Below are 72,089 nucleotides of genomic sequence, written 5' to 3'. Positions count from 1 at the left end.
CAGAGCTTGCCTGAAGAATTTGATGGTGCTAAATTATATTCTACTAAAATGAGGCAAGGTCAAATCACAAGCATTTAAAGAAAAGAAAAAAAGAGAAACTTTGAAGTGCATATGAATAGAAATACATCACAATCTCCAGCTGGAATTATTAGAAACCGTGTGCTTAAGAAGTTGGGTCGGTTGCTGTCATTTACTACTGAGCTATCTGTATTGCCAATAAAAGTCCTGATTGTCAGCTGAGGACAAAGTTATTATGAACAGTAATATAGATATAACAATAAAAGCCAAAATAAGAGTATTCAGTCTCCTGTTCCAAACATCTACAGTTAAACTTTTGTAAGCCAAGAAGTGCCTAGGACAATACTGTGTATTGAGTAACTAATCTGGGCTGCACTCTGCATGCTGGAGGCTCTGGAAGAACCATTTATCTGGGTCATAATCATAGCAACACTCTTCTAGAGAGAATATCAATGATCACATTAGAGATGCTGCCTCATGAAGGCAAGTTTGAGGAGCTGGCCAGCCCCTCAACTAACTGACCAGCTAATAACACTTTCACTTTACCTTGTAAATCATACTCTTCGTAAAGTGTTTTCACATGTATTTCACTTTAACTTCACAAGAAGCAAGAAGGAAAACTGGGGGTTAGTGAATTCCTCAAATTAACAGAGCTACCAGGTGGCAAAGGGATTCTAACCCAAGGGTGTTCTGAATCCAAAATCTGTTTTTCTTTTTTTAAGATTTTTATTTTAATTCCCGTTAGTTAACATACAGAGTTATATTAACTTCAGGTTGTATGACATAGTGAGACAATTCCACGCATCACCAGGTGCTCATCACAACAAGTACACTCCTTAATCCCCACCACCTGTTTCACCCATCCCCCACTCACCTCCCCTTTCCTAACCATCAGTTTGTTCTCTATAGTTAGCAGTTTGCCTCTTGGTTTGTCTCCCTCTATGTTTTCCCTTCGCTAATTTGTTTTGTTTCTTAAATTACGCATATGAGTGAAATCATATGGTACTTGTCTTTCTCTGATTTGTTTTGTTTAGCCCCATACTCTCTAGCTCAATCCATGTCATTGCAAACGGCAAGATTTCATTCTTTTTTTGACAGAATAATATTCCATTGTAATATTCCATTCCATTATATGTATATACATATACCCCATCATCTTTACCCATTCATCAACCAATGGACACTTGGGCTGCTTCCCTATTTTAGTATTGTAAATGAGGCTGCTATAAACATAGGAGTGCATGCATCCCTTTGAATTAGTGTTTTTGTACTCTTTGGGTAAATACCCAGTACTGCAATTGCTGGATCATAGGGTAGCTCTATTTTTAACTTTCTGAGCAACCTCCACAGTTTTCCAGACTGACTACACTAGTTTGCATTCCTACCAACAGCGCATGAGGCTTCCTTTTTCTCCAACATCCTTCCCAATCCCTGTTGTTTCTTGTGTTGTTGATTATAGGCATTCTGACATGGGTGATGTGATATCTCACTGCAGTTTTGATTTCCATTACCTGATGATAACTGATGATGAGCATCTTTTCATGTGTCTGTTGCCATCTGTATGTCTTCTTTGCACAAATGTTTGTTCGTGTTCTCTGCACATTTTGTAACTGGATTATTTGGTTTTTTGGGTGTTGAGTATTATAAGTTCTTTATACATTTTGGATATTAACCCTGTATCAGATATGTCATTTGCAAATATCTTCTTCCATTCCATGGCTTTTTAGTTTTGTGGACTGTTTCCTTTGCTGTGCAGAAGCTTTTTATTTTGAGGTATTCCCAATAGTTTACTCAAGAGACCTATAGAGAAAAATGTTGCTACGGCCGATGTCCGAGAAATTACCACCTGTGTTCTCTTCTAGGATTTTTATGGTTTCAGGTTTCACATTCAGTTCTTTAACACATTTTGGATTTATTTTTGTGTATGGTGTAAGAAAGTTGTCCAGTTTCATTCTTTTGCATGTTGCTGTCCAGTTTTCCCAACACCATTTGTTGAAGAGAATGCCTTTTTCCCGTTGGATATTCTTTTCTGCTTTGTTGAAGATGAACTGACCACATAATTGTGGGTTTATTTCTGGGTTTTCTATTCTCTTCCATTGATCTATGTGTCTATTTTAGTGCCAGCACCAAACTGTTTTGATTACCACAGCTTTCTAATGTAACTTGAAGTCTGGAATTTTGATGCCTCCAGCTTTGCTTTTCTTTTTCAAGGTTGATTTGGCTGTTTGGGGTCTTTTGCAGTTCCATGCAAATTTTAGGAGTGTTTGTTCTAGTTCTGTGACAAATGCTGTTGGTATTCAGAGGGACTGCATTAGATGTATAGATTGCTTTGGGTAGAATAGACATTAAAACAATATTTGTTCTTCCACTCCATGAGCATTTCTTTCCATTGCTTGGTGTTGTCTTCAGTTCCTTTCATCAGTGTTTTATAGTTTTCAGAGTACAGATTTTTTGCCTCTCTGGTTAGATTTATTCCTAGGTATCTTATGGTTTTTGGTCCAGTTATAAATGGGATTGATTCCTTGATTTCTCTTTCTGCTGCTTCATTATTGGTATATAGAAATGCAACAGATTTCTGTACATTGATTTTGTACCCTGTGAGTTTACTGAATGTGTTTATCAGCTCTAGCAGTCTTTTGGTGGAGTCTTTAAGGATTTCTATATATATTATCATGTCACCTGCAAAAAGTGAAACTTTCACTTCTTCCTTACCAATCTGGATGCCTTTTATTTTTGTTTTTTCTTGTCTGACTGCTGTGGCTAGGACTTCCAGTACTATGTTGAATAAAACTGGTGAGAGTGCACATCCTTGTCTTGTTCCTGACTTTCAGGGAAAAGATCTCAGTTTTCCCCATTAAGGATGATGTTAGCTATAATAAAGCCTTTATTATGTTGACGTATGTTCCCTATAAACCTACTTTGTTGATGGTTTTTATAATGAATAGATGTTGTACTCTGTCAAATGCTTTTTCTGCATCGATTGAAATGATCACATAGTTCTTATCCTTTCTCTTATTGATGTGATGTATCATGTTGATTGATGTGTGAATACTGAACCACCCTTGCAGCCCTGGAATATATCTCACTTGATTGCGGTGAATGATTTTTTTAATGTATTGTTGGATTCAGTTTGCTAGTATTTTATTGAGGATGTTTGTATCTATGTTCATCAGAGATACTGGCCTGTAGTTCTCTTTTTTAGCGGTGTCTTTATATGGTTTTGGTATCAGGGTAATGCTAGCCTCACAGAATGAATTTAAAAGTTTTCCTCCCTTTTCTATTTTTTAGAATAGTTTGAGAAGAATAGGTATTAACTCTTCCTTCAATGTTTGGCAGAATTCACCAGTGAAACCACCTGGTCCTGGACATTTCTTTGTTGCAAGTTTTTTGATTACTAATTCAATTTCATTACTGGTTATGGGTTTGTTAAAATTTTCTATTTCTTCCTTTTACAGTTTTGGTAGTTCATTTGTTTGTGAGAATTTATCCAATTTGTTGGCACCTATTTTTTCATAATATTCCCATATAATTGCTTGTATTTCTGTGGTGTTGCTTGTTATTTCTCCTCTCTCATTTGTGATTTTATTTATTTGAATCTTTTCTTTTTTTCTGATAAGTTTGGTTAGAGGTTTATCAATTTTATAGATTTTTTTCAAAGAACCAGCTGCTGGTTTCATTGATCTGTTCTATTGGGGTTTTTTAAGTTTCTATATCATTACTATCCTAATCTTTATTATTTCCATCCTTTTGCTGGTTTTAGGTTTTATTTATTGTTCTTCTTCTGTCTCCTTTAGGAATAAGGTTAGATTGTTTGAGATTCTTCTTGCTTCTTGAGCTAAGTATGTATTGTTATAAACTTTCTTCTTAGAACTGCTTTTGCTGTATCCCAAAGGTTTAGACAATTGTGTTTTCATTTTCTTTTTTTTTTTTTAAGATTTTATTTGAGAAAGAGAGCATGAGCATGAGCAGGGGAGGGGCACAGGGAGAAGCAGACTCTCTGCTGAGCAGGAAGCCCAATGCGGGACTCAATCCCAAGACGCTGGGATCATGATCTGAGCCGAAGGCAGATGCTTCACTGACTGAGCCACGCAGGCGTCCCTGTGTTTTCATTTTCATTTGTTTCCATGTGCTTTTGTATTTCTTCTTTTATTTCCTGGTTGTCTAGTAGGACGTTATTTAACCTCCATGTATTTGTGGTCTTTCCAGATTTTTTCTTGTGGTTGACTTCTAGTTTTGTAGTGTTGTGGTGAGAAAAGATGCATGGTATGACTTTGATCATGGAATGTTCTGAATATATCTGTTAAATCCATCTGGTCCAGTATGTCATTCAAAGCCATCGTTTCCTTCTTAGTTTTCTGTTTGGATGATCTGCCCATTGATGTGAGTGCAGTGCTAAAGTCCCCTTGTATTACTGTATTATTATTGATTAGTTCCTTTATGTTTTTTATTAGTGGTTTTATGTTTGGGTGTTCCCATGTTGGGTGCATATATATTTAGAATTACTTTATTTTCTTGTTTGATGGTCCCCTTTATTATTATATATAGTGTCCTTCTATGTCTCTTGTTATAATCTTTGCTTCGAAATCTATTTTGTCCAATAGAAGTATTGCTACTCTTTCTTTTCACATCTATTTGCATAAAAAATGTTTTCCATGCCCTCACTTGCAATCTGCAAGTGCGTTTAAGGTCTAAAATGAGTCTCTTGTAGGAAGCATATACATGGGTCTTGTTTTTTTATCCACTCTGTCACCCTATGTCATTTGATTGGAGCATTTAGTCCATTTATGTTCAAAGTAATTATTGATAGATGTGTATCTATTGCCATTTTATTACTCTTTTTTGTTGTTTCTGAAGATTTTCTCTGATTCTTTCTTGTTTTTCTCTCTTTCATTGTTTGCTTGTTTTCTTTAGTGATATATTTGGATTTCTTTCTCTTTACTGTTTCCATATTTATTAGTGGTTTTTCATTTGTGGTTACCATTAGGTTTGTACGTAACATCTTCTGCACATAGCAGTCTATATTAAGTTGATGGTCATTTATGTTTGAGCCTGTTCTTTACTCCCCTCCTCCCCACATTTTAGGTATATGGTGTCATATTTTACATCCTTTTAGTTTGTGAGTTCCTTGACTTTTTACAGAAATATTCGTTTTTACTGCTTTTGTGTTTCCCACATTCATGCTGTCATTTTTGGTCTTTCCTTTCCACTCAAAGAGTCCCCTTTAAGATTTCTTGCAGGGCTGTTTTAGCGATCATGAACTCCCTTAGTTTTTGTTTGTCTGGGAAACTCTATCTCTCCTATCCTGAACAATAGCCTTGCAGGATACAGTATTCTTGGGTGCACATTTTTTCCCATTCAGCATTTTGAATATATCATGCTACTCCTTTCTGGCTTGGAAAGTTTCTGTTGAAAGATCCAATGATAGCCTGATGGGGTTACCTTTGTACATAACTGACTTCTTTTTTCTTACTGCTTTTATTTTTTTACAACATGAAATATGTTATTCAAGCCTAGTTTTTCTTTCTTTTTTATTATGTTTATTAGCCACCATATAGTACCTTCTTATTGCTTTTAATATTTTTTTTTCTTTATCACTCTATTTTGCCATTTTAATTACTTGGTGTGGATCTGCCTTTGTTGATTTTGTTGGGGGTTCTCTGTGCCTCCTGGATCTGGATATCTGTTTCCTTCCCCAGATTAGATAAATTTTCAGCTATTACTTCTTCAAATAAATTCTCTGCCCCCCTTTCTCTCTCTTCTTCTTCTAGGATTCCTATAATATGAATGTTATTATGTTTGATGGAGTAACTAAGTTACCTAAATCTAATCTCAATTTCAATAATTCTTTTTTCTCTCTTTTGTTTAGCTTGATTACTTTCCTTTACTCTGTCTTCTAGATCACTAACTCATTCCTCTGCTTCTTCCAGCCTGCTGTTCATTCCATGAAGCATATTTCTTATTTCATTTGTGGTGCCCTTTATCTCTACTCTGTTGTTCCTTATCTCTGTGTTAAAGGTCTCACTGATGATGGGGCACCTGGGTGGCACAGTTGGTTAAGTGATGGACTCTCAGTTTGATATCAGAGTTGTGAGATCAAGCCCCAATTCAGGCTCTATGCTCAGCGTGGAATCTGCTTGAGATTCTCTCTCCCTCTCCTCTCTCTGCCCCTCCCACTCATGTTCTCTCTCTCTAAAATAAATAAATCTTTTTTTAAAAAAAAGTTCTCACTGATACCTTCCACTCTATTCTCAAGTCTATTCAGTATCTTTATGATCATCACTTTAAATTCTCTGTTAGGCATGTGAATTATACCTGTTTCACTTAGGTCTCTGGCTGCGGCCTTATTCTAATTTTTCATTTGAGACAAATTCCTCTGTCTCCTCATTTTGTTTATGTCTCTGTGCCTGCTTTTCTGTGTTAGGTAAGTCAGCTACGTCTCCTGTCCTTGAGGGTAATGGCCTTATGAAGAAGAGGTCCTGCAGTTGCCTGCTATGTAGTATCCCCTATTCCCCAGGACCTGATGCTTCAGAAAATATCTCCAATGTGTGCTGCATGTGCTCTGCTGTTATGTTCTGGCTGCTTTACCCTTTAGGCCAGTTATCTGTAGAGTCTCTCTTTGCCTGTTTTGGGCAGTGTTTCATCCCCGGCCTGAATGTGGCAAGTTTTAACTATGTGTGTTCTGGTCTGTTTGTGAAATGAGACCTGTTGCCACCACTGCTGGAACCAAGGCTCCACAAAACTCCCAAGTCAGGAGATACGGTGTGAGCAAAGGTTTGAGTGTTCAGTTCCAAGGTGCTAGAACTGAGGCAAGGGTGACTGGGAGGTGTGGTTCCACAGAAGCACGGCAGGGTTGAGCATGGTTTAAGCAAGTTAGGTAGAAAGTATAATCTCTGTGCTGGTTCCTACAGGTGGCTCTGTGTTTATGCTGAGGGGCCGGAGAGGTAAAAGGCACCTGACAGTTCCTTTGTTCCCAGAGGGACCTCTCCATAAATGCTTGTCTCTCTGGGATATGCTCCAAGATGAGCAACTAACCTTCCCACTGTGTGCCCCAGGTATTCTTCAGATCACTGTTTCCATGCTGTATGCCCTTGGACTGTTTGCCTGCCTCCTTTTCAAGAACAGCCCTGATGTCTTCTGTGCTACCCCTGAGCCAAACCCACTGACCTTTAGAACTCCAGGCTTTAAGCTCCACTGGTTGCAAAAACTCACAAAATTCGGGCCCTCTCGCTTTCCAAGCCAATTGCTATGGGGGTTTATTTTCCCCATGTGCTCCTGTGTACTGGTCTGTCTCTCCCCCTTCTCTGCAACTGCGGCTTCCTCCCCACCACAGTGGCCATGGTCCATTTCTCTCCTAAACCGCATCTCCACACTTCCTAGCTTCTTCAATGTGGCCTATTCTCTCCCTTTAGTTGTGGAGTTTATTCTATCAGTCTTCAGGCCAATTTCTGGGGTATTTAGAATGATTTGATAGCTATCTAGTTGTATTCATGGAACAAGGTGAGCCTAGGGCCCTCCTACTCTGCTGCCATCTTCCAATCTTCATTTTTATGGTCTTTCAGACCAAAAAAATCTGACAACTATGTTCTTCAGGGACTTAGGTACTTTACAAAGTAGCAAGCTCCTTATCACTGGTAAGGATATGTGGACTATATCATATACATTCTTATTTTATAAAATTTATATAAATCATATGAATTATATATGTATATGCAAGTATATAATGTGTATATATATATAAATATATAAATACATATATATACATAAATATATATATGTATATATGTACACACTCTAAACTATACCCAGATTTCCTAGAAACTTCCTATCTATAAACATGGAAACTGAAAGAGCAATTGTTGTATAAAAACAAAATCATACCCTCAACGGCCATAAATGATTAATCCAGGATGGGTAACAGACCCAAGGTGAGCCCTTTGTGTGATATTTGGACTTGGAAGCCAGAGAATCAAGTCAATCTCTTTATAAAACTTCCATCCTCCCTCCTGACTCCCCAAATTCTCTTTTTCCAAATGTATCATATGGTGAACATTTGTTTCCTGGACAATGGCTTGAGAATACTGCATTAAAACACCAGGTTTCAAGATACATAACTATAACAGCATAAAGTATGATAGAAGTTTTTGAGTAAACATTTCCTTTAGATATTCGTGCTCTGGATTTCAAGTGGCTTTTAAATGAAGGGTTCAAAAATGATACACATGCATTTAATTGTGCTGGAAATGCTGCTATGCATGAAGTCTGACAATGCCTCTCATGAAAGAGAAAGCACTGCTCTAGAAGGATTATCAGGGTTCCTGATTTTGTTTTTGTTTCTCCATGAATGCTCTCAAATTTTCACAGAAACGTTAACTTTAAGAAACACAGTGTTTCTCATTCCTCTCACTCCCACCCCCACCAGCAGCCACCCACGAATAATATTCTTAAACTTTTGGACAAAGAAATTAACAGTAAGATTCTGGACAGTAAGACTGTAACTAAATCTTGTGAGAAGGAAAGAAAATAGGTTGGTATACTCAACTGTGATTACACATCATTCCAGTGAGTGGAACCCCAGATTGTTTTAGAGTTTGTTTTCTTCTGTACCAGTATAAAGTAGAGGACTTTCGATAATCTGTTGCTGTAATTTATTTTAAGCCTTAACAACTTCCTACACTGTTAGCTTGAAATCTATGAACTTTAGTGAAATCTTATTATAATTCATTAGATAAAGCTTGAAGTAAGACACATAACATTCAAAGGGCAGGAATAGTGAGGGAAAGGTATTTGGTGTGGGGTGTGGAATGAGGTAGAGAAAGAGAAAGAGAAACAAAAGCACACATTATCTGTTCATTCCATTCCCGATTCCCAAGAGGCATTAAGATCAGTCCCTATTTGAAACTACCCCTCAAAGATGTACCCTGCTATCTTAATTTCTGTCTGTACCTTTGGCGGTCACTGACACTTAGAATTGAATTGCCCTTTGTGATCATCTCTTCCTGGGATCAGTCTGGAGAAAAAGGACTTTTCTAAGTTTACGGAATTCGTTCATGGCAAAGTCAGGATTACAATCGACGTCCTGAAATTCCCAGTCTCTAAACTTTCAAACATTTCAAAATTAATAAAATAGCACAATCAACTGTATATGAGAGCTTTGGTAAAGTTACAAACAAGAAGTGACTACCACAGATGGATTTTAAAACAGAACTAAAAATAGAAAATATTTTTCCATACATGAAATTTTTACCTACAAACACTTCTAAGGATTGTCCCAAATGAATTTGAATGTGATCTTAATTAAATACTTTCTCTTAATATTGATATTACACTTATCAAGTAAATATGTTTAGTCATGAGAGCAAATTTCTGCTAATGAACCTTACACTATCTTAGTAACTATACATAAACCTACTATTTCCTTGGTTATAAAGGAACTGGGGCAGAAGCTGATCTTATAGTGCCTTGACCATCAAGTGGTTCTTGCCTCATTTTGCCATGACTAGCAACATGGGATTGCAATAGAAGTCCCAAGAGAATAGCCAAAAATGCCTCCATGCCAACCCCTCTGGTCTCTAGTGCTGACTTCCTAGCAGTTCCTGACTCTCTTGACTTCCCGACTCTCTTGACTTACATCTTGAATCTCCTTGTCGTTTTGCTCCATTTGATGGAGCAGCCTAGCTATGAAGAGTTTATGCTATTAACAGCCTGGCACCGTGACACTGTAGAATGTTTCTCTGGTAAATGGGCCACATCATGTGCATGAGAACATAAATCTGGGTTCAGTACAAATAGGCAGGATATCTCCAAAATGGCCTTGGCTTTCAGAAAGTAACCACCAACTCTTTTTTTTTTTTTTTTTTTTTTTTTTGTCATATGGTACTGTGGGAAGAGGAAAGGATTAAATATCAGAAGAACCAAGTTTCTGCTTTGTGACCTCAATCTCACTCTTTCCACTGCATGTTCCTCACCACTTAAATGAGGATTTGACTGGTTCAAGAGTTCTCAAGATTAGCAGTTCATTAATATTCCAGGGATATTTTTAAACATACAGACTCCTAACAGCCATACTTCATCTAGTTAATTATAATATCCAGGTTCTAGGCCCAGATAGCTGTCATTTTTAAAGCTCCCTCAAGGGCCTTAATGATCACTCAGTATAGGGCTTCATTGCATTAGGCATCCTCTATTGTCCTTTCCAGATTTATAGTTTTCTCACATATTTTGGGTGAATTAACAGACACTGATAAATAGTAATAAAGCCTAATCAAGCTTTATTATGTTGATCACTTCAAAATCAGCTAATGGCTTTTTAACTTTCCACAATAAGATCATACAGCTTTTTTCTTTCTGTATCTGGCTTATTTCATGAAGCATAATGTCCTCCAGGTTCTTCCATATTGTTGCAAATGGCAGAATCCCCTTTATTTTTAGGCTGGATAATATTCCACTGCATGTGTGTGTATCTCACATTTTCTTTACCCAAGCATCTGTTGACAGATACTTAGGTCCATTCCCTATCTTGGCTATTGTGAATAATGCTACAACAAACATGGAGTTGCAGCTATCTCTTTGAAGTGCTGATTTCACTTTATTTGAGTATTTTTGTAGAAGAGGGATTGCTGGATCATATGGTAGTTCCATATTTAGTGTTTTTACGAATCTCCATACTATTTTCTATAAAGGCTGTACCAATTTACATTCTTACTAAGTATGGTGAACAAGCTTTGCTTTTCTTCTGCATCCTTACCAACACTTGTTATCTTTTTATTTTGATAATATTCATCCTAACAGATGCGAGGGGATATCTCATTGTTGTTTAGCATTTTACTGATGATATGCCTGTTGGCCATTTGTATGTCTTCTTTGAAAAGGTGTCTATTCTGGTCCTTTGCCCATTATATAAAATATATAAAAATATGTACATATATGTGTTCATATGCATGTATACACACATATACATACAGCTATTCAGTTGTCTGAGTTCCTAAAAAATTTGGATATTAATCCTTTTCCAGATATACGGTTTGCAAATATTTTCTCCCACTCTGTAGACTGCCCTTTCATTTTGATGCTTGTACCTTTTGTTGTACAGAAGCTTTTTAGTTTGATGCAGTCTCGTTTGTTTAGTTTCAGTTTTTGATGTCATATCCAAAAAAAAAATCAATGCCAACACCAATGTCAAAAAGATTTTTCCTTCTGTTTTCTTCTAGAAGTTTCACACTGTCAGATGTTCCACTTCAGTCTTTAACACATTTTGAATTATTTCTTGTGAGTGGTGTATATTATAGGGGTCCTATTTCATTACTTTATACGTGAATATCCAGTTTTGCCAACACCATTTATTTGAAGAGATTATCCTTTCCCCATGATATATTCTTGGCACCTTTGTCAAAATTAGTTGACTGTGTATGTATGGGTTATAACATGTCATTTGAAATCAGAAGTGTGATGCTTCCAACTCTGTTCTTCTTTCTCAAGTTTTCTTTGTCTATTTGGGGTCTTTTGTGATTCCATTGGAATTTTATAATTGTTTTTTCTATATCTGTTAAAAATGCCATTGAAATTTTGGTAGAAATTGCATCAAATCTGTAGACTGCACCGCATAATGTGAACATTTTAACAACATTAAGTCTTCTAATTCATGAACACATGATATCTTTCCACCTATTTAGGTCTTCAATGTTTTCATCAATATTTTCTAGTGTTCAGTGTACAGATTCATTACCTTTTTGGTTAAATTTGTTCCCAAGTTTTTTACTTTATAGATGCCATCATAAAAGGGATTTTCTCGACTTCCTTTTCAGATAGATTGTTGCTGGTGTAAAGAAATGCAAACGATTTTTTGTATGTCGATTTGTCCCTGCAACTTCACTGAATGTATTAGTTCTAAAAGGTTTTTTTTTTTTTAATGGACTCTTCAGGGTTTTCTACATAAAGGATCATGTTATCTGCAAACAGAGAAAATTTTACATCTTAATTTCTGATTTGGAAGCCTTTTACTTACTTTTCTTGTCTGATTGCTCTTGCTACTAATTCTAGTACTATGTTAAATAGAAATGATAAGATTGAACATCCTGACTTTGCACTGGACCTTAGAGGAAAAGCAGTCAATTTTCCCCATTGATTGTGATATTAGCTGTGAGCTTTTCACAAATGGTCTTTGTTGTATGCATCAAGGGCACCTCTTTCCATATCGAATCTGCTGAGTTTATATCATGAATGGATGTTGAGCTTTGTGAAATGAATTTTCTGCATCTATTGAGATGATCATGTGGTTTTTGTCTTTCATTCTGTTAATGTAGTGTATCACATTGATTACTTTACATAGGTCAAACCAACTTTGTTCCCCAGGGATAAATCCCAGCTGGTCATAGTGTATAATCTTTTTGATATGTTCTTGAATTCAGTTTACTAGTATTTAATTTGAAGATTTTTGCATCTATATTCATCAGGAACACTGGTCTATAGTTTTCTTGTGGAGTCTTTTCTGGCTTTACTATCAGGGTGATGCTGGCCTCATAAAATGAGTTTGGGAGTGTTTCCTCTATTTCTATATCTAGAGAAAGCTTGAGTAGCGCTGGTATTAATTATTCTTTAACTTTTTGGTAAAATTCAGCTGCAAAGCCTAAGCTTTTCTTTGTTGGAAGATTTTTTTATTACTACTTCATAAATTAATTTATTACTAGTCTGTTTAGGCTTTCTGTTTCTTTTTAATTCACTCTTGGTAAATTGTATGCTTCTAGGAATTTATCCAATTCTCCTAGTTACCCAATTTGTTTGCATTGAGTTGTTCATAATAGTCTCTTGCGATCCTTTTTTATTTCTAAGGCACCCATTGTAATGTCTCCTTACATTTCTAATTTTATTTACTTGACGCTTCTCTTTTTCTTAGTTTTGTTAAGGGTTTGTTGATTTTGTTTTTATTTTTGTTTTTTTTAAACAGCTCTTAGTTTCGTTGATTTTTTTCTGTTGTTCTTTATTCTCAATTTGATTAATTTCTACTCTGATCTTTATAATTTACTTCACTCTTGTAACTTTTGGTATAGTTTGTTCTTCTTTTCTATTTCCTTGAGGTGTGAAATCAGCTTGTTCATTTGAGATCTTTCTTCTTTTTTAATGTAAGCATGTACGGCTATAAACTTCCCTCTTAGTACTGCTTTCACTTCATCCCATATGTTTTGGTAAGTTGTGTTTCTGTTTGTCATTTCAGCAGAGAATAGAACATCAGTTATTAGAGACAGGGAGGTGGGCAATGGGGGAGATGTTGGTTAAAAGGTACAAAGTTGCAGTTCAGTAGGATGAATAAGTCTAGAGGTCTAATGTGTAGCATTAATAATACTGTGTCAAATACTGGAAATTTGCTAAGAGAGCAGACTTCAAGTATTTTCACCACACACAAAGATGGTAACTATGTAAAGAGATATGTTAATTGGCAGTGACTGTAGTAATCATTTTACTGTGTGTGTGTGTGCGTGTGTGTGTATAAAAACGTCATGTTGTAAGCTTTAAATATATAAAATTTTTATTTTAAAAAATCATGATCATGTCCTTGGATACAACACACTTAATTTTCCTAATATTATAGCATTTGTCTACTATTTTTTTAAAAAAATAAAGCTATTTATAAGACTGGTGAACATCTGTAGTGTTCTTTTTTCTGTATGTTGTTGTTACAATTTCATTTAAACAACTGAAATTATTTGTTCAAAAATTTAAAAAAAATCAGCTGGCAGCTATTAGCATCTACACTTCATTTCTAAACTCCTTTCTCTGAGCATGCTGCCCCATTAGGTAATGGCTCACCAAGAAGTTGTCAAAATGCCCTTACACTAGCCCTTGACTGTAAGAAGAATATAAGCCTTACACTAGCTCATGACTATAATAAGAATATAGCTATATATAGGACTTTTTCACTTAATCTCATTTAATCTTTAATATGTCCTGGCAATAAAAGAACCAATCCTTCTGTTATATTAATGAAAACAATTTAGGCTCAGAGAGATTAAGTAACTATGTTGAAAGTCACTCAGGAAATGGAGAAACAGGATTTCAATTCATATCTTCTAGATTCCTTGTGGTTTCACAGTAACATATTGCATGATGTGCCTGTAACCACTACTGTTATCACCAAAGCAAAGGATACAACCTGTGAGGGATTCACTTTGTGACTTGGTGCTGGGGGAAGGGCAAATAGTCAACAGTCAACAAACCAGATTCAGGAAACTTCTGCTCTCCAACAACTTAAAATAGAATCCAAGGATTGAGTACCCTATATCAGATACTAGAAAGGTACAGCCCTACAGGGCCTTTCCAATTCACTTAATCCAGTGTGTTCAAAGAGATAGGGAAACTGAGGCATAGGGAAGTAGCCTTATAGGTCATATAGGTAATGGCTAACAGATGAGGCCAGAATGGAGGTCTTCTGAATCACTACAAAGTTTTTACTTTCATTTTCCCCTCAATACTTGATGCTATAATAGCAATTTTAAAAGAGAATAACTAAATGGAATAATTTCAAATGACTCCGCAGACAAAGGGACATTTACCTTGAGAGAAAAGGGGCTTTGAAGTAGTTTCTCCCCCAAGAGAGTTCCTTTATGAGAAAAAGCCATCCAAAATATTCTCCAGAACCCTTTCTAAGTTCAAAAAAGAGAAGCAACATTATTGCTCATTGCATATATAATATCTGTAAGACTTAGCACATTTATGCTCATGGTATCTTTGCTCCTATGAGATATTGTAGATCTTATATTTGATGTAGTCAATGTCAAATTATTGGTTAAGAGTACAACCTCCAATAATAGCATTGTTCCTTTGGGAAAATATAATTCACTTTACAATGATTTGCTTCACCTTGCTGTTTACAGGAATGCATTGTGGCAAAAAGTAGAGATTACATGTCTGTTCAGAAAGTGCCTAATTAAGCATGACAATATATAAGTTACATGCCCATTTTACAATTGTGTATTTGGGGACAAGGTGCTTTTATTCTTTGATCTTCAATTTCACACCTTTCAAAAATTGTAGTGTAGGTTACATGTAAAGTCCTTAGTGTGGTACCTGAAATATAACAGAGGTTTGGTAATTTCTACACATAATTATTATACTAATGTTTATGTTAAGTTGATGTGTGGCCATCCCCACATTGTTTGACCATTATATGCACTACAAACAAAACAGATACAATATAAATTGTATCTTCTCATTTTTCCCTTAGAAAATTATTTTCCTTGTATTTGTTTTCTCATTTCTCACAGGCATAACCTCCTTCTTCTGCTGAAGGAATCCTGAGTTATGTATAATACAAAGGCTACTGCAAGCTCTATATTGAGTCTTCCATTATTGCTGATTTGGCTATTGCTTCTGCGGTTTTCCTGATTTATCAGCAAGAGCAGCCAACCATGGTTCTCCTCACACCCAGATAATCAGGTACACCCATACAGAAATCTAACTTGGAAACAGGTTACATGTACAAGGAGGCACTTGCATTATCATACGTGATCCCAACGGTAGTCCTATGAGCTAGATATGTTATCCCCATTTTACAGATGAAGAAACAGAGTCAGAGAGATTAATTTACCCAAGGTCACAGAAAAATTAAGTGATGAGTACTGTATTTCAGAGCTAGAAATATGAATCACTTCACCATATTGCTTATTTTGGCATTTCTGTTTATTAACCTAATAATTATGAGTTATGGATACCTCTGAACACTGGGTGCAGTTGCCACCACCTGTAGCAGCATGGATTCCAATGCAGGGTCTTGTCTGTACATGGATATACCAACTATTTTTCTTTGTTGTTATCCTTCCCCTTTTCCTTACTATTTCAAAAAGGGTTAGCTGTTGGTGGCAACCTTCCCAATTTAGTTCACGGAGATAGATTGTGATAGAATGACAGGAGGAATGGAAATCACCTGGAGATCAGAAAGCTGTTGGGGAAACATGAGATGTAATAGGTATTTGGATCACCCTCTTGGAGACACAATGAATTAGGCTTCACTTTCCGATTTGTTTGCTTATCAGGGGCTAGCTTTATTATCTTGGTCTCTATCACTTGCGTTCTTGCAATTTGGGGATTTAAGTATGTAAGGAATTAATATGACAGCCAAAGAGGTAGACTGTTCTAAACTTTTTGAGAATGTTTTTGGTTTCCCAGAACTTTTGATATACTTCCTGTATTTGAGCAAAAATCACCATCAATGGATTTCTTCAAGAGGAAAGGAGATCCGAAGTTTCAGAGGTTACATCTGCTGCCCAGTGCTAGGAGAACTGGGGGTGCAATGTCTGTGATAATCAGGAAGAACGGTGATGTTTCCACCAGAGCAAATATATGCTGTAATTTTTAGTATTATCTTGTTTGTACAGCACCACACCTTTATTCTACATTTTTGGGGAAACTTTAAGCTAATATACTTTAATAAATTTATTTTTGAAATTGTTTGAACTAGCTAGTTTTGGTTTTTTTGCAAGTAAGAACCCTAACTGATAAAGGGTTGTTAATGTGACTTAAATGAATCCATCTATACAGAGCATTTAAGATAGTCCCTGGAAGGGCACCTGGATGGCTTTGTCTGTTAAGCATCTGCCTTCGGCTCAGGTCATGATCCCAGGATCCTGGGGTCAAGCCCCGCATTGGGCTCCCTGCTCAGCGGGGAGTCTGCTTCCTCCTCTCCCTCTCCCTCTGTGTGTTCCCTTGCTCTCTCTCTCTCTTTCTCAAATAAATAAATAAATAAATAAGATAGTCCCTGGTATATAGCAACTGCACAATAGATGAGAATGTGTTGTCAATGAGTTATAGAGTGATCCAAAGAATACAAAAGAAAACAATGGTTACATCTAGATAGTGGGATTACTTCAAATTATTATTTTTCTCGATATATATGTACATACATAATATGTACATATTATGGGTATACGTATTTATTCATATATATAAATGTATATATTTATATTAATTTATAAACACATTATATTTATCCCAAGATAACTTATAAAATTAAAACCACAAAGGTAACTATAGTATCAAGAAAGAATATCACAAACACTAGTGAAGCCTGAGTGTTTTATACCATTTCAAAATTCGGAGAGTCCCTATGATTACCACCAAGGTTAAAAGATGTGTATTTTTTGATGTTCTATGTGCAAAGCAGTAAAATAAAAACAGTAAGAAATTTGGTCCAAAAATGCTTCGGAATAAACACTTAATATTATTACGAAGAATTAATGTTTTGAGGCTTCCTAAGGTTAATAGAAAGTTAATGTTCAGTATCACAGGCTTTATACTAAGGTTAACAGAGACGACACATAAAGTTTCCGACATCTGAAACTTAACATGACTGCTACCAATTTCTAATTTCCATCCTCACCCTCCCCCAAAATGCCATAAAATTGCTCCTCTTGAAATTTTACATATCTCAGTTAAGTGGCAAGGACAGTTTTCATTTCCCTGGGGCAAAAATCTCTAAGTGAACTGATACGCTGTTTTCATTACCTCTGCAGCTATCATCGTGGTCCAAGTCACCATGATCTCTTGCTATAGCCTCTTCGCTTGTCTCCCTACAGCAAACCTTGCCTCCCTTTAGTCTCTATTGAATGAAGTGCCCACAATCATTACATTAAAAAGTAAGATCCTGGGGCGCCTGGGTGGCTCAGTCATTAAGTGTCTGCCTTCGGCTCAGGGCATGATCCCAGCATTCTGGGATCGAGCCCCGCATCAGGCTCCTCCACTGGGAGCCTGCTTCTTCCTCTCCCACTCCCCCTGCTTGTGTTCCCTTTCTCACTGGCTGTCTCTCTCTCTGTCAAATAAATAACATAACATAACATAAAAAGTAAGATCTTATCACTCCTTTCCTCCAAACCCTCCAATGGTTTCCCATGTCATTCAGTAGAAGATGAAGTCCTTCCAATGGCCTATATGATTGGTTTCTTGCTACCTCTCCAACTTTCCATGCTATCTTCGACCCCTTACTCACTGAGCTCTAGCCAGACTGGCCTCCTTTCTTACTTTCAATATTCCAAAAACACTCACCTTGAGGCCTTAGCTCTTGCTGTTCCCTCCACCTGGAATATTCTAACATCAGATATTTGCATGTCAACCCCTCACTTCCCTCAAGTGTCTGCTCAAATATCATATCAAAGAAGCCTTCTCTGCCTGATCCTACTTGAACTAGGCTCACTCCCATGCCACAGATTCCCTATCTCCTTTACTTTGCTTTATTTGTGCACATAACATTTATCTTCACATGATATTTTAAATACTTTATTTTCCCATTTGTTCTGCCTCCCCTACTAGTAAATAACCTCCATTAGGACAGCGATATTTTTCCATTTTGTTCCTCTCCCATAAGCTTACCAACCGTAAGTATACACGACCAAAAATATTTGTTGAATGAATGAAAGCATCTCATGAAAAATCTCCTCCTTCAACTTAAACTAAAGATAGCAAATGATTAAGTATCAATTGGCTGAGTAAGTTTTAAGCAGAACTTTATAAGAATTAAATTGATTAAATAAACAGGCAAACAAGTCAATAGCTTTAAATAATTTATGAAGAGTAAAGGCTTGTCTTGATGATGGATTATAAATTATTAACCCAATCTCTTCTTGGCAGGATTTAGCAATCAGCTGAGACTAACTTTTAGGTATGAAGTTCTCTCAAACCACAGTAATATCTCTTTGGGTAGCATAAAAGGTTGAAAGAGGGAACACTGCTTAAATTTCTATCACTTCATGAACTTCTAGGTAGTTTTCCCCTCCCTCCTTCCCTCCCTCCCTCCCTTCCTCCCTCCCTCTCAACATCTTTCCTCTCCTTCTGTACTTCCTCATGTTATTTATAAGAATTGTTATTAGCGATAAATAAAACCAAAAAAGGCTTCTTTCTCTGCTTTTGCTAAACAGAATTATCATGGACTTCTGTGCCCTATATTCACTTCCATAATAAAATAGTTACGTACGTCCCTGTAACCAGAAAACAGTGGGGATCTTCACTGAACAAATGTCGACATTTAGAGAGACTGTTTGGAGATGGCTGGATATGGCTGAAATGGGAGATATGTAGAGGATGTTAGAAAAGCTCCTTTGGGTAAAATGTATCAGGGCCTAAGCCATTTTGGCAAAAATAACAGGGTGTAAGTACCACATTACATGAACAAATTTTCTGTTTAAAATGAAAATTGAAAATTTCCTAAACCACTATTTTCACTAGGGTTTCTCTAAGTATTTAGTGATTAATATACATACATCTTTGCTCCCAAGGAGTTCACGGTCCAGTTTCAAAGCATTTTTAATAAAATTAATTCTTTTCTGGGGCACCTGGGTGGCTCAGTTGGTTAAGTGGCTGCCTTTGGCTAAGGTCATGATCCCCTGGTTCTGGGATTGAGTCCCACATACATCAGGCTTCCTGCTCAGCAGGGAGCCTGCTTCTCCCTCTCCCTCCCGCTGCTTGTGCTTAATCTCTCTCTCTCTCTGTCAAATAAAGAAAATCTTAAAAAAATAATTATTTTCCAATTAATATACTCAAATTCAGTGGTTATAAAACTCCTTTGACCATGACCCACTTCGGTGGGACCAAATATCTTTATACATAATAGGGAAATATAATGAAATTACTGGATAATGTTTTCAGCTGGAGAGCACTGCTATAAAATATAAAGTCATGGGCATATGCTCATAGTCTCCTCTCATAAAATAAATAATATTCAATGCATGCATGTTCTTCCCTAGTTATCTTCCCACAAAAATATAATAATGTGTGATGTAGGTGGGTCAAAGAATCCTTACTGCTTTGAGCAGTGCCTGACTCACTGCAAGTGCTAAATAAAAGTTAACTGAATGAATAGGGATATGATTAATATTTACACTATTGCATATGCATGTCTTATAAAAGAAAACAATTGATTAAAACATACAAATGTGCATAATTCTAGAGTGTGAAAAATATTCTTGAATAGAAACAACCTAAGTGTCCATCAATGGAGAAATGGATAAAGAAATATATATATAGATACACAAAATGAAACACTATTCAGCCATAAAAATGAGAAAATCCTACCATTTGTGACAACATGGATAGAACTTGAAGGCATTATGCTAAGTAAAATAAGTCAGACAAAGACAAATACTATATAATCTCACTTATAAATGGAATCTTTAAAAACACAGAAAAAGAAATCAGACTCATAGCTAATACAGGCAGAGGAATGGGAAGAAGGTGGTCAAAAGATACAAACTTCCAGTTAAAAGATAAATACTAGGAAGGTAATGTACAACATGATGACTATAGCTAACACTGCTATATGAAATTGTTAAAAGAGTAAATCCTAGGAATTCTCATCACGCAGAGAAATTTTTCTTCCTTCTTTTCTTTCTCTTCTTTTTCATCGTGTCTACATGAGAAGATGGATGTTAGCTTAACCCACTGTAATCATTTCATAATATATGTAAACCCAACCATCATGCCATATGCCTTAAACTGATACAGTGATGTATGTCACGTGTTTCACAGTAAAACTGGAAAAATATTCTTGAATCACCTTGAGCTACATCATTATTAATTCACATTTGCGTGTGTTGTTCATTTCCATTACTCATTTGATATTAACAAAAGCTTTGGAGATAAGCAGGATAGGAGTTATATACTCCAACATTTATAGATGAAGAGTTAAAAAGATGAAAGTTAAAAAGGCAACATGATGTGTCCAAAGATATTGAGGGTTCTAAATCTGACCTCAACTACAGGTTTTCTGTCTCCTTGTATAAGGCTCACTTAGCTACACCAGTCATTTGAGAAATTTTGTGACAATAAGCCATCTCCGTCTTGTTTTTTCATTACTAAAATTATTAGCACAACAAATCATTGTCTGTATTACATGGTGTGGCATCTAGTAAATAATTCTTAAGTCTCTTATTTGTAATTTTCAACCACACATCTACCCTCCACTGTATCTTTTAATACAGAGAGGGTAAATTTTGCTTTGTTAAAAAAAATACTTTCTGAAATGTCTTCAAGTCTAAGCTAGAAAATCAAAAGTGGAATCAAAACTGTCTAGAGAGAATTCATCAAAATTCTCACAGAACTTTTGCGGTTCAGTAGTTTGCTTAAGTTGAAATTGACCTTATTTTCTTAAAAAAAACAGTCATACATATGTAAACATAACAATGAAGTTCCCAAAGCACCCAGGAAAATTTTATGTCTGTATTTCCTAAGCATAGTAAAAGAATGAAACACATTTCCTAAAAAGCCACAGGACATTTTAAGATTTTTATAATTCTTCTGCATATACCACATTATTTTTTTAAAAGATTGATTTATTTATTTGAGAAAGAGAGAGAGCTCACAGGTGCATGTGAGTTGGGGGAGGGGCAGAGGGAGAGAATCTTCAAGCAGACTCCCTACTGAGTGTGAGCATGGAGCTCGACCCCACCACCCATGAAATCAGGACCTGAACCCAAACCAAGAGTCAGATGCTAAACCAACTGAGCCACCCAGGTGCCCCCTGCACATACCATGTTATTTAAATAATTTTGACAGCTAAGCAAACTATTAACATTTCCAAATATATTTTCCAAATAAACAGATTACACTGCCCCACTGGAAAACAGCTGGAACATGATATGGTTTCAGATTAAATTTTACTCTGGACTGAATAATTTGATATAGAGTCTATCTCTGTCCTGGAAACCAAGAAGTCTCGGAGCACTGTTCTATTTTCCATTTTTTCCCAGCATGTTATATTGCTCTGGAATTCTGGATTTGTCATAACCTTTTGGTCTTTCTTATCTATAAAATGGGGCTGATCACCAGAAATGGGTTCAGGTTTTGTGGGACCCAAAATACACATATCTGGAGAGGCCCTCTTTAAGAAAAAGAATACAGAAGTATGTTCTATATAAGGCTTTGGCAATGATCTGTGACACTGAATGGCTCTGGAATGGCGTCACAGTACGTCCACTTCTGCTAATACCAATCCCATCCGATAGTAAGGTCAGGTGCCATATATGCAGAAGAGCCATTCACAAATGATGTATCTTTACTCTTTTTAGCCTTCCTCTACCTCTGGGAGAGTTGACAGTTACAGCACATCCCCTGCACTGCAATGCATTGTTTCTCTATACCCTGCAACTTAGCATGCCTTAAAAAAAAAACCGGTTTCCTCCTATAAGTACGAGATGAAGGAAACACCTTCTCACTCCCCAGATTTGCATCATTCACATTGGAAAGTAGAGAAACAGGTTACTAATTATAACAGATGACGCATTTAATTAGCTATGGGAGTCCCATTCAAAAGCCATTTATTGAGAGTTGAAAATGTGCAAATATGTACATATGTGTACAAGTGAATAAGATAGAATTATCTAAAAAATGGCTGCTCATACAGAGGGTGGTACTGGTATTGGAGAAAGAATGATATCTACAAGTTAGGACATGCTACATTGTATAGTAAAGGGGAAAAATACAATCTGAGAATTCTTAGAAAGTACACAAGTGGAAACAATTCAGAGCTTTAAATGGAAAAAAAAAAAGCAACCCAGTTTCTTCAAGATGCATAGGGAACTTACTTTGGACAGATGTACAAGGAAAAGGGGGACGATCTAGACTGAGATTTTCTCTGAGGACTAGGTACTTCTGGCCTGTATGATCCAGCTTTGTGTGTCTTTGCAAACTTGGCCTAACTACATTATGTTCTATCAGATGAATTTTTAATATCCCAAGAGGCACTGATGAAATCCCATCACATCTTTAACCTGAAGCTGTTTTCAAACTCAAAATGTTCAGAGCTCAACCAGAATGTGTTCAGATTCATAATTTTCTTTATTAACAGCAAATGTTAAAACACTGAAATAAAACATTTAACATAAATTCGCATAACTGTGGCAGTTCGATACACTAATTCAACTTGGTGCTGTCAAGCACTCTTGTTAGAGCTAAAAATAGAGTGTTCTTCAGAATGATTCATTAGGTTATTTCCTAATCAATGGTAAATAATCCCGACAAAAGTGTATTGACTTCAAAGTTTAATAACTTCTAGGGGCGCCTGGATGGCACAGTCGTTAAGCGTCTGTCTTCGGCTCAGGGCGTGATCCCAGCATTCTGGGATCAAGCCCCACATCAGGCTCCTCTGCTAGGAGCCTGCTTCTTCCTCTCCCACTCCCCCTGCTTGTGTTCCCTCTCTCGCTGGCTGGCTGTCTCTCTGTCAAATAAATAAATAAAATCTTAAAAAAAAAGTTTAATAACTTCTAAAATAACAATTTCATTGTTTGCAAAGAAACAGTGTATTCAATCTGATTCAATTTATTTGGGGTTGCAAGAGTTTCTTACTAATACCAGGATATGTTGTGTGTTAACGAAAATGAAACCGATCCATCCATTTTGACCCCAGAAAGTAAATATTCACTACAATTTCAGTGAATCCCCCACTGAACAGATTCCCTCTATTGCTCTGAATTCTGTCAATGGATTTGATTTGAGAAAACTAATTTTAGTAGAATTCTTCACTAGTCAAAACTAAACAAAGGCTCTGATAAGAAAGAAAACAATTATCCATCTGACCTCACTTTAACTACAAGTCAGACTCCTCAGTCTGGAGTTGGATCGCATGCATCTCCTTTCAATCAGTGTCCCCCACAGTGGTGCTCCAAAATTTCCATACAGGGAATGCTCAAGGCTCAAAATCTGACTGCAAGTCAGGCAGGATAACGTGTAGTCCTCTCGAAGTTTTACTGACTTTTTTTCCTCAGTTTCTATATTTGTTCGGGTGGGAAACATAGGTAAGCCTCCCACGTCACCCCTTGGCACTGATACTGTCTTTTGGATTTCCCCAGGAAGCCCACTCCTGCCAAAAGCTAGCAGAAAGTGGTCATGATTAAGAAGGACTGTCTACAAATGCTATCCATCATTTCTCTCCACCATCCAAGATATAGGTGGGCTTCAGTGGCTTAGGTTCTGACGGTATTTTAATGTTACTCTTTCATCTTCCGTCCACTGTTCAACGAGCCAAGTCATATAAAGTGCAACTTTGAATTTCTTCAGAAATACTGTTGGAAACATCATTCATCCATTTTGTTGTCCAGCTTCCCTTATATAACAATCATTGCCTCACGAATGACAGGTATTCTAAAAGGACATTCACAGACAATATTTTAATCCTCACCGTACCACTGGGACATGTCTTTGCTTATCCTTATTTCACACGTGATGAAACAGGGGCTTGGAAATGTTAACACAGAGAAGATCACAGAAAAAAGTCAGCGAGGCAAAGACAGTATTAGGGGCTCATCAAACCCTCTGTATGTTTCCGTCTGGGAGGCTAAGTACACTTCTCGACCTCTTCTGGAGTTAGATGGGGTCACGTGAGGGAGTTCTGGCTATGAAAATATGTTTAGAAGTGATGAGTGTCACTTCCTGTGGCCTTTAAAGTTTCCCACACAGTCCTCCAAGCTTTTACTCAGCCTTCACTAACATACCTGGACTTGAAAATGAGGGAGAAAGTTTTATCAAAAAAGCCACTGGAGGGGTGCCTGTGTGGCTCAGTCAGTTAGGCATCCAACTTGATTTGGGCTCAGGTTGTGGTCTCGGGGTTGTGGGATTGAGCTCTGCATCTGGCTCTGTGTTCAGCAGGAAGTCTGCTTGAAATTCTCTCCCTTTCCCTTTACCCCTTACTCCCCACTTTCTGTCTCTCTCATAAAATAAAATAAAATAAAATAAAATAAAATAAAATAAAATAAAATAAAATAAAATAAAATAAAATAAACCTTTTAAAAACAGCCACTGGATGTTGGGGGCTTTTTTGTTAAAGCAGGTAGACTACCTCTGCTAATAGAGTAGAGGTGGCACTATCGTCCTTTCCCACCTTAGGTACCTCCATTCATTCCCTTGCATATCGCCTTCTTAGGATAAACACCTCCTGGGACATCATTCTCTGGTTCATCTACCACTAAACTTTATCACCCACATCGCATTTTTAAATGCTGTCTCTAGGGTAATGCTGTCCTTGATTCCATGTCCTTCCCTTTGCTCTCATCACATTTTGTTCATATCGAACACCTAGTAAGTGTGTTTGTGACCTTGAGCAAGTCACTTTCTCTCTTTGGGCTCCCATTTATAATAAGGACTGGTTAGCACTTAGTACGTGTCAAGGCCTGTGCTAAGCGCTGCCTGTGCTTCATCTCATTTAATCTTCACAACAAACACTAGAAACAGCAACTACCACTATCCTCAGTGTCGGGTGGAGAAACGGAGGCCTGGAGACTTGCCCCAGGTCACACGAGTATTAAGTAGTAGAACCTCAACTTTTACACTCACAGGACTGTACTACAAGTTATTATCCACATGGCGGGTCTCCACTGCATTAGAGAGCCAGAGTCTATCTAATTTCAGTATCCCCTGTACTTAATATACTGCTGATCCAGAGTTAGCCACAACAAACATTTTTGGAATGAATAAGGGGAGGGATGAATGAATCAGAACCAGAATCAAGTTCTCTGTTCCAAGTCTTTGCTCCACTATATTACACTGCCTCACGTTACAGCTACACATGTATCCCGGAAACAAGTGCTTGCTTGAAACTTGCTACACAGTAGGCATTCAATAAATATTTGCTAAATGAATAAAAGGGGTTACAAAAAAGAGTTGATGCAAACGAAAAACAATTCTTTGTAGCTACAAATTCCCTCCCAGGAAGATGGTGCCTGTCTAATAGCAATATATTTTATGCTTCTGAGTATTTTTATAGGGTTTGGATATGCATACTTGAGAATCAAGGCTAAAGAGAGCCAAAGAAATCTGCATAACAGAAGGTGAGGAATTTGGAGTTCTCAGTGCAGTTCTGGATTGAGGGTGTGAAGAGAAGTGGGAGGAGGAAGACAGAAAGCAGCCAGGATGGCATGGCAGTGTGAGGGGAGAGACTACATGGGATTAAAGTGTGTACGGGAATACTCCAGACACGGCTGGTTGGTGCTCATTTTTAGAATAGGGATAGCTAATGTTGAACTTGAAACTGTTGGCACTTTCAAAATGCAAATTCCTCCTCCATAGCTCTATGATTCCCAAATTTTGAATAAAGTCTACTACATTTTCCCAGGGTTTGTGGCACGTTTGATGGAAATCAAGAGAGGAGCTGCGTTTCACATTGGAGTTGATCCTGTGAGGCAAGAAAGACAGGACTCATGGAAGAAGGACTCCAATGTCAATGGCAACCATGAGAACGTACATTCTCCCTGAATTGGCAAAAATCTGGGAAAAGGTGTTAGGTGTGTCGTAAGGGTTCAAGTCACTTTATCATGCACCCGATGTCATGGTAACTCCCACTGACAGCTGGGTTATCTGAGGTATGAGACAGGCCTCACTTTTTATCACACGAATATATCAGAGATCTGAAGGCAGGTTTGCCCTCGGTGAAATGAGATGCTGCAAGAACAAAATATCTCACAGTCCGCATGGGCAATGAATTACAAAGAACTAAATATACTTTCATGGATGGATGCCAAGGGAAAGGAGTTAGATATTTTAAAACATTTCCTGAGAGGAGATGAAATTAAAAAAGGCTTCTGTAACTCACATTTAAGTGAGCAAGGAACAGCAAAATGGCAATTTTTCCCTTCACCCAGAATGAGGAGGCATGCTGTACAGAGGAACGGACATTTGAGTAGTGGATCCAGAGACTTCCAGGCAGCAATCAGACTGTCCTTCCAGGGAATCACATAAAACTGCCTCCATGACAGCTGCATTGGGCTTTTAATTTGAATGTATAGGCAGCTGCAAAGACATTTGCAGAACCAAAAGAGTCACATTTCTCGCATTTACACAGATTGCGTAATTAGCAATTAAGAGCAGAGTCAGGGCACTAGCAAAATCCGTACCCTCAAGGCTGAGTTTACAGCATTGGGAACACGGAAACGGAAAACCCTTTGAAAGGCCAACATTGCCTCTGATCAGGGTAGCCACCACTCTGAGGTGGACACAATCTATTTCTCAAGCAGAATCCTGACACCCCGAGCAGATTCGGCAACACTACTCACGGGACAAGAGCTGACTGCCCCCATTCCTGACCAGTGGGATCTCTGGTACAACTGTTTGCTGTGCAGCCGGCAGCATCATTATGCTTGGCTCATTCTCTTTATTTTTTTAAACTCCACTGAAAACAAAACAAAACGAAACAACTGCAACAACAACCAACCTCGGCTTTCCCTTCCGTTAGCCGTCCGGGGGAGGCATGGCATGAGTGAGACCTTTGAAGAGCTGAGCAAGCCAGAGACGGAGAATCATTTAATGTTCCAGACAGCTCTGATCTCTGCCTCTCCGTCGCAAACAACACTGAGGTCACCCTGTTTCAGACAGCCCCCTTTGTGACTTGGAACATTTAAAAAGGGGCACTGACAGGCAGGGAAGTGCTTCCTCTAGCCTCCTGCAGTTCTAGCTAAGAATCAAGGGATTCGGAGGCAGCAGTAAGAAAGGAGAAAGAACTCCGTCCTCAGCAGTTTAGCACAGATGACCAAAAGCAGTTCCAAATACTTAGTCACCAAATACACCCTACTCAAAATCCAGACTGTGGAGGGGGGATCACAGGGGTTTGGGGAGCCCAGTGTGAGGGGAGAGCTCAGGCAGTCACTGCCAGGTGAGCCAACACGACGCTGCCTCTGGATTGGAGAGCTGGAAACTGACCCTGGAGGCCCCTTAATTAACTCAGACACAGGGAGAGGTTAAGTCTTCCACTATTTTGTCATGATCTGGCTCACCAGTTCATGCTCCCACCTCTCTGAAGTCATTGCCAGTACTACAGTCCCCTCCTCGCTGGAGAGGAGAGGTACCCCGAGGCAGCAGTGTGCCCCATGGTTTATAATCCTCACTGGATTCTCATCAGACTCCTCCCCAATACTGATAGGGTGAACTGTCCCCTCTCCTTGCACACCTGACAGCTGCAAAATCACCTTTTGTAAACTGTTGCTTGTTCTCCACCTCTCTCGAGCTTCCTACTGCTGCAGGAGGGTGATTCAGCTGATGGGTCAGATGGCAGGAATCGGACTGACATCCATTGGTACAAGCTGCCCCACTGAGAGCAGAGAAGGAATGAGATGTGGATGCTCACCGTGTCCTCTGCCTGCAGCTCTCACCACACTGTGAGCCTCGTTGGGACACCCCAACAGCCCCACATGTAACACTGAAGTAGTTTATGTAACTTGCCCACTTGTTTCTTACCCCACATGCATTCGTTTCTTCAGTCTAACTTACTAAATATAAGCTATCGGAAGGCAGAAACTGCATCATTATTTTTGTGTCAAGGACACGTACAGGGTTGAGAGGGCTCAGTAATATATGCAGGTGATGAAAGTGTAGCAATGCATCAATATTTCATTCCTTTTCATTGTTGAGTACTACCCCACTGTGCGGATGTACCAGGATTTGCTCAGCTATTCACTCACTGAGAGATGTTAGGGTCGTTTCTAATATTTTTGATATTAGGAATGAAATACTGATACATGCAAAATAATGATACATGGATAGACATCAAGGACATCATGCGGAATGAAACAAGAAAGCTAATACTTAAAAGTCACACACTCTATGATTCTTTTTATAGTATATTCTTCAAATGACAAAATTACAGTGATGGAGAACAGGTTAGTGGCTGCAAAGGATTAGGGATGGTGGGGTAGGGAACAGATGGATGGAACGATAAAGGCATAGCATCAGGGGATTATTGTGGTTATGGAATAGTATTATACATTGACCGCGGTGATAGTTACACAGATCTACATACTTTAGACCAATGTCAACTGAAGACACTGGGTCAAAGGTACACTTGACGTCTTTGGGTACACCAAACTCTCTTTGTAACTTCTTGTGAATCTAAACTGGTTCAAAAGAAAAAGTTTCTTCAGCAAAAAAAAGGTGTAGTAATGCATTATTAAAAATAACTGAAAGAACTTGGGGGAGGGGGGTGGGGGGGTGGGTGACCTAGGTGACAGGGATTAAGGAGTGCACATGTGATGAGCACCAGGTGATGTATATAATTGTTAAATTGCCGTATCATACACCTGAAACTAATATTAAACTGTATGTTCACCAACTGGAATTTAAATAAAAACTTAAAAAAATACTTGAAAGGATCTTCCTATAAGGCAGATACTGTAAAGGGCACTTTCATTTAATTACACATTTAATTTTCAACACCATTAGATAGGTATTATCATTCCCACTGTAAAGGTAAAAAAACAGACAAAGCAAATGGCTGAACTTCATAAAACTAGCATGTGGCCAAGCTGGAATTTGCACACAGCCTTATCTTATTCTAAGTCAATTTTTCACATTCCCCCACATTTGCTTACAACAGGCTGGAAAATTTCCTAGCAACTTTTCTAATCAGGAAGGAGGCCAAATTCTCCCATCCTTGCACACTGCAACACAACTCAATGCGGAATGATAATGGCAAAGGCCCCACAATGCCTAGCACAGCATTTGGGACAGAGTGGGTATTTAATAAATTCTTGTAGGTTGAACAATAATCACAAACTCCACAAAAAGAAAAAAGGAAGTATGCCTCCATATAACTTGTCAAGTACTGAGTCACATTTTAGTGGAGACAATCCACTGTCCTTAAGACCAACAGTAAGTATTTTTTAAAAACTTAAAATACAAAAAAAAATTTAAAATTACCTAATTTCTGGTTTTCCTACCACTGTGTTTGCTAACTGCTGTGATCTACAGAATCTTCAACTATAAAATGAGGAGGATATTAAAAATACCTGGCTCATCTTACGGGGTTGTAGGGAGAATGAAAGAGAAAATTATTCTAGGGCATATATCTCTCATAGCACTTATGATAGTTTACTGTCATTGTTTGGTGAAGGCCTCCCACACTAGGCCCTAAAATCCTTAAAGGAGAAGACAATCTTACTCTACTTTGTGTTCTCAGTATCTCACAATGTAAAAATGTTAAGGAGGGGCGCCTGGGTGGCACAGCGGTTAAGCGTCTGCCTTCAGCTCAGGGCGTGATCCCTGCGTTATGGGATCGAGCCCCACATCAGGCTCCTCTGCTATGAGCCTGCTTCTTCCTCTCCCACTCCCCTTGCTTGTCTCTCTCTCACTGGCTGTCTCTCTCACTGGCTGTCTGTGTCAAATAAATAAATAAAATCTTTAAAAAAAAAGTTAAGGAAATAAATGATATAATTAATTTATAAAATAATGATGAACACTGTTCTTACAGAAGAACATCATGACATGTACAGTTAATGTGTGTTCCTATGTATAACTATACAGTATATATGACTATGTACATATATATATACACACAAGTGACTATGTACATATATATGCACACACACACACAATGAAGTGATTGGAATGTTCCAAAGCTGAGAAAATTTTAATTTAAAATTTTACTTTTAATTACTTTTTAATTTTCAATTTACCATCCCACTGTTCATCACCAGTGGAATTGGTGTTAGTTGCATATAAATGTATACCGAATAATGTATACATATAAATGTATACCTAAAAATGAATACATTTGATGGTATGTAAATTATACTTCAATCAACCTTTCCTTTTTTTTTTAAATTGAAGTTTACACACAGTATTAGGTTAGTTTCAGGCATACAACATAGTGGCTTGACATTCATATACAACATGAAAATATCAGCATGATAAGGGTAGTCACCATGTGTCACTATGCAAAATTATTTGAATATTACTGACTATATTCTCTATGCTCTACTCTTCATCTCCGTGATTGGCTTATTTTATAACTGGAAGTTTGTAGCTCTTCATCCCCTTCACCTATTTCAGTGCCCCCCCAACCTCCCCTCACTGGTAATCAACAGCTTGTTTCCTCTACCTATGAATCTGTTTCTGTTTTGTTTGTTCTTTTGTTTTTCAGATTCCACATATATTCTACAGTGAAATTGTACCATATTTGTCTTTCTTCTGACTTATTTTACTCATTACCTGTTTTATTCAAGTTGAAGAAAGTTTTTGTTTTGTTTTGCTTTTTGTCTGGTAGTTTGTTTCAGTAGACCCCACGCTATGGACTTAATCCAGCATTCAAATTCCCTATGAGGATGCTTTTCCCCTGCTTTCTGTGGGCCTGACATATTCTCTTTATTTCAAATTTGTTATCTAGGCTACATAACCTTGTGGCATTAGGGAGAGATCCCATGAACTACAGGCTCTCCTCTAAGCTTCCCTGATCTCCAGTTCAGTGTGGCATCTCTGGTCCTATCCTGTGATGTGGCGGACATCCCTGCAATATTTTCATCCCCCACACAGGCACTTGGAGCTGAAGTCTATGTCCCTGCCATAGCCTACGACCATGGTATCTCTGCATTCAACGGCTTCCTTTCATCAATCCCGAACTAATTTTGGTTCACCAGTTCACTCAACCATTAAGGGCCTGAGAAATCTTGGCTACCTTCTCTGTAACACTCTGGAGTGTTGGCTGTTTGAGTTGGCTCTTAAATCCAGTTTTAGGATATCTTCCTTGGGCATTTCTAACCTTAAGACCCGTGGGGTACCTTACTGCTCAAATGTCATGCTGATTTAAGGGCATCATCATGATGCTTTCGATTTGCCCAGTCTCCTGTGTGACCTGCTCTATACTGGGAATTCGGCCACACTCTCTCTCCTCTGTACTGTGTCCAAACAGAGGAAGCTAAGATACCCACATATGATCACTTGCCTATTTTGGGAACCAATATCTGACAACTGACTCTCTTCGATTTCTTGCTATAATAATCTTAATCCACCACTACCAGCTCTACCTCTTTCAGGCTATGAGTGACTCTAGAGGAGGCTCAGGCTAAACACGAGGAAGAATTTTGTTTTTTTATAAAAGTGCATCAACGCATTTGAAAAATATTTTCTGCATTACATGAGGTTATTATTTTTCAGACCTCTTCTAAGTCATAAATGACATAAATTGTGGACATAAATTGGAATACGAATGACTTTGAGGTGTGAACCAATTTGGGTATCAGGTTCAAATCGTGAATTTCAAAGAAAAACATTGTTTCAAATAGTATAGCATCAACACATCAGAGTTATTAATAAACCACACAGCATGCACATCACCTGAAGGCAACAACTGAAAGGGATACATTTCCAACGCCAAGGTAGATATTGCTATAAATAAACCTACGTCATTTATATGTGATTTGCAGACAAGATTATGAGTCTAAGTAGCTAATTTCAATTTAAAGTCAAAAATATCCAAATAATGGGATCATTAGCGCTAGAGGAGACAAGAATATATGCTGATGGAAAATCTGCAGGTGTGCCAAAGACAAACCCATTGTTTAAGAAGAGAGTGCTTTGCCATAATTGTATCAGATTAGTTGGCTGCAAAGATCTCCTTTTACCTAGTCCACGGCTTGGGAAGAAAATTTTTTGGTGCTGCTGTAAACTTTGTTCTAACTATTCTAGGCAGTGTGACAGCTAATAAAATGCACAGCAATTGCAGAAAAAAGATGTCTTGATGTCAGATCCAGACCCTGCGACTGTGGCCCCTATCTTTTGACAGACTGTGTAAGTAATGACCAGAGTGCCTCAAATGGGTTCTGAGTTTTTTTTATCCCATGAGCATTCTAGGTAGCCTTTAGCCTGTGGACCCATGATCTCTAGTCATGGGCATCCTTACCTGTTAACAGAACAGTGTTATACACATGTCATTAGCTATGTGTGCTATGGAGTGAAAGAGGTTTAGAAACAGTGATGTAGATTCATAGTAGCAAAGGGGTTTCCGTCTAATGAAGAAGTCCTATCTATTGGTAGTAGCTGCTACACAAAGGGGTTCTAGAACAATGGCCAGCATCAGTGGGAGGGAATGCTCTACTTAATTATCAATGCCATGCGTCTAGGGGTAAGAACCTACAACAGACTTTGTATTTGTTAATCTTGGCATATATATTATGATTCTAAGGCTGCAAAAATAAACTGATTGTCTTTGCTAAGGAGGTGAGAGATTATATACAAAGGAAGTGGGGCTGTGGAAAGGAGTAGGAGACTGTTAATCAAATTGACTGTGCGAAGGCATTTAACTACAAACCTCTGCAATGCACCTGCTGTGTGTTTGCAATGTATGTTATGAGGCCACTCTTAGTGAAAAGCATCGTCCCTACGAAGTAACTTGGAAAAGAAAATTATTATGATTACGCCTGTTTTCAACTCCACTTAGGTAAATGTAGCCTGGGTCTATTATCCTGGCCTGAGGTGTTCAGGGCCTTTTGCTCAACCCTGGCTATCCAAAGCATGCCACGTTAGCACCTCATTTATGCCATATTTGGTATTCAGAAACAATCTGCTGGCTTACACCATTCTAGCTAGAACAAAGGCAAAATTAATGAACACAAGATTCAAATTTTGAATGCAATCACTCTTTAGTAGCTTCTAAAGTTTAGTGATTTCCATCTATTTTGGAAATAATTTTATTAATTTCATTATTCGCCTGTCTTACTATCAACAGATATCCTATAATTAAATGTTCATTCTATTACTAGCCATGTCTCGCAACTCATACTAGATAATGATTCTCAAAGACATCCTCGTCTACTATTCTCTACCTAGACATTTGTACAAATAAGGGTTACAAGGGGAAACACTACTTAAAAGGCTGAAAACGATCTAAGCTTCAGTATCAAATTAAAGACAGGAAATATTTTTACCATGTTATAGCTTCGAGTGTCATCTAATTGCTGTATTTATTTCAGTGTAAAGGAATAAATGAAAAATAAAAATATTTCAAATGATAAAAAGCAATTATTTCCTCTTCAACATTTAAAACCACGCTTTACAAAGGTGCAGCATTAAATATAATGTTTTAATAAGAGCAATTTTCATAATTACACCTCAACTTCATATCCCCATTTTAATTAGAATCTTCTGCTCTTCTGTAAGATTTCTACACAGTTGCAAATGTGTTACCAACTTCTTTATCAATATAACCAAACTTCAGAACAGCTCAGTCTTCAAGAACTCCCAGAATACTTGAACGCTTTAAGTCGATTTTTCTCCTAATTAAGAGAATAAATGCTACTACTTCGAGGAGAACCATAATTTAGTTCAGTTATTATCAGTGTGCATATTTGCTTTCAATTCTGAGATCACCATATTCTTCACAACTCCCACTAAGTGACCCTATACTGCCGTTTCTCTTAGTTAATAATGACAGCCACCTGAGGAATAATTACAGATTAAAGCAGAATACTGTAAAAAAAATATAAAATCCCCACTAGAAAAGTGATTTTTGAAAAGATCCTATTATTCAAAAGGACTATCTTCATATTCTTTTAATATGGCCTCTTGTTTTGACTATCACAGTTCATTTTTACCTTGACTATCCTTAAGAGGAGCACCCAGGGAATCAGGGGTCTAGCTTGCGTCTGTTTCATCTTTAACTGTTAATTCCCTTGATGACTTCCTGAGAAGATTAACCACCAATGACACAGTATATTTTAATCCCCATGCATTTAGATTCTCTGTAGAAAACAGCAATTCCTCTTCAAAGAGTATTAGAATTCCACTGTCTTAGAGGTCAGCTGGGCTCTATTTGCATTCGTAAAACACTTTCCAGAATTTTCATTTCTTTTTTTTTTTTTTTTAAAGATTTTATTTATTTATTTGACAGAGATAGAAACAGCCAGCGAGAGAGGGAACACAAGCAGGGGGAGCGGGAGAGGAAGAAGCAGGCTCATAGCGGAAGAGCCTGATGTGGGGCTCGATCCCATAACGCTGGGATCACGCCCTGAGCCGAAGGCAGGCGCTTAACCGCTGTGCCACCCAGGCGCCCCCAGAATTTTCATTTCTAAAATTACATTTTAAGACAGAAGCAAATAGTTCTTCCCTTTCCCACTGACGACTGGGACCAATAACTTGTATAAAAAGCAAATTACTCAATGGTTTAAAGATTCCTTATGGCTATTAAACGGCACAGTTAGACTGCAAGCCTCAAGAGAGCAACCGAATCTCTATGGAGTTGTAAAAAGGCAAAAGGTGCTTTTGGATTTCTCCGCCTCCAAGTTACCTAGAATCTATCAGATTGTCCTGGAATTATCCAAAGCCCCTTCTTGCCAACCTCAATGTTTCCCCCAAATCTCCTGACTAAACCCATAGTTCTAAAGCATGTTCTTCTCTTTCATCTCAGTGTCCGATTTTTTTGGAGCTAGGCTTTGGAAAGAATGCAAGGAGATTACATAAAATCTCGTTACAAAATGAATGGTCGACTTCTTCCTATTAGCCCTCATTCATTCATCCAATGAATGTTATATTGAATGCCTACTATGTACCAGGCATTGGGCTTGGCAATGGAGATACAACAGAAAGCAAAAATAGACACAGCTCCCAACATTATAGCTTAAAATTTAGTAGGGAAAGATAGATTTTAATGAACTAATTGCAAAGAAATGGACCTGATCTCGCGAATAGACTTGACCTAGTCTTGAACTCAGGGAAGGGGAACTTCTGAAAATGGGATGATTGAGTTGATATCTAAACAAGGAATATGAAGAGGGAGGGGAAGAGTGTTCCAGACTAAAGGGTGTGAAACCATGGCTAGAGGACAAACAGCAGGGGAGCATAGTTGGAAATGAAGATAGAGAGGTAAGTGAAAGGAGTTAGGTATTTGTAGGTCATGATAAAGGGTTTTTTTCCCCCAAAGAATGATGTGAACTTATTTAATTGTAGAAGGTTGCAGATGATGATGGGATATGATTAGATTTGCAATTTGAAAAGATCAGTCCTGCTGCTGTATGGCAAGAAATTAGAGGGTAGAGTAGTTAGGAGGCTGATGCAGTACTACATGTGAAAAATGATGATGATGGCATGGACTAGAATAAGCATCCACGTGGAGATTTTAAATAGGCCATTAAAGCATGGCCTCGGCGTTTAGAAGAGACATCTGGGCTACAGATGTGATCCATCTCATTGGGGCAGTTACATTTTAAAACAGGATGTTTGTTCATTTAAACTGGCAATCAAAGAAACATATTTGTACCAAAGTTTCCTACCCAGTGACCTTTAAATCCCACCACTGTCTATCTACCTGTAACTTTACCCCACCTCAGTGACATGAGTAACTTTTTGAAAATACTTCTTTTATTATAACAAATCATCAACCAGAAGAACAACTTATGGATTCTCTTTTTTCTACGGCTCTCCCAGGAATCATGAGTTAAAGGTTGAGAAAGCAAATTCTAGAACAAAAATTAAAATACAAAACATGAATTTCATCAAAGTACACTGCCCCCATTAAATAGGCTAAGACAAGAATAAGAGAACACCAAAGAATTTCCAAAGAATTTTGGGAATTATTTATTTATGATGATGCCCTACATGCTTTCAAAAACTGATTTGTGGCTTTTAAAGATACACATAATGCAAAACAGGAGCATCTAAAATAAAGGTAGAAAAAAATCAATTAAATGGAAGCAATGATCTTGATATCATCAATCATGTGAAATGATTAAATATCATGATTGGGCTCTGATTTGAGCACTCTGCATTTCTTATCAGCAAAAAGATGAAAAAGAAGAAATGTTAAGTTGTATCACTTACATATGCTGAATAAAAACTGGCGCTTATTATCTAATAACAGGGTAAAGTTGAGCCTTTTCTGGAATACCTGGAAACTAAGGTTTTCTTTGCTGAATAATTCTCAATCCTTGACAAAAGACAACATGCTTATTTTTTTTGTGATAGGTTTCTTCGTATTAAATTCAAGAAGGTATTAATGGAATCTATAATTTGATATAAAGTTTGGCATACAAGAAATATAACTGACTGGCAAAATGATAGACCCTCTGTACTCTTATTCAGTATTACCAATGGCTGTTCAGAGATCCATTTTCTCCACTTTTGTAGACATTCAGTCATTAGCTCATTTCAGAATGAAGCAATTTTAATAAGCTTTGGCTTAGCAATTCAGGAAGAGATTCTCCTAGGTCTCTTCCCTTCACACGTGGGCTACTCTTCCCCCCTGCAATTATTGATCTATTTGTTTTTAGCTTAGTTCACAAATGAGCCAGTTTTCTAAATTGTAAGGAAGTGTCCTGAAACACATTTCTAATAATAAGCTACTTTAATTGAATTTTTGTTCAGAGGACTAAATTCATATGTTGTGCTTTATAAATATGCACAAGCAATGGTGCATCGGTATGATTTTTGTTTGTAAATAGACCTCTCATAAATCCTTAAGTGGCTTTCAGCTCATATTTTATTTCAAACACAATATTTAAAAAAGCTACAAGTTGGTTATTTTTGTTGTTTCCAAAAGAGATTTGTTTTATGTTACGGTACAAATCATATTATCAGTCACAATTCCATCCCAAAATTCTGATGATGTTTTTGTGAGACTGGTGGTCCCTCTCTTTAAGTACTGAGAAATGCTAATAAATGCTTTATTGAAAACTCTTGTTATATGAACATAAAGTCCTAAATTGCCAAGCCAATTGTTTAGGTTTGCCATCACTTCAAAGGGGGTATTTCTGCAGTCTTTCCCCCAAGGGGACTATTAATTACCTCTTTATGACCCTGTATCCATGAAACAGCACAGACTTCAAGGGGCAGAATATTCCAAAATAAATCTCTCTTGGGATTGATAGTTGAGATGTTAGGGAGAAGGACACTTAAAAGGTAGTTTTGTGGTATGTAACATAATAATGATAGATTTCACTTGTATGTAACCTCAGGATTTCTCAAAGCATTTTTACATATAATACTCTTGAATATGAATAACATTCTGGTAATACCAGAATACATTCTGGTATTTTGTCTTAAATACTGATTTAAGACAATAATTCAAAGAGATATAAAATGTGTTTCAAACCTTCCTGACTACCTTCTGTTTGCTTATTATTATTGACCTGAAGTGTCCAAGAGCTTTTCTTGTTATCCCCATGAGTCCCTGGGTTACGGCTATATTTAGCACACTATGAGGAACACTCTTGGTCTCCTCGACTTTTCCACCCTGGGTCATCTTAAGGAAGCAAGTGATCCTCAATCAAGACATACTAATTGTTAGTCTCTTGCTGATGGATGAATTACTTTTTAAGAGTCGATTTAATAGGACAGTTTATGGAGTCTCCACCATGTGAATCTTGTAAGAGGGCTCCGGATATGGCTAATGCATTAAAAACAAAGCAAGATAGAGATAAATCATTGCTCTGCTGGAAGTTTTAAGCAAGGTACGGTCATGGTACAGAGGACAGAGGAGGAGTTATAGAAGTTTTTGCAAATGAGCCATTTCTTTGGTCTTGCTCTCAAAAATTACTAGATTGTATATGGAAGTACAAATAGGCAGAAGAAATATGCCTTTTGGTGCATGGTGTTTGGGAAATACTGAAGAGGTGATCATGGCTGATCAAAATATTCTTTTGAAAATATCAAATATAATACGAATACAACAGTTATGTCTATGTCAGAAACATATTTCCAACAGTGGCATTTTCAAAGCTATGTTTCACACTTTCATAATGGTCCAAAAAGACAGTCTACAAACAGACCATTGAACAAACATCTAATATAAATTTCTCTATGTTAATCTCAATTCCTTTTACGTGAAATTAATAATCAGCTGCCTTTCTGTGAGTGCCTCCAGGATCTCTATATACATCACTGTAGACTAGTGCTGCATGGGAAGATCTGCAAACATCCAATCATGCGGCATTTCTGGGTTGACCAAACTTGAGGGACAAATACTGGCAGTTTGCTGGGAATCCCATCTTTACAAAATGAAAAGTCTCACTAAACCTTTCCCTATGCCGTTCTATTACTGGCTAGAAAATAGCCTCAAGTATAGATCTTGTTTCACTCAAACAAAACTGAATTACATGCTGCCTCAGTAGTAAACAGATGGATTTTACTTAGGGCAGAATCAGCCTAAGCATTAGCCTTCTGTTCCATTATATATCTGGGGCTACATAATCAAGTACGCTCATATTTAAAAACATGCATTACCATTCCTGGAGCAGATCTGCAATTGTGCAGAATATAAAGAAGGGGTTCTACAACTTTTCTATTTAAAGTAATGGGAAACTAAGTAGGTTCACACATTTGTTTATCAAATATCATCTCCGCCTGTAACTTACACAAAGGTGTTTATTTTCAATAGATTTGTTTATCTGAGATTGGCCTATTCTGGGGAATAATGTGTTTTTCATTAACTTAAAAAAACAGAAGCTAAAAACATGACAACTGCCGTTTTGCCAACAAAGTCATTTGGTACGAGAAAATACACTGAATTGCTTCTTCAACACCACAGACTCAAAGCAGTAGGTTAGTTGATTATCGTTTCACTGTTCAACTACTTGTAAAAAGAGTACATGTAAACCATACATCCCTTACTCCTGAATACATGTTGTTTAAATATTCAAACACCAAAAACACCCAAAACAAAAAAACCTGCACCAGATTTTGGTGACTAGAGTCAGCACTCATTTCTGTTCATCTACGGGTCCCCATAACACACAACATGTTGCCCAGAATGGAATAGATACTTATAATTGTTGCTTGAACTTACTTATACAAAAATTATAACACTGTACCTACATGCTGCTGCTAGGACTTTTCCAGATGTAATTTTTAGTTCATTGGATAGAATCTAATCTTTAGTTGAATCAACACTATGAAAATATCACCACACTATCCTAGATGATTAAAAAAATATTCACATCACATACACCTGAGAAATCCATTTTATAATGTAAATATCAAATGTATTGTGATATTCAAATAATAAAATATGTTGACAAATAAAAATTAAAATGTTAAACAATATCAGATTTATTTTTCGGCATTTAAAAAAGTATAAATTTTCAGGAACTGATGAAGGATGTTGTATTAGTTTGCTATTGGTACACAATAAGCTACCACAAACTTAAAAGACTTGAAACAATTTTGTTTATTATTTCAAATTTCTGTAGGGGAGATGTCTGAGCTGGGATAGGCTGGAGTTTCCTGGGTTCTCTAACTGGAGTCTCACAAGGCTGAAATCAGGGCCAGACTGGCCTCTTATCTAAAAGCTCTGGGACAGGAATCATTTCCAAGCTCTTTGAGGTTGTTCACAAAAATCAGTTCCTTGTGGTTGTAAAACTGATACCTCCCACTTCTTCTTGCTCATTGTCAGCCAGAGGCTTGTCCTAGAGGCTATCTACATTCTGAGCATGTGATCCTCCCCATTTTCAAGACAGCAACAGTGACTTGAGTCCTTCTTAACGCTTCTTATCTCTCACTTACTCTTCTACAACCAGCTCAAGAAAATTCTCCGATTTTAAAGAGCTCTTATGATTAGGTGTGACTCTCCCAGATAATATCCCTCTGTCGAACAGGAAGACCCAGAATGAGGATTTCCACCACGGAAAACAGCAAAGATCATCAATGGCTACCACCAAAGTTGGAGCCCACAGATCTCAGCCCACTGCATTTTCTATGGATTCCAAATCACTGATGAGGACTTAATATACAAGCTGCTATTTGGAACAAGGCTTTCCTCACACACAGAAGAGACACAGCAAAGTCAGTGTTGGAGTGTGCACTGGCTTCCCATGGCCAGCGGGTCCCTCTTGATGGACAAGATGCACTATTCCCACACTGTAGGGGAACACTCTATTCTCTTCCTATGGGGCTATATATACTGGTGGGCCTGGCCAGGTGTCCTATGAAGTATTCTTTTTAAAAAAGATTTGTTTGTTTATTTATTTATTTATTTATTTATTTATTTGAGAGACAGAGAGAGAGAGAGAGACCTCGAGTCAGGAGAGGGGGTGGAGGGGGAGGGAGAGAGAATCCCACGCAGACTCACCGCTGAGTGTGGAGCCCAATGTTGGACTCAGTCCCATGACCCTGAGATCATGACTCAAGGCAAAATCAATAGGCAGCCCCTTAATGAACTGAGCCCCCCCAAGTGTTCCCCCTATGAAGTATACTCCTAAGCAGTACAAGGAAGTTCACTGCATACCCAGAACAGGGGAAAAGGCTTTTCTTAATAAGAAGAATGTGGGGCCAAGTGATAGCTTTGGCACCTAGCTTCCCTATAGAGGAACGCTCCAGTCCCAGGGCACTGAGCGCACAATCCTGAAAAGACGCAGCAGGATGGGTGACAGCTGCTTCCACAACACCCCATCTTAAAGTCAACTTATGTGAACCCTTCATTAGATCTGAAAAAAAATCCCTTCATAGCAGTGCCTAGATTCATATTTGATTGAATAACCAGAACAAGACCAAAGATGAGGACAAGGGGCCAGGAATCTTGGGGGTCACTGCAGAATTACACCACCCACAGATAAGCTCCACAAAATGAGGGTGTAATGTAAGAAAAGAGGGGAGTAGGCGATCAAAAACTGGGGCTCAAGGCAGGAGAAAAGAGAAGGGAAGGCAAATCATCACAAAAGCTGTGGTGCCATCTCAGCTCTGGTCAGGACTACAAGAGACTGTGGAAACAGACCTTGTGAGAAAACACACAACTGCTAAGTTCGGTCATATGTTTGATCGCTCCCAAACACAGTATGAAAAGGCCCTTTACGGTCCTGGCATACTCAATAATATTAAAATTAAATTGATTGAAGCCAAAAAATCATGGAAATGGAAAAAACATGGAAACCCTGGTTCCAAAAACCGTGGGAATTTAATGCTGGCACATAAGAAGTTGTACAAAAAAGACGCAACCACAGCACCTCATAAGGCTCAATTGTGGAGAATATTACAAAGTCCAAACCAACGTAGCTGCTGAATATTAATCAAGACACAAACTGAATTATATTGATAAAATTGGAAGAAAGATGAAGCTTCATCTACCAAAAAACAGTCAATAGAGATATACACAAATGAAAAATACAAAGAGCAATCAAAAATGTTATTCAGAAATGTGGAAGAAATACAAGAGTCAAGAGGTAGAAGAAGAGAGAGTGGTTGCTTTGAAGGGGTGGTTCATGGCACTTCTCTTTTCCATTATAGACACATTAGTGCTTTTTGACATTTTATATTATGCCCATGATTTACACTGAGAAATATTAAGGTAATTGCAAACACATATTTTATACATATGGGCTTTGGTCAATGAGGACTCAAAAAATTCTATTCCAAACTTCAGGGCATTAAATGGTCTCCGATTCTACCTTCAAAAGTGTCACTACTAAATGTCAGTGAAGGACTCAAAGGCATATGTCTAGCTGAAGACTGTAACATCATCTGCCATCCTTAAGCTACTACACTAACAACTGGCTAATATATAACTCTATTAATTTCCCTGAAAGCAGCATTAACTACTAAATGCATATATGTTTTCACACCAGACCCGTCGAAGCTAGCAAATACTCAATACTGTGCTAACCTTGACATCATGGTAATCTCTGTCAAGCTCAAAAACACCAGTTTGCTAATTTGTCCTAATGATGATACCACTGCAGGACACTTAGTAAGCCTTCACTTTGGGAGAAGAGCAACCAACACAGGCACCATCCACTAATACGCTAACGGTTAGCAGACAGTTGTCAGGCAACTCCTGGCCCCAGCACACATTTTCTTAAACATCCTTTGCTCAGCAAGGAGGGGGTATTTTAGTATTTCACTTTAATACTTCAATTGTCTCCCTTCCAAGCCAACTAAAATTCATGGATGATCTCAGGAGATACCCTAAAAGAGGCCAACAGGTTCAAGTGATATGAAGGGTGCAGAAAGAACTGTCAGTGCTGTAATATGAACATGGTTAAGGTGACGCGGGGCTGAGAAAGAGCTTCCAACAACTGTTACTGTTGAGACTGTGACTTGTGCAGGATATGGGAACCCCATTCACCGCAATAACTTAACAACATTCACAGTGGAAGTCGATTAGCAAACCATCATGGAGGGAATGGAGCATTCAATGAGATAGATTCCCACATTACCAGAAACACTAGCACCTTATTATATTTTATTTTTAACCTTAGAACTTTTTCTTTTCCTGATTTATCCTGAATTTAGCACATTATTATTGTCCTGCACAGTCTGTACAATTATAAACTCAATTTGAGGGTAAATATTACTACAAAGGAAGATACTAAAATTCAGATTACCTCTGTTTAATGCCTAGAAATGCACATACTATATATGTACAACCCAGCCACGGACTAATTATCAAGACGTAGTCATTTTGCATCCAAATGCAACTTTCAAACATCTGCATTCCTTAGGATGATTTTAATATATCTGAGAGTCAGTAAGAGTTTGTTTCATACCCAGCAAAATAAATTTTTAATTTCCTATTGGAAGTCCATTGGAAAGGAAGATTCACTTAACATAAGTTCATTTGACAAAACGCTTGGCTGGAACATGTCACTTCCACTTAGGAAGGGATATCTGACACCAAAAGAGAAATCACTATATTCTGGGTCTATTTTGATCCCCAACTTTTCAGCTCTAATACTTGGCTTAGCTAGTATGTTCAATAAAAAATGCACAAGCTATTGATTTTACATTTTGTTTGCGATTTTCTAGCTCCTTAAAAATTGAAGTAGACCAGTTCTTATTGTCAGCAAATATAAACACCCAGCAAACAGATATACCATCTTCCATAATTCTTTCTGAAATGTCCTGAAGAATCACAGTAGAAAGGTCCTCAAATGTACTGTGCTAAAAGTATATGTAAAACAATGATAACACTGTGTGGAGTCTTTGAATGCCAAGAATACATACATAATTTAATGAGCAAAAAGGTAAAAGGGAAATGGATGGGTTTTGGAGTGATGATGTCCAGTGTCTAGAAGGTACTTTTCACACGTTCAGTCGCAAAAATGATTCCCCTTTTGACCTAAGAGACTTTCTATTTAAAGCAATTCAATGCATATACATTCTAGTTAAATTTATACAGATATAAAATCATTTTGAATTTTTAATATTTTCCATCCAAAAAATGTCTTTCTCCCTGACTTTATTTTCAACTTATGCATACTGTACCAGGAAGGCAAAGAAGTGATTTTGCCCACTACTCATAAAATATTGCTTTCATTTTATCAAGTATTGCTATCACACATGCAATATTTCAAGGGCATATCTATTCCTTCTCTGCTAATCCCCACAGCTCCTATGTAAGGATGATGGATAATAAAGAATTTCATTCTCTTTTGTGTTGAGAGAAACTGAGGCACAGAAAATCAAACATCTTGCTTCAGCCTTATAAAATTATCTCAAAACAGAGTTGTGATTCAAATTCAAATCATCCTCTTATTATGAAGGATTAAGATTGGTTCACTCTTTGATGGGGGCTAGAAGGACATAGTTTTTAGCAGACATGTTCTCTATTTCATAGCCTGGGAAATGTGCCAACTTATAGCAAAAGTCATGATTCTTACATGTCAGGTTTTTGTCGCATAATGAAAATTTTACAAAAAATGCTGGCTGAAAAACGCATGGGTAAAGTTTGTTTTAATGACCTCCATGAATGGGTAATTCATTTCTCTCTCTTATCTAACTTAAAAGTCAAATCGGAGCCTCATAACACATTCCAGATTGTTTTCAGAATGTCAAGTGACACCAATGCTCAAATTCCTACTGAGTCTGTCACTTGGTTTTCTCTCTAAAGCTCTCCACAAGCCTGCCTTTTTTTGTTTACTATCTTGATGAGTTCTATCAAAAATTTCACATACTATGCCACCAATGGACCTTTGTTGCTTTTTATATTATTACTTTTCTAGATTAGTGTGGCCCCTAAATGCCTTTGGCCAAGAAAGGAGATCGATATTTTTTTCTGATTGTAGAATGTAAGCTAAGCATAAATAAACAAAATTTGCCAAAAGACATGATCTCTAGTATTCTGACTGAACATTTTTTTTTCACAAACATGGACCTGTTATTGGTCAAAGCTCACTAAAATATGCATCAAAGGCATTAGAGTTACTGAGAATCTGGATTATAGTTTAGGCCTCTGTATTTGTGTAGACTTGAATTAATTTGTAATGACAACCTCATCTTATGCTTTTTAAAATACTTTTTTAAGTGAGAGTGACTTTTTCATGCTCCAATCAATTTTTTGTTTCTTTTAACACTGACCTATCATTCCAATGTTTGTAATTTAGTGTTTTTCTGCAGTATTTTTCCTTTCTTAAAAGAACTCCTTCACTACTAAAATGTCGCCCTAATTCCCATTTTTATTCCAAGAAAGAAATTACACATACATACATATATATCCTATTTGAAACTTGATAATATTAACTTTTATGTGAAAAAATGGCTTACTCAATTGTTTTTAATAGTAGCATCATCAAATCCTTGAATCCCAAGTTTGGAGGACCTTGCCTATGTATACTGTTCAGTAGAGCAAGGTGGAGCTGGAAGTCTACTTTTAGAAGTACATTCCAAAGTTTCTGCTGCAGCTGGTTCTCTAGACCAAAGCTCTGTAAGAAAACTTACAACTCGTGAATTTTTATATCAGAAATAGACTACAGTCAAAATTATACCATGTCTGAAAGTTATACTAGCTAAAATTCCATATTCTCCTGTTCCATTTCAATCATTGATTTCAACATTTCAAACACTGTTTCATTTAAATGCCATGGGTTGACCAGATGGTGTCCAGAAGTACTTACTCCTCTGAAAATAAAATTTGGTGACTCTGATTCTTCCTCAAAATATTTGCTTTTAATCTCCAAAGGTCAATATCTAAAATAATGTAGTAGACATTTGCTAAATTGTTCAATGCTGTTTGATTTGTTTAGATTTAACCAATTTGGTGCACAGCTATTATAAATACATTCTTTGTATACATAATATGCATAGTAAATAGGCATTGTTATTCAATATTTCATGATGCAAGAAAAAAGGTCATACTGCATAAAATTTGTCTTTTATCTTATATGATAAACAAAATCTATTTTCAGCTCTCAAAGGCAGTAGAGCAAGTTTATCTAATCCATATAACTGTCGTGCTTTTACTAGATGAATTCTTAATAAGGACTTCCAATCAGGATAAATTAATGATAATAAAAGAAAGACTGTTTTCTAATGAGAATTATTGATTTTGTGGCTGATTGTAATGACTACGCAATGTAAAAACCATGTAAGACCTAACAGAATTATTGCATTATAAGTCACGATTATTGAACTATTGAAAAAAGAAATGCACCCCACTAAGGTATCTTATCTTTATGTAAATAAGGAGAGGGTCTAGATTTTTCTATTTCCATTTCAGTAAGATTCTGATTTCCTCAAGGTATCCCACTAAAATGGGAAAAGAGAAAACTTAAAAAATACAAAGATATTAAATAATATTAATAATCTTGTTTTAAGATATTAAATAAGGAAAATTATAACCAGCTATAGTACATATATTCTTTAAGTGCCAGCCAAGAAGCTACATGCTTAGTCCATCTTCAGACATATCCAATTAAAATCACTTCCGCTATGTGACCTTGTGAGGCATGTTTAACCTCTCCGCGTAGGAGTTTCCTCATGTGAAAATTGGCCAAAATAATACTGCCTGTCTCCTCTGGTAATTGAGTACTTAAATGTGTTAATCCGACATGTGTTATTGATGAATAACGTGCTCTGTTATTAGGCAGGAGAGGCAACTGTGTGCATTTCATCCCAACCACGCGATCATGGTGGAAGTATTTTCATCATGGAATTCGCAAATGCTACAGTCAGGATGTTTGGCCCTCAGAAAGCTAGGTGTTAAGAGCATTTACAAGCACACCACTGATTAAGACACTTAAAATCATGCAGAATGCAGTGGTTCCATCAACAACACAATCATGTACAGTATTATGAGCTCTCAGAATACTATAACTGGAGAGTACTATAGAGATTTATTCACTCAACAGAAAAGTGTCTACTAAACATCAGTCACTTACCTAGATGTGAAACATACAGAGCCTGCACAGTCATGGAGGTTAGACTGTATAAGGCATACAGAAAAGAAATAAATAAAATATATGGTGTGTTAGATGAGATCAATGATCTAGAAGACAATAAAGTAGATGAAGAAGATGGTGGGGGGAAGAGGGTTTTTTAGTAGAGTGGCCAGCAGGGAAGGCCTCAACAAAAAAGTAGCATTTGAATAAAAAGGAGAATTCGGATTGTAAGCAAATCTTGAGGCTACCTGTAAGAAGGGTATTCCAGGCAGAGTGAACAGCAAGTGCAAAGGCTCTGAGGTGGAAGCATGCTTAGAAAAACAAAGAGACTAGTGTGGTCAAACCAGGAGGAAAGTAGTAGGAAATGAATTCAGAGAGGTAAGAACTGTGACTTCTTTGGTTGTAAAAATGTTTTTTCCCCATTTGATTATTTTGTTTTTTAAATGAGGAGACACTGAAAATTTTCAACAGAAGACAGTTTTTGACACATATTTTTAAAAGATTATTTGAGTGAAAGTTTGAAAATAATCTGTAAGAGTAGAAGGGGAAGAAGCAGGGATAGCATTTAGCAGGTTTATTGCAATGATCTAGGTCTGAGATAATGGTTCCTTGGAAAAGACAGAGAGAAGCAGGGGGTAAAAGCAGATGGATGTAGACAATTCTATTGCTTTAACATTATCAAAAAATTTAGGGCCACTGGTACAGTTACTGTGGAAAACAGTATGGAGGTTCCTCAAAAAAACTGAAAACAGAAATACTGTATGATTCAATAATTCCGCTACTGGGTATTTACCCAAAGAAAACATAAACACTAATTTGAAAAAATATTTGCACGACTATGTTTACTGCAGCATTATATACAATAGCCAAGATGTGGAAGCAACCTAAGTGTCCATCCATAAAGGAATGGATAAGGAAGATGTGGTGTAGAAGATGGGATCCTGTCATTTGAGACAACATGGGTGGACCTAGAGGGTACTGTGGTAAGTGAAATAAGTCAAGCTGAGAAAGACAATTAGCATATGATTACGCTCATAAGTAAAACCTTTAATAAAAACCAAATGAATAAACAAACATAAAGCAGAATGAGACCTACAAATATAGAAAAAAACCTGATGGTTGCCAGAAGGGACAGGGGAGAGGGGCGGGGGACTGGGCAAAATGGGTTAAGGGAAGAGGGAGTTAGGTTTCCAATTATGAAAGGAGTTAAGTCACAGCATAGGGAATATAGTCAATGATGCTGTTAATAGCAAAGTATCTGGGGGCGCCTGGGTGGCTCAGTCGTTAAGCATCTGCCTTTGGCTCAGAGCGTGATCCTAGGGTCCTGGGATCGAGCCCTGCATCGGGCTCCCTGCTCTGCTGGGAGCCTGCTTCTTCCTCTCCCACTCCCCCTGCTTGTGTTCCCTCTCTCGCTGGCTGTTTCTCTCTCTCTCTGTCAAAGAAATAAACAAAATCTTTAAAAAAAAATAGCAAAGTATCTGGACACATGGTAGATACACCTGTGGTGAATATTGCTTAATGTATAGATTTCTCAAATCACTACGTTGTACGCTTGAAATCAATGTAACGATGTGTGTCAACCAAACTCCAAAAGTTTTTAAATAATTTAAAAATTTAAAAAGAAATATGAAGAAAAGCTTCTGTTTCAACTGATGGATATATCTAGACTTATGTAATTCTCTACAAAATATTCTTTGTACATAAAAACCATGATAAAGGGCCACATTTTATTATTAATATATAATATAATTATTACATTATTTAAATACATTAAAATACATATTATTAATAATTGATATAATAAAACTAAAGATTTATAATCTCTTAAAAAACTGGGGGCCCAAATTTTATTATCATTTTCTTAATTTTCTCTCATGAATTCCTATCAGATCTTTGAAAAACATGATGAGCAACTACTCGGTTTCCTTGGTTTTGTAGTACTTGAAAGGAAATTCATATTTGTCTAATAATGACATTTAAAATTATGTAATTGCCTGCAAATAAAACAATGTGGTTGGCGTAGGAATGAATTTCATCTTCATTTAATATTTCTCTAAAGCCAAATGTCATTTCCTTAATAATTATTTTTCTCTTATAAAATGCCTCCAAGTCATCTGCACCATCTTAATGTAATGTACACAGTCTTAAATACATTTTGATCACATCTCAGAATAATATTCCCAGTAGTATTTCCTACCCAACTATCAGGACAGGATTCAGGGTTGTTGTTTTTTCTCCAATGTGTCACACATTTTGATTCCTCAGCTTAAAGAAATTTTCCCCCAAATCATCAATTGGTAGATTTCTGTTTTTCTAATCCAAAAAAAGAAAAAAAGAAAATCTGATAGCAATTAAAAGAAAAAAATATAGTTTGTGTGGGGAAAGGAAATGGTGGAGATGAACAAAGCTACCTCTTTTTGTTTTCCAAATATACTATAATGATTTTTTTTTGGCACTGGATGTAAAGTATATAGTGATGCAGGAAAGACTTAGGGTTCAACGCTGAGGGCCAAGAAAGAACTCTTGAGACGTCTTTGGTGCATAAAGGTGGCTTTATTAAAGCACAGGGACAGGACCCTGGGCAAAAAGGGCTGCTGTGGGGTCATACGGAGTGACCCATTATATACTTTCAAGTTGGGAAGGGGGTGAGGGATAGCGCAAATCTCTAAGGAATTTTGGAAGCAAGGTTTCCAGGACCTCAAGGGGGCTAGCTATTGTTGGGAAAAGGTCATTTATTACTGTCTAATAAAACCTTAGTCATGAGACCCTTCAGATGTATATCAGTGGGCCATATACTTAGGGGATGATTGCCAACACATATCTGGGGGGGGGGGTTAGAGATAAAGGAAGTTTCCAAAGGAACTTTTATACACTAAAGTAGACTTACAGAATCCTGGGGGTCTGGCTAAGACTGCCTTTTGCCCTTAGCAAAGTATTAACATCAAGGCAGCAGAGCTCCTAGACAAACAAATGTCACTCTGCCTGTTTCAAGGACTTGTGTATGGGCTAAGTAGTAGGGAAATTAATTTTCCTTTTGCCTTTGTTTCCCACATCATATGGTGCTAAACACAAGCTCTGTGAGGGTAGGGGTTGTTTCTTGTTCATTACCTTAAGTCCCAGCACTGCAACAGATCCTATTATTTGTTGGAGGGTCCAATGTGTGTTTTTTCCCAACACCACCAAGCAATTCTGCGGCACCATCCAGGTATCTTATAGTTTATTAACTCAATTCTGACTCTATTACCTTGTGATAATGTCATATCCCAGAGGTCTCAGTCCCACTAAATTACACCCACCCCCTTTCAGAAACCAATCTCAAATCCAGATTGTTACCCCTTCATTCAGGTTTGATTAATTTGTTAGAGCGACTCTCAAAATTCAGAGAAACATTTAATAAGGCTTGCCAGTTTATTATAAAGGATACACATGGAACAGCTAGATGAAGAGGTACATAGGGCAAGGTCCGGAAGTGTTGGAGCCCAGGAGTTTTTATCCCCAGGGAACTGGGATGCACCACCCTTTGGACATGTGGATGCATTCACCAACATAAAAGCTCCTCAAATCTTGTTTAGAGTTTTTGAAGAGCTTAATCTGTAGCCTATCACCTCCCCAACCCAGAGGCTCAGGGAATGAGGCTGAAAGTTCCACCCCTCTCATCAAGGTAACCAGGTCCTCCAGGTAACCAGACCCATCTTGAGGCTATTTAAAGACACCATCCTAAATCACCTAAGTAGCATAAGCTTAAAAAGGGGCTTCTATGAATGACAAAAGGTGAAACTATCACTCCACTCCGGAAATCCCAAGGGCTGGAGGAGCTTCATTCCACCTAGCAGGACAAAGACCAAATATATTTATTATACCACACAGTGTATTACAAAGTAACAACCACCAGAGAGGGAAGGAAGCCGGATACCTCCAAAGCCATTGCTATCTGTTATCGTTTCTGGGTCTTAAACTCTGCTAAAAATGGGACAAAAGCTATGAATCATTTCACCATAGAAATGGACATACACAAAAAATTTTGCGTGCATTTTCATTGAGTTGTTAAGCATTGAGGATTTTATTTACTCATTAATTCATTCGTAATATAAACATGGGCAAAAAAAAGAGTTGCCAGACACCAAACTATGCATTAAAGATGCAATAAATGCAATAAATGCATAGTCAAATGTTGAAAAGTGCCTAACTAAAATTTTACAGACCTAGAGGAAGAAAAACAGGAAGACCCAATTTATACTGGGCAGGGGGAGGGAGTATCAGAAAAGATTTAAATGAAATACAGTTTTTTAAAGGAAGAATGAGTAGTAGTTAGCTGGGGAAACTTAAGGGCAGGGAGCATGCTAGGCGGAAGTAAATGCTTTAGGGTAAGATCTGAAGCAGAAATCAATTGGCATACTCTAGCAACACCCTAAACCTCACTCCAGGCAACCATTATTATGCTTCCTGTCACTTTAGGTTAGTTTTGCAATTTCTAGACTTTACTTAAAGGGGCTCAGTGGGTGCTCTGTTGTGTCTGTCCTCTTTAGCTCACAAGATATTTTTGAGATTCATCCATGTTACTGTGTGTCAACAATTTTTTTTATTACTGAATATATCCCATTATATGACTCTCTCAAAGTTCATTTATACATTTTCCCGTTATTCTGCATTTGCATTGCTTTTTTCACCTGGAGGCCAATAGGAATAAAACTACCATAATCATTAACATACAGGTCTTTGAATAGATATACGCTTTCATCCTATCCAGGAGTAGAAGGTAAATGCATATTTAACTCTATAAGAAATAGCCTGACTGCTTTCCAAAGTGGTCATATTCATGTTACACCACAGCAGCAAGATACTGGAGTTCCAGTTACTTTTCATCCTTGTAGTACATCGAAATTAATAAACTTTTTATCTTGACCATTGTTGGTATGTAGTGTTATTTCATTGTTTTCAATTTTCATTTGCTTGATGACTAACGATGTTGAGCATATTTTCATGTGCTTGTTGGCAATTTATCTTTTTGTGATGTATCCATTTAAATATTTAGTCCATTTTAACTGGCCTGTCATTTTTGTTATGAGTTGTGTTTTATCCTAGCCTACATACCAGTTCCTCTTCAGATAATATGGGCTGCCATATATAACCACCACTGCTGTACATTGCCTATTCATTTTTCTTGTCTTGTAATGAGCTGAATATTTTAATTTTAATGAAATCTAATTTATCATATTATTTTATTGTGCCTTGAATAAGAAAATTCTGCCTGCAATTAAGTTTCAAACATATTCTCTAAAGTTTTCTTCTAGGAGATTTAGAGGGTAAGGTTCTATATTTAGGTTTAGAATCCATCTCAAATTCGTTCTTACATATTGTAACTGGGAGTCAAGGCCCATATTTTTGCAAATGGATACTGAGTTATTATAGAATCATTTTTTTAAAAATAATTTTCTTTTCCCATTGAAGTGTTTTAGAGCATTTGACAGAATCGAATTACTGGTTAAGTACAGGTCTGTATTATTGCTCCTTTTATCAATTTGTTGAACCTTTATGTCCAGTATCACACTACCATAATTACTATAGTTTTACAGTAAGTGCTGAAGTCAGGTAGTATTACTCTCCCAAATCCGTTGTTTTCCTAATTGTTTTCTATATCCTAGGTCTTTTTTATTTCTGTATTAATTTTGGAATCAGTTTGACTATTTCTTCCAGGAAACCTAATGGAGTTATGACAGAGATTTCACTGAATATACAGAAAAATTTAGGAAGAAATGACACCTTAAAAATACTGCATCTTCTAATCCATGAACATGGTAGATCCTTTTATTTGTATATCTTTAAAAAAATTTCTATCAGTAGTACTTTGTACTTTTCAGGGTATAGGTCTTACACATAATTGGTTAAATTTATCCCTAATCATTTTATATTTTTGATACTATTATAATGGATTTTTCTTTCATTACCTAATAGTTTGTTCTAATACTCTACAAAGATACTGTAAAATTTGTATACAGGCTTTCCAGCAAACGTATGGTAAAGAAAATCATTAGCTCTTACAGGCTTTTAAAAGATACATTAGAATTTTCTGCATAATCATTCATGTCCTCTATAGATAAAGACAGTTCTGTTTTTTATTTTATTAAGTATGCTTTTTATTTCTTTGATCTGCATTGAAATTGCTAGGATCTTCAACAGAATACTGAATAAAGTGGTGAATGTGTCTTTCCTTTTTATTGATCTCATGAAGAAGGCTGTTAAATTTTCACCATTAAATATTGTCAGCTGTAAGTTTTATTGTACATACTCTTAATCTAGACAAAGGGGCTCCTTTATATTTTTTCTTTGCTTAAAGTTTTTGCCATGAATGCATGTTCAATTTTCATGAATGATTTTTCCGATATATTGAGATTATTACATGACTTTTCCTTTAACCTATACAGCATATTACTTTGGTACTTTAACTACCTTTCAAATTTTAGAACACTCCTGTATTTACAAAAAAAAGTTGTGAATACAGAAAGTTCTGAAATATCCTACAACAAATTTTTCCTACTGTTCTTACACATTTTTCTAGCTTTAAGGAGAAATAATTAATATATAAGTAAGTTTAAGGTGTGCAATGTGATGATTTATGTATATATTGCTAATTAATTACCACAATAAGCTTGGTTTACACCTCCATCGTTTCACATAATTACCACTTTTTTGTGTGCTGATAACATTTGAGGTCTACTCCCATAGCAACTTTCAATTATATAATACTGTACTGTTACCTATGATCACCATGATGGACAACAGATCTCAAAAAATTCTTTATCTCACAACTGCAAGTTTACACTGTTTAACCACCATCTCCCCATTTCCCCCACTGCTCAGACCCTGTTAACAATCATTCTACTCGTACAAGTGATAAAACACAGTATTTGTCTTTCTCTGTCTGAATTATTTTACTTAGCATAATACCCTCAAGGTCTACCCATGTTGTAGCAAATGGCAGGATTTCCTTCTTTTTCATGGTTGAATAGTACTCCATTACACACACGAACATGGGTGCATGTGTGTATGTGTGTGTATGTATGTATGTATGTATCTATCTATATCCAATAGTGAGATCGTTTGATCATATGGTATTTCTATTTCTAATTCTTTGAGGAACCTCCATACTGTTTTCCATAGCAGCTGCACCAATTTACATTCCCACTAACAATATACAAGGTTTCCCTTTTCTCCACATCCTCACCAGCATTCATTATCTCATCTTTTTGATAGCAGCCACTCCAACAGGTTTAAGGTTATATCTAATTGTGGTTTTGATTTGCATTTTCCAATGATTAGTGATGCCGAGCATCTTTTCATGTACCTATTGGCCATTTGTACACCTTCCTTGGAAAAATGTCCCCTGCCCATTTTTTAAATGGATTACTTGGGGTTTTATTTTCTATTGAGTTCTATGACTTCCTTACATATTTAGAGCATTAACCTCTTATCAGATAGATGGGTTGCAAATATATTCTACATTCCATAGGTTATCTTTTCATTTTGTTGCTTATTCTGCTGTGCAGAGTTTTTTAGTTGGATGTTACCCATTAGTTTATTTTGTTTTTGTTGCTTGCACCTTTGGTGTCATATCCAGACAACTGTTGCCAATACCAATGTCTTGGAAGCCATTCCCCTATTTTTTTCCAGGAGATTTATAAATTCTGGTCTTACATTTAAGTTTTTAATCCATTTTGAGTGGATTTTGGTGAGCAGTACAAGATTGGGGACTAATTCCATTCTTTGGCGTGTGAATATCCAATTTTCCCAGCATCATTTATTGAAGAGAATATCCTTTACCCACTGAGTATTCTTGGTTTCCTTGTCAAATACTAGGTGACCATATATGCTTTGGGTTTATTTCTGTGCTCTCAATTCTGTTCCATTAGACTGTGTGTCTGTTTTTATGCCAGTATCATACTGTTTTGATTACTGTATCTGTATAATAAAGTTTGAAATCAAAAACTGTAGGGCTGAGTCTGTGGAAGCTTGCCTGAATCCTAAAAACTCAGAAGCCCATCTGAACCCTGAGGCCTTGAAAGACAGCTAACACGGGGGTGGTGGGCTTGGTGCCTGGGTTCATGGGAGCCCACCCAGAGTTTGGAGCTGCAGAGTTGGTTTGGCTCTGGGATAGGCAGGGAGCCTGAGGCCACAGCATCCGTCCTGGTGTTGGGGCAGGCTGGGATCTTGGGCTCACAGAGTACACAAAAGCCTCCCTGGAGCCTGGGTTCTTGGAAGCTGGTGAGCCCTCTGGCAGCTGAGGCTATGGGAGCAGCCAATGGCCTTGGGTGCCTGCCTGGAAGTCTAGTACCACGGGACCTTATGGGGCCAAAGGAGCCAGCTGGTGCCAGGGTAGGTCAGGGGCCTGTGGCCACTACCTGGGGCTATACGAATGGCCTGGTTACAGGGAAGGACTGCACTGGATTCCTCATTAAAGTCTTGCACTCCCTTCATTTGCCTTCTTCCAAGGGGAGGGTGTCTCTCTGTGATGGGCTGCCCAGGCTTGGGGGAGGGGTGACAGGGGTAACGTGAATGTATCTTTCTTACCCTCCTCAACTTGTCTTTTCTTTTTTTGTGTGCTTTACGCAGGTGCCGTAATCCCTTACTTGAAATCCTTAGCTTTTGTAACAGTATTTTTATGCACAGATAGTTGTTCGAATTGAGGTTTCTGGGAGGGACAAGTGATAGAAATTCCTATACCAGCAGCTTACTGATATCATTCACTTCTGTCAATATCTTAGAACAGATTTGTCACAAGACAACAATAAAGATACATTTTTACTAAAGTCCATACAGTATTCACACGTCCTTAGTTCTTATACCTAGTGTCCTTTTCCTGTTCCAGGGTCCCATCTAGACAAGATATTACATTTAGTCATCACGTTTCCTGAGGCTCCTCAGAAACAATAGTTTCTAAGACATTCCTGGTTTTTAGCTATTTTTTTTATTTTAGTTAGGATAGTTTCTTTTGCTGTACGTTCAAGTTTCCTGATCTTTTATTCAGCAGTTTTGAATCTGCTTCTAAGCCTATTTAGCCTTTTTTTTTTTCATTTCAGTTATTTTATTTTCCATTTCTCACACTTCCATCTGATTCTTCTTTTATATTTGTAAGTTTTTCCTTAGTATGTTCATATTTCCTTAAAATTCTTGGTCATATTTATAATAGGTAAAGTCTTTCTCTACTTATTCTGTAATTTCTGTTGTTTCTGTGTCTGTTTCTTTTGCGTGATTTTTGTCTTGGTTATATGTTACATTTTCCTGTTTCACTGCATATTCACTACATTTTGATTGGTTGCTGGACACTGGAATGTTATATTGTTGGATGTCTGGATTTTGCTTTATTCCTTCATAAAGAGTTGATTTTTTAAAGTATTTCTCCACCAGCCTAATATTTTTGAGACTTATTTTAAAGTGTTATTAAAGTATCTTTTACTGTGAGGCTATTTTAGGTCTACTTCAGAGGCCGGACCATTCTGGTGTCTTTACTGAATGCCCTGGATGCTGAAAGAGTTCTTTCCACCCTAGCTGTTGCAAATCTTAGACCTGGGTGAGTTTGGGAGTTGTCAGCACACAGCTTCCTGGCAGCTCCCCCTCTGCCTGGCCTCAGGGGAACTCACCCTATAAACGTTTGACTTTATTCAGTTGAAGATCCAAGGAAATGTCTATGTAGATTTCTGGAGCCCCTTTTGTATGTAGCCTTCATCTATTACTCTTCCCCACAAATTGTAGTTGTTGAGTCTTTCTGAACTCTGTATCCTAAACTCAATAGGACTTCTGTGACGTGACATGCATAGCCCTGAAATTGCCTCCAGGGAGAAATCCTGAGTGATCATAGGACTTACCTCATTGGTTTCCCTTTTCTCAGTGATTACCCTCCTTAACTGCCTGCTTTCCAATGACCGAAAGCTTGTTTAACATGTTTCTGGGTTGTTGTTTTTTAACACGAGGAAACAATTCTGGAACCAATAACTGTGTCATGGCTCAATACATTATTTTAATGAATATCAGGTAGGGTAAAGATAAATATACTGTCTCACTTAATAGAGAGGAAGGAGTACCATTCATCATTATCTGAGATAATAGATGAAAATTCTAACTGTTCCAGGGAAACCCAGTTAAAATATTAACCTTATTTGAAAAAAATAGATTATGTGGCTGTTGGGTAGAAAATAAGTTGGGATGATAGGATTAAGTGTGGAAACAGGGAAACGAGTTAGGAGACCACTGCACAGATGAGTGTGGCCTGGACTATGCTAATATTTTAGAAATGGTAGAGTAGTGAATGTATTTAAGGTGGTTTGGAGATTGACTTGTTACAGATGGACTGAATGGTGAGTGATAGATGGAGAAAAGAAGCCAAACAAAGATTAAAGTTTCTCAATTATGCATAATGGAATAACATGCTTCCATTTCCATATCACCCCAGAGAAGGGATCACGACATGCCACTTAAGGCCATAGAGGGAGTGCCAGGATTTGATCAGGTGGCAGGAGACAGGAATCAGGGGAAAGTCTAGGCCAGAGCTTTTACTGGGATTTCTATGGAAAAGGCAAGGCAGGGCCCAATAAACAGCACAGAATGGGCTAATTTGAATAATTCCAGGGGACTTCAAGGTATATCCCAAAGTGGTGATCCCTAGTTGACTGATACCTGGCTTTGACAGAAATTAGGGCAAGGGAAATATTAGCTTGGTATATGAGAGCCAGATAAGGAGGGGGCTGGGGCTACCACTTGGTTGGTTTTGTGCCCCACCTTCACTAACTTTAAGAACTGCCTAGGCCAGGAGGGCCAGTCTCTGGCCAGCCAACAGGATTTTTAAGATGTCAAACAATCATAATATGCAGAACATTTGTAAAAAATGATTAGTACAATAAAGATATTCAAGTCTGAAGACCTGACGAGAGATCAGGGATTCAGACATAAATTTTGCGCCAATGGCTTTCAGTTTGCTGAAGCCATGGAAAAATTTGAGATCATCTAGGAAGAATATTTAGATAGAGAAAAGGTGAGAGCTCAGGACATATCCCATAGGAATTCTGACTTCTAAGGATGAGTCAGGGGAACTGAAGGGATGCAGAGAAGAAAAAAAAAATCAGAGCTGCAAGAAGAAAATCAGAAGAGCATGGTTTCATGAAATCCAAAGTAACAGACTGTTTTAAAAAGAGGGGAATGCTTGACATCATCAAACACTGCCGAGAGATGAAACAAGATGAATACATAAAAGAATGCATTCAATTCTGAACTGTGGAGTTCACTGGTGACCTTGGTGAATGAAGTTTTGGTAGAGTGGTGATGAAGCAGCCAGATCTGGGTGTGTAAAGAGAAAATGGGAGGTGTGATAATAGAAAGTGCAAGCAACTGTCAGTAATTTAGGGATGGGCAGTAAGTAGAGAGACCGGTAGGTACAGATGATTGGTCAAACAACAACTTTTTAAACAACTTTTTAAACATATTGAAATGCTGATGGGAAGGATCCTGTGTACAGAGGGAGGCTGAACACATCAGAGGAAAGGGACAAAACAGTCCGGAAGAGTGGTAGGGGTAAAATCAAGAACACATGTCAAAAAACTAGGACAGGGAGTGGGGTAGTTCCTCTAGTTGGCGGTGGCACATCATGATAGATGAGACTAGAGTCCAGGCTCTAAAGGCAACCTGCTCTTTCCAAAACTCCTAATCCTTTCTATCTAACTTTGAGCAAGTTGATTAATCTATTTGGGTGACAGTGTCCTCCCTGGTGAAAGAAAGGGGGGATTAATTCTAGAACTGACCACACAAGGTTGCTGTAAGTACTGAGTGAGAATTTTCTAAGAATGCCTGTGTGAACACACCCGGACACACACAGTGCTCAACACAGTGCCCTGCAGGTAGTAAGTATTCAGCACATTTTAAACGATATTATATAATAGGAGAGAACAAAGAAAATATTCATGCATTGCAAGCAGACCAGACAGATTTAAAATCAGAGGCCATTTCCTTATTATCTGAATGGTCTTCACTAAATGACTTTATCCCTGATAGTTAATCTGTACTTTTTAAAAAGCTGGAATATAAATACTTATACGAAGAGCTGTGATAAAGATTAATATCTAAGGCAGCTCAACTTGGATTGAGACCTGGATACCAGTGCCAGTATAGCAACTGTTTGATTCTGGTCTGTGAGGAGTACAGAAATTGAGAGGAAGTGCTCAAAAACATTTGCAACAAAGATTATGTCTCTTAAATCTAATAATAATTTAAAAATTAGGCTCGGATCATTGTTTTGTTTTTCCATATCATTTTCATATTAATGCACTCAATTGGATTTTACAGAAGCATCAATCCACATTAGATTAGAAAAAAAATACTGTTCCAACAGTACAAATAATTTGAGAAGTCCAAATCTAAAGAATAAAGCATATTGCCCTCCTTTAAGTGGCTGTTGGAAAACCCACATTTATGAGCTTGTTTTGTGTACACAAAAGATGGCTGGAGATTATTACAGAATAACAAAACACAACGGCTTCTCCTTGCAGGTATGTATAATCTAGTATTTCTGGTATAATATAATGTATACACGTGAAACAACCAAGTAATTACAAAACAGAGTATCAATCTAGTCAAAATCACACTAATTAAAATAGGTTGCCTGATGAAGCAATTATTGCCCAATTTTGGAGGGGTTAAATAAGGACCAGCACATCAATTTGGTTTGGGATTAGACTAGAAATGTAATATTCCTTAAACCTGAGTTTATACAATCAGGACAATTCCTTAAAGTATTAATTCAACCAACATTTATTGTACACTCAATAACCAGGCACTGCTGCACAGCTGAGAATATAGCAATGAACTAGAGAGTTCTGGTTTCTGTCATAGAGCTTATAGCCCAGGGTGGGAAAAGTTTTTAAAGTGCATTGAGTTACATTATTTTAGGTAGTGATAAGCGTCATGCTGAAAATTTAAGACAGGTAAACCAGGATGCTATTTTAGATAGGATGATCATTGAAAGGCTCTCTGTAAGGAGATTTGCACGGAGATATTTGCTGATTTAGGACAGGAGTATTACAGAGAATGTGGAATAGCAAGGGCAAAGGTCTTGAGATGAGAACACTTATGCTGAGTTTCAGGAAGAGCAATGGGTCTTTGCAACCAGAGAAAAAAGAGTGAAGAGGAGAGCAGTAAAAGATGAAGTCAAAGAAATGGTGGAGACAGAGATTGACAGAGAATTTTATGCCAAGGTAAGGCTTCTTCGGCTTTTACTTGGATTGAGACTGAAAGCCACTGGAGATTTTTAGCGGAGGCATCAAATGATTTGTCTTATATTTTAAAGATAATTCTGTGTTTTGAAAATGGAGGAGGGCAAAAGAAGAGGCAGAGAGAACAGTGAGGAAACTATTACACCAGTCCAGGTAAGGGACTGTGGATGAATAAGGGCAGAGAGATCAGGGTTGAAGTGTCGGCGGTGGTGAGAAGTGGTACAAATTTTTCTGTAATGTGCACCTGATGCATTTCTCCAGTGTCAATTCCCATTATGTCTTGCCCAAGGACAACAAATAACATCAATGATAATAAAAACTATTAGCCGAGTGCATATTATGTTCCACACACTTTTCTAAGCAGTCAGGGAATGCTCGAAGAGAAGTGAAGAGATACAACATTTTTCATAGTACGCATGTGTTCAGACAGTTTAAGACTGTCTTTCTCCTGTGAGATTATGAGCTCTGCAAAGAGAAGAACCATGTCTTTTATTCATTCTTACATCGCCTATAGTATGTAGAATACTGCCCTGAATATAGTATTTACTCAATATTTGTTGTGTTTGTTCATAAAGATGGTGAGAAGATTGACAGAAATTCCCTACACTCAGCATGCCAAAAAAGACGGTCATTGCAGAAATTAATATGAACCCAAAGAAATTACGCATTGTCGGCATATAACTAATTTCACAAAGTTCAAATATTGGCACAGAATAGTAGCGATTTCACCAGTTTTCCCTAATTATAGGCTCCGCAGCACCATGTAACTGTCCTTCCTAACACTTAACAGTTACAATTTTACAATTATGTGAGCGACCCCAATATGTGATCAATATCTGAATCCTCCACAAAAATGTAAACTCCAAGAGAAGAGAAACCACAACTGATTTTCAATACTTTATCCCCATGCTTAGCACAACACCTGGCCTGTAATACGTATGCTATTTATTAACTAAATGAGAAAAGGTAACCAGAATGAGTTTTTCTTAGGTGCTAAAATCTCTCCCCAGTACTTTAGGTGTATCAACTCATTTAATCTTCACCACAACGCGATGAAGCAGGGACACTTTTATTCTCATTTTACTGTCTTGATTGAATTATTATTATTAATTAACTGTTAATTAGATATCTTTATTTTACTACCTTAAATGAATTAATGACTATAAAGGTGATGACCATTACTGATAAGAAGGTTATGCCCACAGCACAGCCAAGCACACACATGCCACAAACGTGATCCATGCATTAATAATAAATCTTTCCACTGGGCACAGCCAAGACTCCAATTTACGGAGCTTACTGAATTATTTGCTTTTCAACTGATACTCCATTTCATCTCTGGGATTCCAGAAGAAATTATGTGATGGGTTTATTCAACCAGTTAGCATGTCTGATAAAATCGATAAAATTTGTTTTCCACAACTTATTGATACAGCCTACGGTTTCAGTCACAAAAAATAAATGCTTGTGACTAAATTTACAGGTCAAGGTCTCTTTTGATGGCATCATAACTGCCTAAGAATTCAGCTCTTTTTTTTTTCTTTTTTGCCATTAGGAATGTAATGCTTTACCCTTGGATTTTCACTTTTCAACAAATTAATTCACACAATTAATCTCATTAAATAATGTATTTAATTAGATGCCTATTAAATTTTTATAATAAGAATGAGTCATAAGCTTCATTCTAAACAAGTAGAAGTTCATGCAATTAAAATATATAGCTGTTGTAGTAAGTAAGTCTCATATCCATGCTGGTGAACATTATAATTAAAAGACAATACGGCACTTGGGGTCAGTCTGAAATTTCTCATCACAAAGCTATATTCTCACATTTAAACTATAAAACAACTTAGATGTATGGTGACTAACATAATATAATAAAAAATCATTATTAATAAAAAAAATAAATAAATAAAACAACTTAGAAAAAAAGAGAAAATATCAGCTTGCTTTTCTGTTTTACTTCTTCCAGAAAGACAGTATTCATCATTCTTTCATTTTCCTAAGAGATGGATATGTAGGTTAATAGGACAAAAAGAACTAAACTAATGATTTGTGGGGTATTGGAAGTCTGGTAGGGGGTTTAATGTAATGATAGTATTGTCACTGCCTTGACTGCATGTTCTCAGCCTGTTTGGATTCTTCTGACTTGAGAAAATAGCATTCCAGCTAACAGAGGTCCTGGACCAGGGAGGACTTCTTACAGTTCCCTTACCAGTTCTTTTGTTACCAGCGCAGTTGTATCCACCTCATATTGGGAGTTATAAGAAGGCAGATTTTATGTTTAGCTCAGATAAAAAGTGTGCTTTGTTCCATATTTCTCAGTCCCTTTTAGGTTCTCCAAGTAGATCTGTCCAACAGTAAAATATGCTGCCTTAGGAATTAGCACCCTTTAAGTTGACATGTTTAAGCAGAGGCTGAATTTGTGAACAGCCATCTGTCTAAGATGTTGTACAGCATAATACAGATGATCTGTAAAGTTACTGTAATTATATGAATTGTCATTTAAAAGTCCCCAGCAAAACACAGATTCATAAGATATGGCTACCAAAGAGCATTAATTTTAGATGCTTCTTTCTAATGGGTAGCTAAACTTTCAAAACAACAACTGATGATTTGAGAAAGATAGGATATTATCCCTAGTGTTAGGGTCGAACAATCTGTTGATACTGTTTTTCCAGTCACAGAACACACAGACTGAATGTCAGAGTCATCCTGAAAATAATCATTGGAATATATTCCTCTATCCCATATCATGCCTCAATGCTGGTCAAATCTCCTTCAGGGCAGCAAAAAAATATGGGACTTAGATATATAGTTAAGGTTATCAAATATGGAAATTCATAATATATTTTAATGATAATACACAGACTACTAGAAATCAGGACTATTCTTTAAAATCCTGACTTACATATGTTTGACAATTATGAGGCATCTTCACTTTTCCAATCCAAAACCTTCCATCTGAATTTAGGGTAAAAAAATATAAGAGAAATCTCTCTCCATCTCTCTCTCTCTATATATACATATATGTATATATATTTAGTATTTATATATAGTATATATAGCATTTCTCTCTCTCTCTCTCTCTCTCTCTCTATTTAGGAGCCTTTTTAACCAAATAAAACAAGTCATTTTCTTGTAACCATAAAAACTTTTTTTAATCATATGAAATTCTGTTTCTGATCCCCAAAGTAAACAAAGGATTCAACGAATACAGAATGAAGCCACTGAATTTCATGAGTCATTTCTTTGACAACATATTCCAAATTACTGCTTCACCCCTTGAAAAGTGAATCATCAAGTCTCTATATGAAGTAAATATAAGAGCCTCTGAGACTAAAAGAAATTAGTATATTCATTTGGTAAAATCAACATAACATCTAAGCACTGAATAACTTGATTTTTCCACTTTTTCATGCTTTGTATCATCTGTTTATCTCATTATTTTCAATAGGCTATGTGACAAAAGGTCCAAGAGATTTCAAAGCTATAAATTACAGTAAAGAAAAAGGATTCATTTAAAACACAACACACTTTGGTTTTGAAATATAAATGTCCCAATGATATTTATACAAAAATAGGATTTTAAGTTGGTGCATAGTTGTTTTGAATGTGAACTGTAAGGCAATGCTTGCTTCCGTTATTATAATTTGATGAGAATTCAGCATAAGTGGTTTTATAAATTTATATGAGTGTCAAACTCTTTTTTATCTGACTTTCATACATTTCTTATGTTTCAGGGATGGTGACCCCTCACTGCAAATTGGAAGAAAACCTAATTAACCTTCATTTGCATTGGTAATATCTTCATACAAGCAAAAGAGCTCATAAAAATGTATAAGTTGATTCCTATTGTGTATTCTTCAAAATACACCAAGTAGAATATTGATTATCTCAACCTGAGTAGATAGTACCAACCTGAGTAAAAAAAAAAAAAAAAAAAAGTCTTGATTATATCATGTTGAACTGCAAAGAAGTGTGCATATCACACGAGGGAAGAGATCAGCTTCCATGGCCACTGCAAGACAGGTCTATCATTATTGGTGGCCCATGTGACATTTAGTTCTTCTGTACTTGAGTTGAATTAGCTAGGCATATATTCTTAAAAATTCTTCCAGAACCCTGGCTTGATCTGCTTCAAGTTAACGTCTTTCTACTCTAGATAGCACTATGAGTTTTACAGTACAAAATGTCATACTCTGTGTCCCAGTATATTCAGAGATTAAACAATTCATGATCCATGATTTAGTTTTAAATTTCTCTCTCATTTACAAGTATATAACTGGATTAACTCACTACATATCTAAATAGGACTGTACAAAAGAAATGCAAACAGAGAGCATAGAAACATCATATATGCTTTTGAGTATTATCTAGATTATCAATTACTTGTGCATTTATTCTATTTAAGCATCTCTGAAGATAAACTTCACCTTTGTCCCCTTTGTATCTCTAACTTGTGACTGGTTCAGGTTGCATGCCGCTTGTTCTCACTGCCTGACATAATTTTTTGCAGTAACTGAGATTCCACTCCCAAGCACTTGCACTACCTGCTGCATTTAAAACTGAATAAGCAGCAGAATCAGACCTATAAATACAGAGAAAAAATTGAGAGCTGCCAGAGGGGAGCAGGGGGGATGGACAACATAGGTGAAGGGGAGGGGGAGATACAGGGTTCCAGGTATGGAATAAAAAAGTCATAAGAATAAAAGGCACAGCGTGAGGACTCTAGACAATGATATTGTCATAGCCATGGAATGGGACAAATGGTACCTACGCTTGTGGTGAACATAGCTTAATGCATAAACATGTAGAATCACTATGCTATACACCTGAAACGGATATAACATCGTGTGTCAACTACACTCAACTAATAAAAAAAAAATAAATATAAATATACATTTCATCCATCAAAATGATATTAATATGACAAGTGAATGGCACATAACAACATATAACCTTCTACTGAACACTGCAACAAATGATTGCTGTAACTAATTACCTAAATAACCAAATAATAAAGAGGAAAAAAGTAAACAAGTTGCTTGGCATATATAAAAAATGTGTATTGTTAACAACTTTTATTTTTTACTTAATTTTCATAAATAAACCTAATTTGAAGGGTATGCATACCCAATAGAAAGCATTAGCACTAAAGGAAATGTAGCCAGAAAGTCAGAATTTTCCTCTACTCTCACTTCTGTGAACAGAACCTAACAATTTAAAAAGCCCAACTTATTGAATGGAATGTAAATTTTTGCCAATTCCTTTTCTAAGGCTGAATTTTTTTTCTTAGTTTACTGAATGTGTTTTTGTTTCTTTTAAAAAAACTATCCAACGATTACTCCAGAAATAAGTTTTTTTTAAAGTTTATATTTAATACACAAATAGGTTAGGAGGTTAGTCATCTTAACGTGTGTCATAATATGCAAAATGTTATAATACAGCAATTTAATAGATGGAAAGTTATCATTAAATATTCAAGTGTACAGAGTAGCTCACATAATTTAATCAGGAACTTTGTTAACGACTTCAATGATTTGCAATCAAATAATTTTCCTCTTGTCCATTCAATTCCACTTGGAATATATAAATTTAGATTAAAAAAAAACCAGAAATGGCTATGATTATACATATCTAAGGACAAAAATTTCCATATTTTTTGATTCCATAGAAGCAGCCTGCTGTGACTTAGAATTGAAAAATGCGGCTAATTTATCTTCTAAAATTCATTATGTTTAGCTCGAAATTCATTATGTAATATTAGTAGCCTTGTGCAAGATGCAACCATACACAAAACTGATTGTGCCACTGTTTCAGTGTTTCACTGTTTAACAAGTAATCAAGACAAAAGAATAAAGTATGTTGAAGCCAACTAACACCTACACGAAGAAAATCCAAAAGCTATATAAAATACGAATAATGTCTACTGAAAAGCATCGGGGAACTACTGAAGAAACAAGGACCAGAGGGGTCAAGATTCTGAAGAGAGGAAAAACACCAAGTAGATGCTTTTAACCCCAGGAGGCCCTGTCATTAAAGGGCTCAGGGCAAGAAAATGCACTCTTGGACCACCAGAGACTGTTGCTGAGGAACAAAGATACACGTGAAGTGGCTGTCAGTAACACCCACTAAAGAGAAAATTCAAAGCTTCTCTGGCATGAAATCCCAGTAAGAAGGGCAAAGTAGAAAATTGGCCCTTGCATACATATGGCTTTATCTTCAAGAAATCTGCCAAATTCTGAAGCCACAAGTGGCAGGATACTAAAAGCTAAGCTGAAGTCCTCTGCAAAGTTGTGTCAAGTTTTCTACAGTTTACTTTTGCTGAGAGATGAAAAAGTATTCTAGTTATCATAGGAGGCTCTCAATGGAAAGGGCTAGATGGCTACACTCTGGCATCAGTGGCGGCTCACAAATCTACCGAACATTACCCCCAGGTGGACTGAACCCCTATTCTAATCAGTCCATACTCCCATTAAAGCAAATGGCACCCACTCCAACTGCTTAGCAGAGGAAATTGGAAATTTTGTGTCCAGGAAAATAACCTCACTTGGAGCTTCAAACATGTAACCAATGACTTGTCATCAGTTAAAAAAAAAAAAACTTTATATAGATCTCACTTCCACCAGGAGACAGGACTATTATGACTAAAAGCAAGAGAAAAACCATCATACAGAAACGGCAGAGGCACCTCAAATACTGCAGATGGAAGACAAAGACAGAAAAAAGAGAAAAAATGTAGGTGATTTAAGCAGAAAGATTTTCTGTTTGGAGCCAGGTCACAGGGCTGCTGCTGGGTCCCTAATAGTATTTGCAGTTGGCGGGCCTATTACCAGGGGCTTGGACAGGTGTGGATATTGTCTGGTTCCTGGGGGGACAAGACTGTCTTAGGACATTGTGCTGGAGAGTCCAGCTGGGACAACTGTTTTACAGTCTACAGTTGGATCTAAAGGCAGGTGCAGGGGTGCTGATGGGTGTGGTCCCAAACAGGTCCCTGAGAGATCTGTTGCCAGGACACTGGGTGGGTCCTTGAGGGGCTAGAATCCAGTCCCAAGGTTGTTCAGCATCAACAGCTGGGATCAATGTCTGTCGACTAGGTTCTGGAAGGACAAATGGGCATGTCTCTTGTCAAGTGCATGACATGAAGGACCCCTCCCTGACTGTGGCTTGGAGCGCCTGGAGGCTATTAGAGGGTCATTTCAGGATCTCCAGTGGTACATAGGTGAGTGTTTCCCCCTGGGTCCCTGGGCTAGCAAGACTGCTTGCCACCGTGGCTAGGAGGGGTGGGAGCCCAGTTACAGAGCAATTTCAAAACGTACAGTTGGACCGAATTCAACAGGTGTGCCTCCCAGGGCTCCCAGACAATGGCCAAGAGGAGCTACAACTGAGTCATGAGCCACTTCTGCATTCAAAGCCAGGAGTCAGGTCTGTGGGCTTATTACCCCAGGCGTGGGTATGCATGACTCCTCCCAGTTACCTTGGCAGATTGTGTTGGTGGCAAGACCAAAGTGAAACTGTACTGAAGCTGAGTCTACAGGAAGATAGGGCTGTTTCTGGGCCTACAGCTAGAACCATAGTCAGTGGGCACCTGGGAACCTTTCTATTCTAACATCTTGCTGATGTCACCCCCTGGAATGTGTTTCTTCCAGGGCTAAAAGTAAATACTCTCGACCTAGAATTCTCTACCCAGCCAGATTATCTTTTCTAAATGAAGTGAAAATGAATATAGTTCCAGACAATAACCGAGACATGTGTCACCAGGAAATGTCCAAAATGTTCTTGGGGCAAAGAGAAAAGGGTCTAAGATGAAAAGCTTACAATCCAGGAAGGAATGAAGAGCAATGGCAAAAATAAAGATAAATTACTGTTTATTGCTCTATATGAAACTTGCAATGCCTCTTGTGACTTGACGTATACCTGGAATAAAATTGCATGATGACAAGAATGTGAAAGTCTTGGGGTAAGGGGAGTGGAGGGTAACGGAATTAAAATCTTTTGAGATTATAAAATTGTGAGGGAGCTAATAAAAGAACATTTATTAGATTTAATAAGTCAAGAAGCATGTCGTAGTATCTAGAGTTTTCACTAAAAAAACAGTAAGGAACGCATAACTGATGTGTTTTAGAGGAAAATGATGTGTGTGCATAAGTTACAGAGACTGAGAGTAAGAGAGACAGATAATAATGAATACAAGAGAAGTTAAGAAAGAAAAATTAATATAGAAAGATCAATAAAATAGAATCAGAGTTTGCCTCAAATCAAACTTTTATAACTATTGAAAATTCAAAACCCTCCCATAATTCCATTAATTTGAAGAGCCAAGCTTCCACAACGGTGGGGTGTTTAATTCCCTTCTCATAACATCTCCATCCAGCAAATGGCAAAACTCCTTGTGAATGACGAACTGATTCTAACATTTATACCAGCTCATTAGTGAGGATGTATCACAGAGAAAGCAATAAATATAGTAATTCAGAACACAGAATACACTGAACACTGTAGAACCGGACAGATCTGGCCTAAATGCTTCAGCACACCAACTACAAAACTACACAAGAGACCTGAATACATACTGGTAAAATTGAGTTCGCTAAATCTTTCAGGATCTACTATATACTGTCACTGATCTAAGCACTATGGCTCCAAAAGTAACACATTATATCTCTTGCTCTCACATTTTTATAATCTAGTAAGGGAGATACACGGAAACAAACAATCCCAATCTTGATTTTATACGTATACAAATTGTAATATCGTGTGCGTCCAAAAAGTAAGAAAGTAATGAGAGATGTCAATTAGATTTTGCAACTGAATGGTCAATGGCAACTTTAGTGAAATGCATTCCTGCTGTCTGTAAGGATGAAAATAATGTTACAGTGGTTGACAAGGGAGAAAAATATTAAGAAAATGGGGAAGAAAATATTGACTAGTGAATAAAATGTTTTGATTTAAAACTGAAAAAATATAAGGCAAGAGCTAGACAAAATGAGGAGTGAAGGGAAAGAGGTTATGATAATGCAGTATGTGTTAGAATGGGCTATGTGGATATATATGTATAAACTTAAAGGAAAAAGGAGTAAGAAAACAAGAAGAGAAAAGGAAACAAGAATGATCTCTGTAGGAAATGGAAGGGGACAGAATGAACAGCACAGGACAGGAAATTTTGTACAAGAGTAAAGATCCCTCTACAAAGTTAATGGACTTTATAATGGAATTGATTTTCCTCTAGTTAAATGTTTTCATATAAATCTTTACTACTAGGCAAATACTTCTTCTCATTCACATTTTCATTGTGTATTCAGGCTCAAAAAGCAAAGACTTAATATCTCTAAAGCTATTAATTCTTTTCTTTTGGCCTCAAAATGGATTCCTAATTTGGTTAGTCCATAGATCATCCCCTTTGTCCTTTCCAAACCTACTGACTGTTGCCAGGAGTAGAAGACTAGGTTCTTCCAACAAGCATGTTAGGGAATAACAAACCAAAGGAGCTTGTAGTATGTTCCCCACAATTTGAGTAGGGTTCCGAGTTTTTACGGGGAAGTGGATGGTATAGATATCTGCCAATAGTACAGTATTGTGAAGGTTTAGAATCATTAATTGAAAGGCATGAAAATGAAAAGATCAGATCAGAATCACAGGTCTCCCCAATTGTCTGGTATTTGTTGAGCATCATTCATCCACCAAAATACAGTTTCAGGGAAGAGGCATTAGAGAATTGGTAAATCCTCCAAATCCTAGCAACATATGCAATTGAGGCATGTCTCTCTCATACCGTACCTGTCACCTCATAACCCAGTAAGTACTTCATTGCTTTGCCAAGAGCTGCAAACTCAAATGTCTACCTAGGAAGGACAGGTAATCTAAAGAGATGACAGGACATATGCAAGACTAGAGGCCATAATGAGATCTATAAAACCCTCAAAAGATTGTATCCCACCTTAAATTATGCAAGTCAAATTTTCTTTCAATAGTGGAGGGAAGCTGTTAAGAACATTGTCTAGAGGCAAGATGAATGGATTTGAATACTCAATCCCACTCTTGCTAAGTGTGAGGCCTTGAGCAAGTTACTTACACTCAATTCCCTTAGCTGCACAATGGGGCTAATAACATTCCAAACCTCTCCAGATTGTTGTGAGCATTAACTAAGTTAATATCAATAAAATGCTCAGAACACTGCCTGGCTCATACATTGTAGGTACTACATAGGGATGTCCTGTCATTAGCATTTTTGTTCTTTCCTTACTTCCTAAATATTAATTTAAAATCTATGTTCTGCTTCCAAAACCTAAAAAGTGCCAAGTACTTAACCATATCCAAAATGTACAGGCTTTTAAGACAGAATACTCTAACACACACAAATATATTGATACCAGTGTTATTTATAAGAGATAACTAGAAACCACTTCAATTCCAAACAATAGGAAAATGGTTACATTACAGCAAACCCATACAATTTAGCATTAATCAATCACTGAAGTTTTGTTCTGAAGACTATGCAATATGACATCTTTATAATTGATCTGTAAATGAAAAAAAGCAGAAAGCAAAATGAAGATGTATTATTGTATAAATGAAAATATACAGAAGATACTAGAAGAAAATAGTTTTGTCAATAGGATTAGAGATAACTTTTGATTTTCTCTAGTGGGAAAACTTTATATACTTCAACTATGATACTTTAATAAAAATGTATTAAAAAGATAGAATGTAGACAATAAAAACTCCCATTCATTAATGATGAGAATGCAAAATGGTACACTAATTTGGAAGACAGTTTCAGTTTCTCACAAAACTATACACACCCTTCCCATAAGATCCAGCAATCACCTTCCTTGGCATTTACACAAAGGCACTGAAAAACTTTCTCCACAAAAAAAATGTGCAAACAATTGTTTATAGCTGCTTTGTTCATAATTGCAAAACCTTGGAAGCAACCAGGATATCCTCCAATATATAAATGGATAAAAACAAACGGTGGTCCATCCATAAAATGGAGTATTACTCAGTGATAAAAAGAAATGAGCTATCAAGCCATGAAAAGAAATGGAGCAACCTTAAAAGCATATTGCTAAGTAAAAGAAGCCAGTCTGAAAAGGCTTCATACTGCAGGATTCCAACTATATAGCTTTCTAGAAAAGGCAAAACTGTGGACAGTAAAGACATCAGTGGTCGCTAAGGGCTCAGCAGGGGAATGGAAGGATGAATAGGTAGACCATAAAGGATTTTTAGGGCAGTGAAATTATTTTGTATGATACCACAGTGGTAGATATTTGTCACAACATATTTGTCAAAACCCATATATTGTACAACACCAAAAGTGAACCCTAATGTAAATTATGGACTTTAGTTAAAAATAATATATCAATATTGGCTCATCAGCTATAACAAATGCATGACACCAATGCAGGATGTTAGTAATGGGGGACACTGAGTGTTGATGACAGGGTATATGGGAACTCTGCACTTTCTACTTAGATTTTCTGTAAGCCTAAAACTGCTCAAAAATAAAGTCTATTTTTTAAAAATTTATTCATTTGAGAGAGAGAGAGAGAGAGAGAGAGAGCATGTGCACACAAGAGAGAACGGGGGAGGGGAGGGATGGGCAGAGGGAAAGGGAGAGAGAATCCCAAGCAGGCTTCACATGCAGCACAGAGCCCCACACATGGCTCCATCTTATGACCATGACATCATGACCTGAGCTGAAATCAAGAGTTAGATGCTTAACAGACTGAGCCACCCAGCCACCCCAAAAATATAGTCTATTAATAATCAAAATGGGGGGGGTGCCTGGGTGGCTCAGTCATTAAGCATCTGCCTTCCTCAGGTCATGATCCCGGGATCCTGGGATCAAGCCCCACATGGGGCTCCCTGTTCAGTGGGGAGCCTGCTTCTCTTTGCTTGCGGCTCCCCCTACTTGTGCTGTCAAATAAATAAATAAAATCTTTTAAAAAATAATAATCATAATAGGGGAGCCTGGGTGGTTCACTCGGTTGAGCATCTGACTCTTGTTTTTGGC

The sequence above is a fragment of the Ursus americanus genome, chromosome X (genome assembly GCF_024610735.1).
Source record: "Ursus americanus isolate L20-20 chromosome X, mUrsAme1.1.p, whole genome shotgun sequence".
NCBI classification, from domain to species: Eukaryota; Metazoa; Chordata; class Mammalia; order Carnivora; family Ursidae; genus Ursus; species Ursus americanus.
Note: the sequence above shows the minus strand (reverse complement) of the source record.